Below are 72,089 nucleotides of genomic sequence, written 5' to 3' on the forward strand. Positions count from 1 at the left end.
GCTGCACCTTTAATGAGCTGTGAAAAACTTTAATTAAAATTGTGCATTTCACCTGATCATTTTAAAAGACAAACTTTCTTAACATGAATCTTTTTGCTAGGTCAGACCTGCTGTATTCTTTTTGGAAATTCAAAATTCTGTGTTTAGCGGTGACTCAAACAAAACTGCATCTTATATACAGATTTTGGTGACCATTGTATGTTTGTACTGGCAATATACTTTGAATGGGACATGTGAAACAAAAACAAATGGACAATATAACATTGCCATTTCATAACAACTGACTTAAATCAACACAACTTATTCATGTTCAATAAACCTGTGCATTTTGCGATGATAAACCGTGATTGAAACATGTCTAGATGAAGTAAGGTGAGCTCTTGGAATATTTTAATCCTTCACAATTTTGTCATGTTATTCCAACACTATTCAATAACTTTTACCCCAATACTACTTGGTCACATAAATACTACATGTTGTCTTCATATTACAAATGTTTTACAAAGTCTAGAGTGTGGTTAATATAAAATTTGTCCTTGAATTTCATACAGATCCTACATGATTTAATTACTTGAAATTATTTTGTTCAAATTAGAAGTTAGACTTTTTTAAATGTAGCAACGACCCAATTTCCTTTTATCAGTATACCAAAAAAGTAGAGGCGGCTGTTTGACTTGACTGAGATGGATGTCTTCCTCAAACCACGATCCAAAGTGTGCGAGACAAAAACATGTGCGGTGTCGCGAGATTTAACATTGCTGTATTATTGACTTACTTCACTCGAACATGATATGAACAATTTAATATACAATCTCTGCATATCATGTTTCTACACTATATAGTTACTCTTAACTTTAAAGCATGGGGCAATTATGTTAAATACACGCAAGATGCTTACATAAATCCAAGAGATGGCCAATCCCTTTTTTTCAGTAGGGTGCTGATGAATACAGGAACAGATGTAATATTTGGGACAATATTCCTGCAAAGTGTCGTTTGGATTCACCCTGCCATTAAGGAGGAAAAAGGGTGACACACATGTACAGACATATATCTATTATCATTATATTATCATTATAGTAAAATACTTTTATTATCATTCCACAGACTGTATGCAAAAGATGACTGCAGCTACCATGATGTCAGTCATTGGTTTCTAACTCCCATTTTAAAACTTTTGGCCATTTCCATCTTGTTTTTTAAGATGTGACAAGGTGTGAACCTGATTTGAAAAGTCGAGGAAACCGAAAGTCAAAAGGTTGACCCCTGCATTACTGTCTGTTTTCCACTTAAAAGCACAACAATTTACTAAATGAGTTTCATGATTTAGTAAATGTCACATGGAACAAAGAACTGAGACAAAAAAGAAAAATAGTCATCAAAGTAATTACTGAAGTCATGAGTTAAGTGAGAAGTAGGGTAATTTTCTCTCACTGCTTTTTTGCAATCATCACCTCCTAGAAGAAATGCAGCTTTAGCTTTTTAAACCCCCAGCCTCTGTCCATTCTTTATATACAGTCTGTGTGTGGTATTTAGTTGTCAGTTCACACTGAATGTGAACTGACATTAATCAGCAACAGTGAGGATTTATTGCACCCAGAGCCATTATATGAGGTGGTGACATTAATGAGAAAAGCAGGCCAGGTAATGTAAAATGGTCATAAGTAACTAAGAGTAACACAACAGGAATAAAGGTCCTGCTGAAATGAGTTTAGTCAAAGGTCACTAGGATATACTGTATATAATTTACATTTATAATGCTAAGAATCATTCAAGAACAAAAGAGCCTAGAGTCAGAGAAGAAAGGTGAGTTTAGCAGAAATTGTAGTAAATCTAAAATTTACATCCACCCAGAAAAATCCAATACGGGTCTAAATTTTAATCTCTGCCATCTCTTCCCTAAGAGTACCCAGACGTTGAGACATGCTCATACATGCATAGAAAGTTGAATGTTGCGAAAGGGATTTGGCAGATATAATCAGAACCAACCAAACCTGCAAATCATGATAAAGGGAGAAAAAACTTAAAAAAAAAAACAACAGACGATGAGTTCTGCATTGATGTCATTTCTCAGTATTTACTGAAATCCTGATTATGGATCGTTTTTAATATCTCTGCAAGGAGATACGTTGTAATGTATTTTCACTCCATACTATTAGATAAATGTTGAGATCATAACAAAAATCAGAAACATTTAAGGTCATGTAATTAAAAAAAGCGCTTAGATTCTGTATTTTCAATTAAAGAACAGGCTGCCGTGGATTATTGTATTGCTCATTGGGGATTTTTGGCAAACTGAACTGGGATTCAGAGCCTCAGGTTGGCATTTCAACAAAAAATTGGATAACATGCTGCTTAGTTGTGATTATTATTTAATGCTGGACTTTATCTGATTAGCGGAGCACCAAAGGCAGAATATCTGATTCATTTTTTATTTCTTTACAGTTAGGATACTTTAGCATGAGCTCAATTTCAATACTGAATGAGTATAGATCCGGGGTGTTATAAATTTTATGAGCGTGAGCTTCAGTCACATATTTGGTGAGCAACAACCAACATATAAACTAAAAAAACATAGCGAGAATAAAGAAGAGAACCTTAGAAATATTTTTGTTTAAACTGACTCGACTGATACTTTACATTCATTTTTCAATTACAGTGTGTGAGGATTAACATTAGGTACTCGTTACCCACACACAGAAATGAAAATGTTGCATTAAACAAGGCCTTTTACTAGAGATTGAGACCAATATCTCATTTGGAAAGTGTTTGCTGAAGCCATAAGAGAGTGAGCAATAGCGCCTAGATGTCTTTACAAACCATTGACTCATTGTTACAAACTGAGAAGCCTCCTGCTGGCAACAAGAAGTAATGCATGTTTAAAGCACTTAAATGCATCAGGGCTAAAGAAACAACACATGATCACTGAGCAGTATTTTACATGTTTCACGCATGTTTGTATTGAAAGATGCGCGATTTCACAATTGCTCATATCAGCTTTTTAAGCAAAGAAAGACCAATTTTTCACCATTGTAATTTGATGTTGTGCCTGAATTCTGCTGGAGCCGTTCTTCTGGTTTGGGGGTTACAACTGCTAATGTTCCTGTTACTGCTATTGATTTTAACTTTGACATCTTTCATCCCCTGGTACTGCTCAGTTTTCTCGTGCTCCTTCTTTATGATGTGATAAATGCGGCAATCCCAGCTGATGGAAAATCAAAAGGAATTTCTCTGATGTGTGGCTGATTTGCTATCAGCCAGGATTCCCACATCTTCAAGCTACGACTGTGTCTGGTTGGTTGGCCAGGAACTGCATGTCTGTCTGGAAGCTGAGGTCCCACAGCACCTTAGCCTCTTTGTTTTCAATCACCTTAGCTGTTGTCTCCCATCTGGAATTGGAGCCTTCTAATCCATACGTGGCACAGATGTTTCTGTATACTATCCCAGCTGCTTAGTTGTGCATCTCTGTGTACGCTCTCCCATCTTGCTTCTTCCATCCTCCTACTATGAGCTGGACTGTATCCAGGGCACCTTTGCACTGCCATCAACCTGAGTCCTGATGGCTGTGGTAAATTCCTGCCTGTGTGGATTTGGTGCTTAGGATCTTGTGCTGTCATGATCAAAACATCTTTCCTGTCCTTTTGGTCAGCCTTTTCTAGCATTTGGGAGTATTTCTCAATATCAGCCACTCCCTCTGTCTGTCAATAGCACATTAAATGCAGGGTCTTGGTCTTGCACCATACTTCCTCCTTTTGTTTCTTATCACCATCTGTCCTCAGCTGCCTGAGGCACTCATGTAGCACCTCCTCTCAAAGGGGCCATCTCCCTAATGTATTCTCATAGCTCTGACACCCACTAGTCCCCCTCTTCCACTTTTTGTGGCTCAGAGAGCCATAGGGTGGAAACATCCATGCAAACATCTATGCATTGTGAGGAACTTTCATGTTTTGACATCCATGGCATTGATTTCCTCCTTTGGCCTCTTGCTATTCCAGCTGGGTATCTGATGACCAGTAAGGCCTATGTATTGATTGCTTAAATCTTATTCATGCTGCTGATTTGGCTTCTCAGCTCCCATTTCACTCTGTGGGAGTAACTGGCTATGGCTGACCTTTTGCAACTTCATCATTGTTCCCGTTAGACGTTGGAATACCAAGGTGCTTGTAGTTGTTTTTTCAATAACCTGCCAATATATAAATGTACACTCTCTCCAGTATACATATAAAGCATTTTTATATACAGTATATAAATAGAATAACAAATGACACAGATAGTTTGTTTCATATTGCACATATTGCAAGAATAAAATAGTTGTGATTTTGTAAACAGCTCAGTGTTGTCAGGTGTCTAAATGAAGACAAAAACCTAGCTGAGCAGATCGATACAAACAAAAGATTGATCTATTATTCTCAAACATGAAAATAGAAGCCGACTTTGACAGCAGCTCACTCCTACATGACACAAAATTAATGGATCAGACTCAGGATTTCATAGCTGATGCCTACTCATTACTGCAAATAATCTTCTTATATTTGGGTGTAAAGCAAATTGCGATCATTTTGTCTACAGTCTTAGGTGAACCCTCTGAAGAGAAGTATACCTCCATCATGTTTGACATTGTTTTGCTGGAGGCTCGGTTCCTAAAATAATGAGTTCTGCTTCTATGTTCTGAGTGTAAATTGGGCTCAAAGAAAACAATCTGCTTTCACTGATGACACCTGAAACATATAGCATTAATTTAATAGAAAAAGGCAGCTTTAAAAAAGTGCATGCTATTCCCCTGTTAGAGACCTTGACACCCACTCAAAGTGACATGAACCCCAGGAGTTATTTCTGAATGCATAGCATACACGCTCAGAAATTTGGGAACAGTAAAAGTCTATTTCTGGTTTTATGGGTACAATATCTTTGAATGCACCCCCCGGGGCTAATCTTGGGCTTCCAGATTTTAAGATGCAATGTGAAAAAACTGCTTATTTTTGGCTAAATACAAAGGATTTTAGGCAAAATAGACATTTTCATTTAAGGTTTTATGGTTTATTTATATTAAATGAAAAACAACTGTCATTCTCCATCTGTCTTATATATATGTATTTAAAGGTGAAGAGCACTGCCACCTCACATCAAGAAGGAGCTGGGTCTGAAGATGTCTGCAGCCTTTGTTCTCTCTGTGCCTGCAACATTTTCTCCAGGTAGTCTCCTTCAAAGGTCCAAGGACATGTAGGTTAATTGCTGACTGTTAGCTGTGGGTGGAGAAAAAGACTACAAAAGTCAATTTCCAGGTTAACAAATGAATACTGTGAAATAAATATATAATTTGAATGAGCTGGGGTTTTTTTTTTTTTGTTTGTTTGTTTTTTACATCACAGGGTACTCCTGCAGTGCCACACAGTTGTAGCAAGCAGCTGCTATTTTTGCTATCGGCCCTTACATCTCCATAATTGCATTAAAGTGGAAGATAAACATGAAAGGGTCTGCAAATTGGTGTGACACTGATACTTTGCCCATTTTGTCACAATAAACAAATTATGCACATTAGCAACTATAATAAATTGACCTCACAGTAGGCCAACACACCTCTCAACATTTTGAGAAATGTAGATCACTTTAATGTGCGTATGCTAAATGCAAGGTCACGTCCAACAAGCAATTAACCTAGCTTTATACAAAGCAGGGGCAAACATGCTGTTAAAAGATACCAGGAGGTAAGTCTTAAAACAGTTTGGGATTTTCAGAAATACACTCATTTGCTTTTCCTAATGATGCAGGTTTCATAAGAGAAGACACCTCTGCAATCAGCAAGGCATTTTCACCCAGAGAACAACTGCTCATCAGCTATTTTCTCTTTAAAACCCTTGAAATGGTTTTGAGGAAATACCAGAACTTGAATGGTAAATGGCCTGTATTTGTATAGCCCTAAGGACCCCAAAGCGCTTTACACATTCAGTCACACACTGGTGATGGCAAGCTACATGTAGCCACCGGGCCCTCTGACCACCACCAGTAGGAAAGGGGTGAAGTCTTGCCCAAGGACACAATGACTGAGACTGTCCAAGCCGGGGCTCGAACCGGCAACCTTCCGATTACAAGGCAAACTCCCAACTCTTGAGCCACGATCGCTTGCTTAGACCAGCATGTGTGGTACCAACAATTACCCCACATCCAAAGTCCCTTGAATCTGATGCTCAGATTGAACCTCAGTAGCTCGTCTCAAGCATGTTGTAGCAAAAGACCCGACACACACAGGATTGACGTGCTTGGGAAATGTTTATTTTGCTTGTTCAGCCGTTTCTTTTGCATTACAGCACAGGTGACTCAATGAGCAGCTTCTTCCTACCAGCTCCACTCACACTTGTCTCCGACATCACTCTAGATATGGGGGAGAGAGAGAGCGCGCGTCATCAGTCACCTGCATGTACACCTGTCTCCTTTGTCACCACGACGCCTCCACTGCAGCAGGCCAGAGACCACACCCCTGCCACACGTCTATAAGTGATGGGAATTCCGGCTCTTTTTAGAGAACCGGCTCTTTCGGCTCGACTCACTAAAAAGAGCCAGCTCTTTCAGCTCCCAAGCAGCTCTTCAGGTTGTTTTGTTGCTTTAATTAATTTATTATCAACAGCAATTTATATATGTATATATAAATTTATATATATATATTTTTTATTTATATATGTTTATTATATAAAGATTCTTTTATTTACTCACACCACACAAAATGTAAAAAAATATATATATAAAATACAAAAAACAACTATTTACAATTCAACTTTTAACTATTTAAATTTTCTGATTTTTCCTTTTAAACAAATTTAAAAGGAAACAACACAAGACACTGCAAACCACAACACAATAAAATATTGATTAAAATATGCAAAACAAAAAGAAAAAAAATGAACATCCAGATCTTTAATTAAGGGAAAGGTTGGCATTTAGAAATATTAATATCAAACTCAACTCACTGTGTTTTATCTTCCCATTGCACTGATGGGTGGACAGTTCTCAGGTGCATGTGCATTTTGTTTGTGGAGCCGGCTCTATATGATAGTCTTTTCTTGCAGACTCTACACTCTGCCTTTGTATTGTCAATAAAATTGAAATGGTTCCAGATTTTGCTTCTTTTCTTGGTGTCACTCATTTTCTTTACCATACCTTTTTAATGTGACGATGTTGTCTCTTGTTGTTGCTCCCGGTGTTCTGGGAAAACCGACTCTCTTTCTCTCTCTCCCCCTTTCCTGTGCGAGTGTAACTACCGGCTGAGCAGAGGAGGCAGGGCGCAAACGCAAGGGTCTGTTTGTTTCCTCCCGTCTCTGCTCAGGGCAAACAAAAGGCTGACGTGCAGCGAAAAAAAGTGAGAGACAAAGAAAAAAACCCCACCGCTGGCATCATTCACTTCAACGAGCCGGCTCTAAGAGCCATTTCTTCGCCACCAACCCATCACTAATGTCTATGTGCCTAAATGCACTGAGTTGCTGCCGTGTGATTGGCTCATTAGATAGTGGTGTTAATAGGCAGGTAAATAGGTGTAAGCTATAATGAGCAGTCAGTCTAGCATTAAGACAGGAAACATGGTGTGTGGTGACAACTAGTCTGCCACTTCTAACGATTATAGATGAGCACTTGATTGTCCTTCCTCTTGCCTGAACATGTTCTTTTTGCATTATGTTATCAAGAGTGAAGTCTTGAGAAAGGACACATAAGTGTCTGACCTTCAGGATAAGGAAGCATAGCTGTAATTACTCAGTTCATGGCTGCACTAAATAAAAAACTCTTTGATAAATCTCCACTTTGTGTCACATTAATGCAGTAAAAACGACTAATGAGGCATATGTAACACGAGTCTTCTCTGACATACAAGAAACGTTCATACAATGCAGTAAACAAGGCAAATTTCAGTGTAAAGAAAAAAAAACCCTGCTGCCCCCTAATAATGAAATCACAGTCAGAAAAGTCAATACCTGGATGCTCTCTGGGAAAGCTAATGGACAATGACAATGACTGGGGTAAAAACATAAAGCTAAATCAATTTGCTACAATAAATATAGATGACTCGTGTTGCTGAACAGACCGATGTCTCCTAAAAGGTTTTAGCAATAACATTGACTGCAACAACAATTAAAAATTAATTATTTCATGTGCCACCTTCAAATTAATGTCAAGAAAACGTTAACAAAATTATTAGCAGTACCTCAATCAATGACACTTTTGAGGTGCATTGAGGGACTTAAAATAACTAGACACTAATGATTTTATATCACAGTGGATAGCTGAACAATTTTCACAGCCGCTTGTCCACCGAGACTCTCAGCTGACACTGGCTGAGAAGAATATAAAATGGACAGGCTGACAGTTTACATGGCTAACAGACAGACAGATAACCGTTATATTCACACACACTTAAAGCTAAGTTTCAATTAATCTTAGATTAGATTTTAAACTGCAAGAAAAAAACAGATCACTCTGACAGGGAAACAAAATAGGGAAAGGGAGATCATGCAAGGAGCCAACCAAAACTCAGTCGTGGGTAGAGTGGTGTAGCAATGTCCCCGTGGGACAGTTTGTTTCACAGGCACAGTAGCCCAGTACAATGTATACGTGCATACATGCACACATAGATACATAAAGAACAATTTACAAAACCTAATCCTGGATTCAAATGTATTATGATGTCAACATAAACCATGAGGAAGAGGATTCAAATTTAAAAAAAAATAATAATAAAAAAGGAAGACATACAGCAGATACAGAGGCTTTTTAAAGGACCCTCACTTGATGTATATGCCTTATGTTATCAAGGGTACTGAAGCTTCCTGTAAGGCAGCCTTGTTAAGCACTGCTCCAGCATGATACTCACATCTTTAATTCAAATGTACCATTTAATTCATTTTTAACGTCTCAGCAGGAGTTCGTGCAGTTGTGCTTTGACTGCCTTGCAGATTTAATCTGGTCTATTCATTTTGAATGGAATCATGATTTCCATACCGTCATCATAACACCAGAAGTGCTCAGAAGTGCTGCCTAAACAAACCCAGCGACAGTATGCAGTATATGCCCCCAAAAAACAAGATGCTGGGATGATGTTCAGATTTATGATTTGTTCATACCAGAGCTGTTCACAGCTTATGACAAAGAGAAATAAGACTAAATAAATACAAATAAGGAGTCTTAATGACACAACAACAGCAGTTTATATTGTTGTCATTGTTTTGTTTTGTTTTTCAAATAAAAATTCAAAAACATTTTCCTGATAAATTGGTACACAGTCTGAGTCTTGTCCCACCATTCAGTCATCATCTTCACACAGTCACAACAATTTGCTCAAGCACTACAGGACCCAGTTAAACCAATTAGTTTAAAACAAGTGCACTCTTGGATTAAAGGGGTTAACCGTGTCCGTGAATTGGTCTCAAGCCGTCCGTCCAATGTGCCCTCCTTTATATGCTTGTAATTGAATTTCGCACAGAATTAAAAGCAGATTAAGCTGATGCATGTTAAATCACCCCATTCATTTCCAAACCTTGTTCATGCACCATGCGCCTCCCCGCAGAAATGCCCGAACACCCCGTTTCTCTCTATTTTTACGCGAGTGGGCATTCGGGTTGCAGCTCAGAGCTCGTTGCTCGCTGCAGCCTGCTGTGTTGGTGTTTGACCCTGCAGTGGCTTTGAATGGAGACAGAGGGGAGACCAGCGTCATTCTGACGAGTGGTCCGTGCGGAGCGCGTTTAGAATCGCGTTTACAGTGTGCTCAAACAACCTGCGGTCACTGCAGACGCACAAGCAACAGCTGCAGTTCATCGGGCACACAAAACACCTGGAAGCATGTCTGGCATCACTGGGAACGTGGAATGCGAGGAGTGCTTATCTTCTGGACATCTACCCAACAGCACGGAGTTACATGTGCATCCCACCTTGGATGACGACGAGGAACTTCTGAGATACATTTGGAGAGAGTATTTACACCCCAAGCAGTATGAATGGGTTCTCATTGTGGCTTACATTATTGTATTCTTCGTTTCACTCATTGGGAACTCGCTTGGTGAGTCGTACCTTTAAATGCATTCATTTTTCTCTCCGTCCGTTCATCTTAACAACTTGCAAAAATCATAAAGCAAAAGTACACTTCGAGCAACTTTTTTTCCCACCTCTCCATAATATCAGCGCAAATATTACTAGAAGTATGAGAAAAATCTGAATCAAGAGCGATCAATAACTAAAGAAGCGCATTCCCCCCCTCTGTGATGTTCACTAATCGCAGTCGCGCCTCTGCTGATGTGGAAGCATCAATGAGGAGGAGATCCCGTCAATCAGTGCAGGAAAGCGAGGTTAATTTTGGAAAATCGGTAACCTTTTGATTTCTTTGAAGATACATCGAGTACAAATAAATTATTTCACACCGTGCATGTGCGTAACTTGCAAGTTTTGCAGACCTATTGTCTGCGAAATTCCATTATTGGACTGCTTTGTTGCTGGTGTATTTTCTCAACGGTTTAGCAGCAGGGGCAGTTTTACTATTTAGCAAAGAGAAGTCAGACTGACCTGTAGCTCTGTTTTTTTATTGTGAAATTTCTTATCGGGCTGCTACCACACATTTGAGAACCTCCATCTTTGTGTCAGTGTGGGAATCTTAGTTATGCTCTACTGAAGCTCTATTGTCACAGTCACTAAAATAACCTGCTCTTTTTCCGCTTGCACTTTGATCTATTTCAACTTTGAAAGCTGTCTTTGTGCAGGCTTGTGTTCTATATCTCATCTCAGGGTTCCCACTAGCTATTTTTAGACACTTTTTTGTAACAAGGAAAAGGGCCCAGACATAGATGCAGCTGTGCACTGCAGAATTGCACTCCAGCTTGGAAGGCTGAAGGTGTGCCACATTATCTGTCATTTTAGGCAGCGTTTACCAGTCTAATAATTTGTATGGTATTTCAGCGAGGAAGACAGCATTCACCCTCTTGCCATCTTCATTATCCTTAATGCAACACCTACTCCCCAGACAGTGGATGACATTTTGAAATGGGCCACTGGAAATGTTGTCCAAGAGAATTTTGTAGATGCTTTCAGAAAACAGCTTTCCACCCTTGTGCAGAGTCTACTTCCACTTTTATGTTTTCAGTCTCACAATAGAATGAACAGACTGACTGAAAATGATACGTGAGTGGATAAGTTACGATTTCAGAAATCAGACAGGCCAGCTATTCACAGTCTAATGTTCAGCAGTTTCATATTAAACATGTTAAGTGAAATAAGCAGGGTTATCATTTGCTTTCTACAGCTCAGATTACAAAAATATGTGCTTTATAGTACTGGTTTACTAATAATACCTGGTTGCTGATGTAATCAATGTTTTAGTAAATACTTCATAAATGACACAGAAGTCATTTAGGAAACAAATTAGTCATTTTGTTTATGAGCAAAATTTGCATTTCTTTGCCGAACAGAGCAATCAAGGACATTGGAGGGGTCCCTGTGTGTTTAATCAGTATGGCCATGAGTTTCAAAGCCAGAGATGACAGGTTCTCATTATAACTGTCAGTGTTAGATGAGGAAGCACAGCGCAAATCTTTTAAATCATCGCAGCTTCTCTTTCTTTGTTTCCTGCACTGTGTGCTGTTTTCTCTTGATGCTTGCTGCAGTTTTACCTGTTATGAACAGCAGGAAGTGACAACAGAGGTGTCACCCCTGCCTGGAGAATCTCTTCCTTAGACAGAAGTGAAGAGAAAAAAATTTCATAAAATCAGCATTTACGGTTGCATTTTTTTTCCTATAAGGGAAAAGGAATCCAGTGGAATTTTTGCTAGAGTATTTGTTCTCATAGTAAATGGCCTTGCTGCTGTAATGGATTCAGGCACACATTGTACAGTAGGTACTCAATTTAAAACTTTAGTCTTCCTTTTCGTAGAGGGTCTTTCAGTGTAATCCTCTTTAACATATCTTTCCTGCTGCTGTAAGTAGAAATTTTGATTCATCAAATTGCTGCCTGTGTGAAAGGAGTGATTTGAAGATCGTATAAATTCACTGTTCACAGATGATGTTAGCGACCACCTGGCGAGCATAACATTAAGCAGCTAAAGCATCAGATATTTCCCTCAGAGAGTTGGCAGAGAGTAAAAAGTAAAGAGAAACCACAAATAAATCTGATCTGTATGTGACGGATGTGTAACTACAAGATTAACATTATTATTTTTTTAAACCTTGGACACAGTGTTTACACCTTGTGTTCAAGGCTCCCAAGTTGCCCAAAATTTCAGTTGATAGAGATTTAACTAAGATTCTGCTACAGGACGCCACCTTCCCATGCCAACATTTTACCTCAGAGGCACTGAGACATTAGCTAGACATTAGCTAACTAATAGCAGGCGGGGAGTTCTCATTAGATCATTGGAAACATTAGGGCTACTTACCCTGCTCAACTTCTTGTTAACACAATAATCCAATGAGGCAATCATATGGCAGCAACTCGGTGCATTTAAGCATGTTGACACGGTCAAGAACTACTGAAGTTCAAACCGAGCTTCAGAATGGGGAAGAAGGGTAATTTAAGTGGCTTTGAATGTGACATATGGTTGTTTTTGCCAGAAGGACTTGTTTGAATATTTCAGAAACTGCTGATCTACTGGGCAGAAAACCATCCCTCTGGTTGATTTGTTAAATCCAGAGGTCAGAGGAAAATGACCAGACTGCCTTGGGATGATAGAAAGGTAACATAAACTCGAATAACCATTCTTTAGAACCAAGATATACTGAACTGGATCACTAAACACATAAGATCTCAAACCTTGTATTCTGGTGCTGGGCTACAGCAGCTGAATTCCACACTGGACGCCACTCCTGTCAGCAAGGAACGGGAAACTGAGGCTGTGATTCACACAGGCTCACCTAGATTAAACAATAGAAGACTGGAAAAATAATGCCTGCTCTGATGAGTCATAATTTCTGCTGCAACATTTGTATGGTGAGAATTTGGCATGAGCAACATGAAACAACATGATCAACATGAAACAACATGATCCTGTCTTGAATCACTGGATCAGGCTACTGGTGTTGTAATTGTGTGAAGGATATTATCGTGACTCGCTTTGGTCCCCTTATGAGTGTAGTTTAAACACCACAGCCTTCTTGAGCATTGTTATGACCTCAGTATACCTGTCTTTTAATGGTTGCTTCCAGCAGGATAAAGCACGATGCCACAAAGCTCAAATCCCACTCAAGCTGGTTTCTTAAACATGACAGTGAGTTCATATTCAAATGGCCTCCACAGTCACCAGAGCTCAATCCAGTAGAGCACCTTAGGGCAGTGTTAACGTACTGAAATATGGTTTTCTAATGTGAAAACCATATTTCACATTAGAAAAATCACACAAATATCACAAAAAGCATATTGATCATTTCCCCCCGCGCATCAGGTATAGCGGAATTGGCTCGGTTTGTCCCCAGTATACCCTTTTTGCTTCTTCTGACCACTGCTCATTCTAGGGCCTTCATCTGGGTCAGAATTTCTCCAGGACCCAGGTCAGATTAACTAGTTTTTCTTTCAAATATCTATCTATTGCTATTACGCGCTTCTTCTGTTTTACTGGCAGTTGGCAGCCCATTTAATTAGAGCAGGCAGTTGTACTGCCCTCTAGTGGAAGACAATGTAATTGTTCTGCCTGTTATGCTAATTGCTTAGAGTACTAATCAGGTGGAACCAGATAATCTTCCACGGCACACCTGATCATTTCTCATGGCACACCTATGTGCCACGGCACAGTGGTTGGGAAACACTGCCTTAGGTATATGATGGAAGGAGCGCTTCACATCATGGATGTGAGGCCGAAGAATCTGCAGTAACTGTAATGCTACCATGTCAATATGGACCAAAATCTCTGAGAAATATTTCCAGCACCTTGTTGAATCTATTCAATCAAGAAATAAGACCGTTCTCTAAAACTCCAAAACTCCCAAGGTCTACCTAACAAAGCATCAAGTGAGTGTAGACTAGATAACTAGTGATACAGTCAGTTAATCACACTTTAATCGTCTCCCATTTATTTCATTGCAAACTTCAGTTGCTCTTAACTGGTCCACGCTTTTTCTTTAAATCCACAGATAATGAAGCTTTTGAACATTTGGTGCATAGACTTTGGAATCGCACTTCCTCACTCATTAGGTTAACAAAATCAATAGTCTGTTTTTAAATGTCTGCTGAAAACACATTTTTTAGATTAGATTTTCTTTTAAACGCACTCTACTTGTTTTCATGTTTCGGCAATGTGCCCTAAAGTGGGTATAGTATTTGCCATCAGCCAGCAGCGTATATCAGAAGCAGATGCAGGCCTTTTTTTGCCTTTAGTGATAAACTTAAACTAATTATGACTGCATTGAGAGGAGAGATCTTTGAAGTAGGCATGCACATCTGCTGCTGTGGCAGACACCCACAGGCAGCAGCAGGGGTGGCTGTGGGAGGTAGAGTGGATCGTCTACTAATCGGAAGGTCGGTGATTCAATCCCTGGATCCTGTAGTCTGCATGTTGAAGTGTCCTTGGGCAAGACGCTAAAGCCCAACTTTCCCTTGATTCTGATCCAGTTCAGAATGTGTGTTTAAATGTTAGACAAAGAATGAAAGTGCTGTATAAATATGTGTGTGAGTGGGTGAACAAGTGCACAGTTACAGTAGAAAAGCACTATTCAGTGTCCCAATCCACTGGCTATTTAGCAAACCTTCTACCTTATAATAAAATTACTAATTATTTCCTCAACTGCAAAGAGTTCATCTGTGGACCTACAGTAGGTTCATTCTTTTTTCTGTGTGTGTGTGTGCCAACATCTCAGATCTGACTCGCTGACTAAAGAGATAACCTTCTTTGGAAAATCAATCGGCATATTTTATATATTAACTTGAACCACATAATGCTGTGTACTAGTATAATAAATCATACTGTTATGTAAAAAGTAACAAGAGCAGCAAATGTCCTGCGAGAGACTACCATCTTCTGTGTGATGCTCTGATCAGTAAATGCTTGGCGAAAGTTCAAACAAGAATTTAAACATGCACGTTAAATTTTAGAGGACTATTTGGAATTTATGAGTCTTTTTTGTTTAAGAATAATTGATCACAAGCTCTTGTAAAAGAAATTTATATAAAGCAGTCCTGCATACATACTCACATGATGAACCTGATTAAATCATAAGATTACTGCAAGACCTTTTAATAGAAAATGGAGATAAAAAATATTTTCAAGGTGATTTGAAACTGTTAATATAAAAAGTATTTACTATCTAAAATCATCTAAAAATCTTTTGTTCCTTCTGAAGCCTACACAAAAGTTCAGGTTTGGTTACAACAGCAGAAAAACTTTTTAACCAAAACTTACCTCATGGAGCCTGCAACAAGTCAACTCAATAATCGTACACTGTAAGAACAGGCTATCCAGCTGAAACAAGGAAATATTATCCAGCTTGAGTGTTTTTCTGACCATCTCTTGTCCAATACTAAATAGCTTTTAGCAGTACATTGTTTCTCAGTTTCATCTGAGTGATTCTGGCTTTCTAAATGTAGCTGTTTTTTAAAAGCCCCTCATTATCTTTGCTCAGCTTCTATGCACTTATTATCTACCTGTGAGTTTCTGCAAGTAGGTTACTGGGAGTTTTCAGGACAAACATTATCAGCTGGTTGGATTATGTTGATATTTAGAAATCTATGGTATAATGTGCATTCAGTCCTTTTTATAGTTCCCAGGCATCACAGCATTATAGTGCTAATTCTGTTAATTTTGATCAAAAAAACTTCATTGGGCAGTCAACTGGATAATTTGTTCTCATTCTAAATACTTATATAAAAAGAATCACAAATAATTCACAGTTCAGGTTAATGTTTTTTAACCTCATCAAAGGGAAGCCTGCAACTTCTCAACACATCACACAGTTCTTGTAACCTCGCTGTGTTGCTTGTGTGTTGCAGCAAAAACTAAATACTATTTTAAGGATTTGTTTTCAATCTGTTGTTTGTAGTTTATTTATTTCTCACCTCTCCTCGGCTCCAGTCTAGTTTGAATCCAGCAAATCCCAAACCAGGTCCAGGTCCTTTAGGACTCCCCCTGGACTAAACTACCCCTGTCCCCCTGAGGGGGATGTCAGGGGTAGTTTTGTCTGATGTTTGAAGGACGTTTTGATTTTAAGCAATTGTAAAGCAGGCCTACTCTCTTAATCAAATTAAATTTGTTTTCCCACTGTTTCTTTATTATTGTCTTTTGAATAATGGATTGAGCGCTGCTGTAAGTTAATTTTGTGCTCAGTATTTAATTTTCTGAAGTGGGAGGTGCTTCTGACTATGCACATGAGTTTTAGTGCCTCTCGAGTCATTTTATATTAGGTTGTTTATTGAGCAGGCCATAGTAGGTATATTGACAGGGGTGCGATTGAAATGGGGAAAAACCTGGTGCAAAGCTGTTTCCTCAGTTTTTAGTTTTTAGTATCTTTAAGATGGAGATTCTAAATAAATTCTACATGTATTTTTCCTCAACTTCAATTCATTTTCGTAGCTTTGGTTTTTTATTTTGTCCAAATGCAGTAAATAGGGTACACCAACCCACTGCTCTGAAGAAAAGGGGAATAAAAACAAAGATTGGACCATTGAAAAGGCCTTTTATTTTTGCCTCCACCACTCACTCAGCCATCGCTCACAAACCCCATAAACAGGCTTTTATTTTGTAGAAATGCACTGATTGACTGGCCTGGGACCAGAATTGGCTGATTTTTAGCATGGACTGGTAACAATAAACATAATGAGCTTCGTAAATCACCCTCACCATCTCTGTTATTTTGTTATGCTTTGTGATATGTTGCAGCTGGTGAATCAGATCAGGAGGAAAACCAAACCTGTGAATTTTCTTTAGGTGTTTTTTTTTTTTTTACGGAGGCTACTTATGACCACTGAAAAATGAAATGGGAAAACAGTGGCTCATATATTTGCTACTACAATTATTTAGGCAGTAGCCAAAATAATGGATTCTTTTTATGATTTTTTTCAATTTTTGTAATCACTCACCACTCATCCTCAGCTCCTCATCAGTATCAGTATAATATTAATTTCTATGGACAGAAATTGTGAACATATCCAGGTGATGGAGGGTCTGCACATCAGTCTTATCTCTGCTTTTTGTAGACGATACAGTTCCTTTGGTTTCATTGGGCATTGACCTCCAGCTCACTCAGGAGTGGTTCACAGCTGAGTGTGAAATGCAAGGAATGAGAATTAGCACTTCTGAGTCCAGGGCCGTGGTTCTCGGGTGAAAAAGAATAGAGTGGACACTGCACTCCACCTTTTTCAGGGCTGACTCACTGATGAGTGCTTTTTGAGGAGGAGTTAACATATTTCAAGAAACCGTAGCAGGAGATTGACAGATCAAGTGGTGCAGTGTCTGCAGTGATGCGGATGGTGTGCTGATCTGTTGCGCTGAAGGGAAAGCTAAGCGTGTAGGCAATACAGTAGATTTGACGGCAGAACTACGTTCCTACCTTCACCTATGACCATGAAGTGTGGGAATTCAAAATCAAAATTAAAACAACTAGCGGAAATGAGGGTGGCTTTGCTAAATCTTAAGGAGATAGGATGAAGAGCTCAGTTATTCAGAAGAGACTCAGAATAGAGCCACTACTCCATCACATTGAAAGGAAACAATCAGTAAGGGTTTTTGACCAAGATGTTTCCAGGACACCTCCATTCTGTGGCGGACCAGGACACATTGTAACTTTTGACTGGCTTGAGAATTCCTCAGTGTCCTCCTAGATGAGCTGGAGGAGGTGGTGAGGATACAGCCCCAACTATAAGCTTTATCAAAAAGGAAAATCTTAAGCCTGATATTAAAAGTAGGTGAGGTTGTTTGTCTCCTGAATCCATAAGGGGGGGCTGGTTCACACGAGAGGGCACTGAAAGCAGAAGACTCTGCCTACCATTCTACTTTTAAGTACCCTAAGAGTCTTAGGAGTAGGAGTAAGTAAGTCAAGAGTTAAGTGGTCTCTTGGGGTGATATTGTACTATAATATCTTTAAGATAAGATGGGGCATGATTACTTAAGATATCGTATGTGAGGAAGAGGATTTTAAATTAAATTCTGTGTTCAACAAGGAGCCAATGAAGAGGATTCAATATGGCTTCTCTTCATTGGTTCCTTCATGGATCTGGCTCTCTGTTTAGTTCCTGTCTGTACTCTCACTGCAGCACTTTGGAACAACTGAATGCTCTAATATTAATAAATTACAATAAGTCAGCCTAGAAGTAGGAAATGGAGTCTATAGATATATAATCGAGTTGAATTCACTGTCAGAGGCCATAAGAAAATTATTTGTAACTACTTTAAACACACATTGATTTTCACAAAGATATTTCTCCTGTATAGTAAAAGATAATATTTTATTTCATTTCATTTCCTCATAATACAAACACTAAAATTAGCTGTAGAATCTCCCATTTCTTCATTTTTAAACTCTTATTTTGAGGTCCAGTAATTGCAGATTCACGTCTGTCTCCAAAAACAGTAAGAGACAGTATGACAGCAGGCAAAATGCAGATATTTACCCTTTAAAGCAGGACTTCAGAAAACAATGAGCAATCAGCTGAGTGATCACAATTTGTATCACGTCAGCTGCTTCTCTGATACTCACTGCTCTTTTTGGATTTAGCTGAAATCAACAAGATGTGAGCAGATGTTTCACAAGCTATCATGGCTCATTTCTAAAAAGTGGAATTCAGTGAGTGAATCTTATCGGCATTATCACTTTAAACATAAATTGATGTTTTCCATGTAATCTAATATTGAACACCACAGCCTGCCCTGCACCAGTCCAACACAGTTGATTACTGTAAACCTTACCACAGTACGTCAAACTGCCTGATATAGTATTTGAATAACAATGTTAGTGTAGTCAGAGCAAACTTTCTTGCATGTTTTTTTCTCTCTCTGGGTAACAACTGTGTATTTATGTAGCTAGCAGACGGAGTTTGTGTTAAACTGTACAGAAAACTTTGTGTGTTTGGTAATATTTGTCAAACTGTTTGAAAAGCTGAATTTTAAATGATCTTCCTTTAAAAATCTTGTTTATGCTCACTTGTACCAAGTGCCTGCAAAGTGACTGCAGCTATATTTAGTTAGCACCATAAATGCACAACCAGGTGACAAGAAAAACAGGTATGTGTTGAAGGTGTAAGTGGGCTGATGGATGTCATTGTTTTGTCATTACTGTGCAAGTGTCACCTTGCTATCAATGCAAGCAACATCAGGATGGAGCACACAACAAAATATGCATCAACCTGCTGATCCTGATTTAATTGCTCACGAATTGAAGGTGGTGTCACAAATCGTTCCAGCACACTTAAAAAACCCTGGTGTCATCAGATGATCTTCATCTCTATATAGTTTTTCTAGTCTGTTTCTTCATTTTAGCTTGTTGTCTTCAAATTTTGGGCACATGAAGTACAACAGCATGTTGACGACGGGTATAGTCTTAGTTCAGATCTCGCCATACCAGCTTGTATGCATGACAGGTCAGCTTCATTGGCTCTGTCTGTGAGGGTGAGCGTTAAATGGCAGAGGTGGTGACCCCTATTCTCTTTCAAAATGTCAGTCTCTTGTTACTTGTTGATTGCAGTGATTCAGTGTTTGATGCAGCTCGAGTTCCTTTTCCCATTTACCATCTTGGTTTCTTGTGCAAATCTTAAGATCTAAGCAAGTAATTTTTACGAACTTACTGAAAGTTCTTAGTTTTTAGTCTAAATGTTAATTAAATTGAGAAAAAACTCTGATGGCACAGCTTTATGGACAAAGATTTTAAGATGCTTATAAGAGCTGAAGCCAGAGCACATTCTAGGATAATCAAGTCATATTTCAAATGGTGCTGAGATGCGTGACAGTTTGTTTCTAGTATGGCTCAAGTGAGCAGTGCTGAACTCAGATGCCTTCATTCCTTGCAGGTTATCATTCACATGCCTGTGCAGACTCTACCAGTCGAGTGCTTATATACCATTTCACTCCAACACAGCCTACATTCAACCGTTTATTCTGAAGATCAAAGTGCTTCAGAACAGCTGTCTTATATTCTCTTTGCTTGTTCAAAACTTGCTGTCACTAAGAGAGAAAGAGAGAAAGGGATGCTGCCATCTTAGAGCCAACAGTTAACTGACATTGTACATTAATATAATATGATTTTTTTCATGTATTAGGACTCCTGATACTGAAAAACCAGTCACCTATTCATGTGCGTCACTTGACTTTACACATAAGGTTCTTGATCGATACACAAAAAGCTCTTCAGTGAAATCAAGTGGATAAACAGCATTTTCATCTCGTTCCTAGAACTCATTTGATACAATATGAAAAATAACATTGCCTACTGAAGCTTAAATGCCAACCGCACTGTGTTGTGCAAAAGGTATCTCAATTTTGATTAGAAATTATTCATAGAACACATAAGCAGACATTTTTTTTTCCTTAATACTGGAGAAATCATTTCTCAGAATATGGAGCCTGTAATCAGGGCTGCTTTTCACTCTCTTTTGAGTTTGTTTACACTGTGAACATTTGTAGCAGAACATATTGTAAGTAGAAATTTCTTTGCTTAAGAGCATGAAATTGTTTGCTGTGCACCTAGATGGATTTTAATTAGATATAAATTATACAGAGATAAGTTTAAATAAGACATTTTTATCTAACTGAAGCTTTTATATCAGGCGCTGCCAATTCAAAGTGACTTTGCCTGACACAGACTGACATGTGATATGGACTTTTATGCAGCTTCCCTAAAGTTTGTCGTGATTTGCTTGCCCTTGATCAGAAATGACATGACTTTGAGACTGTATTTTCTTTTGGACAGTATCTGAAAAATGACAGAGAAAGAAATCCAAACTTAAACTGATTTGATTAAAGAGGTCAACAACCAGATGAACAAAGACTACAGTGGACCATTCGATTCCTTCATTTCCTGCTGTTTGTGGATGAGATGTGCTCTCCTTTCATCTTTTGTCCCTGCACGTTGCTAATCAAATTACTATATGTTTGTAGTGCTGGCCTTATAGGGTTTCCCTTTTTTTTTTACAATTTAACTGATCAATGAATAGCACATGTGTAGTACAGACTAATTAGCTTTGAATATGGGTAGGCAAAATCGTGCTGTTTTCTGTCACAGGAGGTCATTTTTTCTAAAAATCTGTGTGGCTCTTCATTGAATCTGTTCATGGTATATAAAGTATAAAGCTAAAGAAAATATAAATTGGATGTTAATACTTCTGTTTTCCACATTATTGAAGATAAATTTATCCCCAGCATTGCAGCTTTAATGCAAGTAAAGTAGTTTGCGTATTTGCCTAACAAGCGAAAAATCGCTAGAACGATCTCAGGAGGAGACACAAATACCCCCGAGGTGGGTTTTGTCAGGAAGGACAGCCAGTGTAGAAAATCTGCCATATCAAACATGCGGAGCTACCCGCTGTGGCAACCCCTCATGAATAAGAGCCAGCTGAAAGTAGCTTTAATGTAATGTTTCAGTTTTACACAGTGCCTGTAGTGCTTTTGCCCCTATACCTGAATGTGAAGCTTTAAACCTACGTATACGTATCTTTTACTGATACACATCTCAAACATAGCAAGCAGTTGGCAGCCGCAGGCAGCGCCCAGAGATTCAAGCTCTAAGCCAGCAAATTGGTCAAGAGCACTTTGAAGGAGAGTTTACCTATCATGATTTTGACAGTGAGAGCAACCGGAGTTCCTACAGGAATCTCCTGCTAGCACGCGGAGAACATGCAGAGAAAGGCCTCTCTCTGGTTTGAATGTCTAACTTTTTGCAGTGATGCAATGGCAGTCAGTGATGAAGGCATTAGAAAGAAAAGCAGCGTACAGACAACTTTCCCTCAGCAGAAAAGATATGAATCCTCCAACAGTAGCTCACACTGCATGTTAACATACAATAGAACAAAGGGCAAGGAGAATATTAGTTTATATTTGAACAGTGTGTTTTACTGCAAAAAGATCAAACACTAATTCAGTCAAACCAAACGCGTGTGTTGACGTCAGTATTACTCTATTCTAGATCCTCTGATTTATTCACAGCATTGTAGCAACTTTTCATATTCAAAGCACTGATCAGATATGCACAAGAAGATAATTTAAGTTGACTGTATCTTCTCTTTGATGTTGTGTGTAGTTCAGTTACAGTCTAGACTTTTTATCCTCCTTATATAATCCACCCCAGGTCTGCACCATCACAGCACATATACAGGCCTGAGGAAAATGTAAATAAATGAGCCCTCTTTATACACATCTTACCGCAGTCATAATTAAATCTACAGGGTACTGAATGGATTGAGGAGCAAACTGAGGAGCCAGAAAGCCAGTCTGGTCTGCATGGGTATGCATTGAGATTTTGATTGGAATGTTCCAGCTATTAAGGAGGGGAAAACTTCTTTCTTTTTCATTCTTTCTGGTATGTTTACTTGTGTGAGCTAATGGAAAAGTGTACTAAGAGGAATTTCTGTTTCTTATTCATTCTAAAGTGAATCCAAGCCTAGTGAAGACTTTGCTCATCTCCTGTAGGGTCATTCTGATGCAAAATTACAAGCTTCTGTAACATCTGCACATCATAGTGGGAAAAAAGCATATGCATATTAAGTAAATTCAGCGGTTTGCTACATTTTGCTTGTCATGTGTTATCACTAACACCAGCACCTGTGCTTTTCCTTCTATGACAACTGAAAATGTCTGCTGCGAAAAAGGCCAGTGTGCCGTCCCTCTGAAGTTGCCCTATGCTATCTGGCAACAAGATGTTAGCAACAGATCATTTAAGTCCTTCAAGTTGTGAGAGGGAGGCTCCTCTGAACATATTTTTTATCTAGCAGATCCACCAACACCTTGTTGTTGGTCAGCAGTCACTGTTGCTGACCAGAAAACCCCTGCAAACCTCGGTGATTTGGAAATGATCCAAGCCAGTCATCAAAACCTTCATCATGTGGTCTTTCCAAAAGTTGGTCCATGTAAATCCTAAATCTTAGCATTATCCCTTTCATCCGTGAGTGGACATAATGTCTTGGCCCATTGGTGTATATTATGAATGACGCAGGGGCATAAAACCGATACATACTGTCACTAAAAGATAGTAGATTGTACCTGAAGTCCACCCTGGTCTCTGTTTGTGAGGTAATTTTCCGCTCTATTGTTTTTAGTCGTGCAGTGTTGCATTTTCTTGTCAGCCTTTTTCCAGGAGCTCTTCTTGGAGTGAATCAATTCTCTGCGGCAATACCATCTAACCTATAATTCTTATCCTCACTCGAAACAAAATGTTGGAACGGCAGCACATGAAAAGAGGGAAGGCAAAGCTAAAGCGGGATTTTTTTGCGTATTTGTCAGTCACCGTGTTGTCAAATAAATCAGAATCCATTTGGGAAATGACTTTTAAAGTTTAAAAAAGTGTACATTAAAGCTTCATTTGCATTTGAAAGCCTCTCACCTTGAATCATTAAAGGAGTTAGACCTTTGGCAAATGTGTGCATTGCATTCCCTGATTCAAACTATTACTTTCGGCAGTGCTGTCTAATTTGTTTTTGTTTGTTTCTTTCCTTCTGGAAAAATATATTTTGTGACAAAAAATGCATTTCTTCCACTTCTTTTCACTTCCAAATCTTTTCATTTTCTAGGTTATAATTTCACTGCACAGGAATGAATACTAAAAGCTATTTCAGAAGCAACAGCTGCCTCCCAGATACACAGAATATACTGTGACTATGCATTATGCACTAATGTGGCATGAAAAGAAGAGAGAATGAATTTTATTACCTTGACATGTGACACCACCAATTTCAGCTGTGCATGAAGAAAACAAAAAAGGCAATGTTTGAACCCACAGTATCGTGCAAATATCTTGAGTCACACCACATTTCTTTATATTTTACTTTCAGAGGTACTTTTTTCAAATTTTTTATTTTTTAGTGTGTTACAGGATAGCTCTTTAGACTTTTTTTTCTCATTTGGACCGCTTTTCACAAATTTTCAGTCCAGTCCTTGAACCTGACCTGTCGGAGTCATTTTTTGTGTTGTTACCTTATGTGTGCCGCTAGGGGTCACTTTTTGTAGAAACATGTAGTTAGTGCCAGGTGTTATTGGTCGAAAGAAGCAAACAGTTTGTGACCGCTATGTGCGATACCACTGATTTCCTTTCCGATCCGATACCAAGTAAAATTCAGGGTGGTATCGACGATACTGATCCAATACCGATACTTTGCACAATAACGTATTTTATTTATTGTATCTTTTATTGTAGCATCATCATGATTACAGGACATCAGATTACTTGTTCTTATCACTTAATAATGCAGAATTCATCATATAGAAATAAAAAAACTGAAGTTGTGCGCTATTTGAACATGTTGCCTGCCTGCAGCACTAAAGGACTCCATGAGAGACGTCTGTCTCGCCCTAGCAGCACCTGTCCCTGTCCACTCCTCCTCTTCAGTTTGCCTCAACATACGCTCGTCATATTCTGTGATATGATTTACTCTGAGGTGTTTGACGAGGTTAGTGGTGTTGCCACAACACCTCACTTTCTTGCCACATGTATCGCAAACCACATCTCAGCTGTTTGTGGAGGTAAAATACGTCCACACATGACTCCATTGAGTGCCCACGCCAGGGACTGCTACACATTTATACAGCCGTATTTCGCACATGACTATGGAAGGCGGAAGAGGAAGTAGTTCCTTCCAACGTAGACAATCCGAATGATATAGTTTCTTTCCACTCTGTTCCTGTTAATGATAAACTACAAATTTACCCTAAATTACTAAAATATCGATATTTTAATATGAGAATCGATTCTAGAACATAAATGACTGGTATCGGAGGAATCGATATTTCAGTATCGATCCGCACATCACTAGTGACCGCTGCGCTGTTGTGATAAATGACGTTGGATAAAGAGAACTGTTCAACAACAACTGATGGAAGTGCATTAAAGATAAGACAAGACAAAATAAGTACGGCTGGAGTTACTGGACGGATATTTCATGCATAACAGTGGCATCGCGTCACCCTCGCCAACGAACACCTCAGTGGCTTCAAATGTAGGTTTAGCCTGGACATGGCCATTATTAGAGGAATGTTTTTTTGGTTGTTAAGCCAAAAACAATTGAGTCATTCAAGCAGTATCTGAAAGTCGTGTCCTTAATAAATATGAAGAAATCCAGTAAAGACGTGACACAGGACCCAATGGACACATCTGGCCCTTCTACTGTTTACTGAAGTCTAATTTGGCTACGTTTTCCAGAATTGGTTATTCACTCCACTTGGGCACATTCTACGTGTCACTTACTGTTTACTTTTTGTGCAATGGGTATGACAGAAAGAGGAATGCTAACATGCTAAATAATGAACTTTCAGAGTTCTTCAAACAAGAGCTTTCAAGAAGTGAAGTGCTTTCAGGTTAACAAGCAAGCAAAAGTGTTCTACGGTGTTTTAAATGGGTGCTTTGCATACGGAATAAACATGTGTAGTCAAAGACTATAGACCTTCACTTTGTGACTCAGGGAGCCATACTCACTGGAATGGTTGACAAGAAGCCATTTTTAAGATAAGATAGATGAGATAAAATACCCTTTATTAGTCCAACAGATAGGAAAATTCACATTATTAAAAAAGCAAAGTGGACGTGGCAGAAATAAATAGATGCGGCACAACTGAAAAACAATAATGCTATACAGAAACAATAAAAGAAAATGTAAACAATATAAGGTAGAAGAAGATTAGATGCCTAGCAGCAAACCAGAATACTTCATAGTGGCATAGCAGGCATTGAGTGTTGAACTTTGAAATATGTACAGACCACAGAGTGTGCATCTGTGTGTTCATATGTGTACAATCACTGCTGTCATACATTTACTGCTGTTGACTCTGACAGCAGCTGGAAGGAAAGATGGCTTGGCACGCCGTGGGTGCAGCAACCTGTCACTGAAGGAGATGCTCAGTGCTGTCAGAGCAACCTGCATGAGGTTGGAGGTGTTCTCTAGAAGGGATGACAGTTTAACCACCATTCTCCTGTCGCTTACTACTTCCATCTGGTCAGGAGGGTGTCCCAAAACAGAGCTGGCCTTCTTCAACAGCCTGTTCAGTTTTTATTATCCCCAGCAGACCACACACACACAAAAAAAGATGGCAGATTCCACCACAGAGTCATAGGAGGAGTTCAGGAGCTCCTCTTGCAATCCAAAAGACCTAAGTCTCTGTAGCAGATACAGCCTGCTCTGTCCTTTCCAAGATTGCATTTCTCTTGTTAGTCCAGTCCAATTTATTAGTCAGTTGAACCACCCAGGTACGTATCTGAGTACATCATCTCGATCTCCACGGAGATTAAGAGGGAAAAACAGGGAGAAAAGGCTTTGCTATGCCAGTTTACGTAAGAACTAAACTGAAAGTCAGTGGCAACAGGTCTTATGGAGTAATCCAAACCTGATTTTTTTTTAACTGAAATTGTTGTCAACATGTACGGAGGAGGTCAGGAGAGATGCACAACAATGTGTGTCTACAGCCATGTAAAAGAATAAAGGTGACCAAATATTCACTTTAAAGCTTGTTAGAATTGTACAAATTGTGTTTTGCCTTGAATTCTGTAATTCCATGTATGTTTGTACATGACTAAATAAATCACTGCAGCTATTTTCCTGGCAGAATTTTAAGAAAGGCTCAAGTAAACAGGAGGCTCAGGATTTTTGCACAATACTGTACATGAGCTTTTTTTCTTTTAGTGTCTGAAAGTTTTATAATTATTTCTTGATTTAGGCAACTGAAACAATGCTGCAGTTCAATTTTAGTTCAGACTCTGTGTATGATTGCATTCTTTCAAGACACTGGTGGCTAAAATAAAATTCACACGCACTGATGTGATAAATGTTTGCCTTTCTTTGGCCCATCCTTGATTGTGCATCACTTTCAGTTTGTTTTGCAGTATGGAAGAACCGTCACATGCGCACCGTGACAAACTATTTCATAGTGAATCTTTCCCTGGCTGATGTGCTGGTCACCATCATCTGCCTGCCTGCCAGTCTTGTGGTAGACATCACAGAGACGTGGTTCTTTGGAAACACTCTGTGCAAAATTGTCCCTTATCTGCAGGTAAGACTTGAACCCTGACATCTGCTTTTCAAACAGGATATTAGAATCTTTGACCTTTTCATAAACAATTCACAAGGTATGTGAATGCAAGCCATGACCCATATTTCTATTATTCTACCATTTTTCTTTATGGTATTCATGAGGGTAAAAAAAAGCTCTTTTTCATATCCCCCAGGATGTGCACTGAGTGAGACCTTTGATGTTACTGTAAAGTGATTTAATGCCTCAGGCAACACTGCTTTAGCGCCACTCTGGCAATATGTATGCAAAAAAGACAATCTTATTTAATATTGTTGATCACAATGATATGTATCGAGAGCATGAACTAAAGTCCCACACTACCCTGCACAGATTATATATCTCATACTCTTAATAGACTGTGTTATATTATATTGTTTATGCACAGCAAAGTAAATTCTAGCCTCATGGTGGCACGACTTTGACTATATGTTCTGCAGGGATGCAGCTGTAAAGCAAAGGATTCTAACATAATGTGAATTCTTGTGTGTCAGGTGCTAGTTTAGCAAACATACTGCACATCATGGCATTTAATTAGCAATCTCTTTGAAGGCCTTCATAGTGACATTCACCCTGTTTACTGTTGAGCTTTGTATCATAAACTGCTGCTGCAGTTTTTGCTTGAGGGCCATCTCCCGCTGCTTTTTTTAAAAATCCAGGCGCATCTACTCTAATTCCTCTTTGGTGATTCATTTTATGTAACATTTTGGTATGATTCCTATTCTGCTGTTCTACATTGTATGCTGGGGGTCTATAATACCTTGAATAGGTTCACAGCAGGGTGCAACAGAAGCCAAATGCAGCACATTGTATAATATTTAAAAAAAGGGGTCCATATTTCAGCTTGCAGCTGGTATCCGGATTAAACCCATCCATGATTTCCCAGTGTAATGCGCAAGCAAGTGAAAAATGATCATTGCAATTTACAATAAGCAGTGTGGTGGAAATAATGCTGTTTTGGCCTAAATGCAGCAGGTTTTTTTTGTGTGAGTGGGAACGTCATTTTAACATATACATTTCAAAGCATTTAAATGTCACAGACGGTTCCTGTTGTCTCGCAAACAATGATTCACTTCCCTCAAGGTTTCTCTCACTGGTTTCAGTGTTTACATATGTTTCATATTCAGCATACTTAACCTGTAACCATCCAGGATTCATCCAAACTCAATAACATCCAAACTCAATGAACAATTGACTTTCTGTCAGTTGAAGGGCAATGAGGATGTGCCCTGCTCTGCCTAAGGTGCAATCTTTCCTTTCTTTTTTAAGATCGTTTAAATGAACATTTTAAATTAGGCAGCAAGAGTGATTTTAGTGTGCCTGGCATCATAAGCTAACCCTTTACAAAAACAAGGAACCTCCGCCTTTTATTTCCAAAAAAAATTGACCACCCACTGCTTTTAAACCTGCACGTGAAATTTGTGCCGCTGCTCTGAAGTGAACAGACTCATCTGCAACACAGAGATAAGAGCGTCTTCAGCATAGGAGGTGTCCCATGCATCAGTGCTTGCCAATCTATGATTCAGGTCTACAAATACATGTTCTGAAACTATTTTCCTCATGAGCATTTAGTATTGTCTGTAACAACTGCAAATTGTATCAATATTAAATGGTGAACATCTTGTGTTTCTAGTTAAAAAAATTAATTTCATTCTTTGCAGACCATCTCTGTTTCTGTATCAGTCCTAACGCTGAGCTGCATCGCCCAGGACCGTTGGTATGCCATCTGTCACCCACTGATGTTCAAGAGTACAGCCAAGAGGGCGCGCAAGAGTATTGTTGTCATCTGGGTTGTGTCGTGTATCATCATGATCCCCCAGGCTATCGTGATGGAGTGTAGCAGCCTGCTGCCTGAACTCACAAATAAGACCAGTCTGTTCACGGTGTGTGATGAGCACTGGGGAGGTTAGTTTTCACAGTTCTTCCCAGACTAAATGAACGCATTATGAAAATATATGTTTCCCTCGCTGCTAGTAGCACAGTTTCAACTTTAACTGAATGACTCAGTAAATTACTTAAACAACAACTGCAGTGACATTTATTGGGCTTTTCCACCCCCAGCATAGATGGGTTGATCACGTGTCATGCCACTTGGCATTTTATCCATGAAGTGTGAGCATGGGATGGGTGGATTGTGCTTGTGCTCAGATGAAGTCACTCAGGGTGCCTCTGTGATTGAAGAAGTCCAAAAAGGAAAACCTTACAAAGAGAGGAAGCTTTTCATCCCCTCACATTCATTATATTACAGTAATGATGAGTACCTTTAATGACTACCTTTGGAACGTAGATTGCTTTCTTTAATAAGCTTGCAGTCATCTTTGAAAGTGTGAAGCGCAAGACTGACAGGCAGAGCAGTAATAAGAGGAAAATTATGTTTTTTGTTACATAAAGTACACAAAAATGTCAGAAGTTGATGAGGGGTAAATGAATCAGTAGTGACTAGATATTTTAATGGCACTCAGTCAGAATCTCATGAATGACTCTGATCAGAGAGCTATACAAGGACTGAACACAAAGTTCAGCGACTCCGCCCATGAAAACAATCAACAGCCTTACCAAATTTGCATTTGGCCAAACTCCCCTCTAATTTCATCCGCTTCAGCAGCACTCCAACAACCTTTCACAGATGCAGTTTTTTCTTGAAACTTTTGTGCAAAACTTGATTTCCTGTAGCAATGTCAAAACGGCGACCCCTCAACTTCATTTTCATTCTAAAAAAGATATCAAAGTAGTTAAAAAAACAAGATAAAATGATAAATATGACTGAGGAATTCTTCCATGTGTTGATGCAAGATGGCAGGATGACATAGTGGTATGCACCACAGTTCAGGTTGTCTGATATTGAGGCATGAATTCACAGTGCTTTGTCAACAGAAGAATATTTATGAGCAAGAAGTTGAACCCCTTACTTATTGTGCCACCTTTGGGTTTGGACGCTGAAGATTCTTCTTTTGAAAGCACCTATTTGGCTGACTAAGAGTCAGATCAGTTTGGCAAAAAAAAAGTGGATGTTTGCTGGATGTCTGCACTGCCAAATGGCCCCAAGGTGAAAGTTGTCTGGCCTTTCAGGAAACAAAAATACCAGCCTCATGGTAAACTGGCCTTAAAGGGGAAACTGACTATATTTGTGGAATCTCCTGAATTTGGAATTTTATGAGTAGTGTTGCAGAACATTTAGTATTTAAAAAAAGCATTAAACTTTACCTGCTCTCAATCATTAAGCCATTAGTTTGTGCCACTCAGCAGAAGGGTCAGTTAATAATAAGCCGCTTATGAAAAAGTGGTCAGTTGACATGTTTGTTCTCTAGACGCTCATCATTATCTGCTTTTTAGTCTTTAACTACTAAGTAACTACTCATGTTTTCTCTACAATATTATTAAGTGTTTCCTTTTAAATCCTTCAACAGCTGAGATCTACCCAAAGGTGTACCACACCTGTTTCTTCATTGTCACATACTTCGCACCACTGTGCCTAATGGTCCTGGCATACATTCAGATTTGTCACAAGCTGTGGTGTCAACAGGTGTGTATTCCACCATTTGCTATAAATATAAATTTCACAATGGGCTTCCAGGGTCGGATGTGAGCGTGTATCCACTTTAATGTATTCAATCAACAGATTCCTGGAAGCACATCAGTGCTGCAGAGGAAGTGGAAGTCTATCAAATGCTCAGCTCCAACTCCAGGACCGGGGGAGTCAGTGAGGGTTAGAACCAGCACGGTTTGTGCTGAGATCAAACAAGTCAGAGCCCGGAGGAAGACAGCTCGCATGCTGATGGTGGTGCTCTTTGTTTTCGCCCTGTGCTACCTGCCAATCAGTGTGCTCAATGTCATGAAAAGGTAATAATCTTTCAAGGAAGCTCTGCTGCATCCTGGATCAACAGTAGAGCTTGCTATAAGCCATATTTTGTATTGTTCCCCCCCTGACAGGTTTGTGATTAAAATGCATGCAAAAAAAAAATGAATAAAATGATAACATGTCACATTTTACCTCCAGAGTGTTTGGGACATTCAAGAAGACAAACGACAGAGAGACAGTGTATGCGTGGTTCACTTTCTCACACTGGCTCATATATGCCAACAGTGCTGCAAATCCAATCATCTACAATTTCCTAAGTGGTAAGTTTTGAACTCTCCTCTAAGGATTCATTACTGCCCTCTAGTGAACAAACTGGCACCAACAACACAATTCACAGCTTTATCTGTTAATATCCTGAAAACAGAAAAATGTAAATTACGTTCTAAAGTTAATTCTGAGAAAGCAGCAAGTTTTTAATTCATGCACTTGTGAAAAAAAAGCTCTTAGAATGATTTGCTGTGATGCCCAGCAAATTAAAGCTATTTTTACAAAAAATTTAAGCTATTTTTAATGCAAGGCTTGTAGATGGTTTTTAAAGAAGGTGGACTTTATAAAGATTTTGTTGTCATTTTTTTCTTAAGGGAAGTTCCGCGAGGAGTTCAAATCAGCTTTTTCTTGTCATTGTTGTGGCCAGCGTGAAAATGAGACAAGGAGGATAAGGACCAGAACGCGCACAGACAGTCGAAAATCCCTCTCCACTCAAGTTCACAATGTGGACAACGTGTCACGCATATCAGATCAGATGGTGTAGTCGTCTTATATTCCAGCTGGGGCACCTGAAGGACACGGTGATCTTTAAGTTAGACGTGTGAAATGTGCAGGCCTCATTATTTTTGGATGACATTTAAAGGGAAAATAATTATATTTCATGTTTTCTGTTTGGTTGATTTGAAAAGGACAGACTTTCTCTGTTCTTTTATGCAAGAAAATGTTGATTGATTATGAAAGACACTGTTCGTAATGTTCAGTGTTTTTATATCTCTCTTTCATGTGTAGTTTCTGTAAATTTTGTATGTATTTTTGCTTTGTTTTGTCTAATTACGTCTAATTAAGTAATAGCATCACCTTTGATATAATGTGTGAACTAACTGGTTTAAGGGATTTGAAGCTTTAAAGGTGCAGGCGGTCACATGTCCATCTCAAGTCCTCAGTGTAAATGCCCAGAAATGTATGTTCCTGTGCACTGAGTATGTTAATGAAGCCAGCTCAAGTGCAGAATATTCAATGTGACCCCTGCATGAACGTGACCGCAATGTGAAGCCTGTTTCTTTCATTTGAAACACTCCAGGTTTGTGTTTGGATAACATCAGCAAAGCGGACATTTTCCAGCAAAATATATGTTACAAAATAATCATTGTGGTTGAATTTTTCAGCTGTGGGTAAGAGCTGCTCACAGTCACATTTACTAAGAGCCCAGGCGACTCTATGGTGGGTTGTTTTTTATACTGATGCTAAATGTAAAAACAAGAAACATGTCCTGGATGTGCTTTCCATTTGTTGTGTGGCAGAAGTCTGTAAGCATGTATGAATAATAATTGTGTTGCCCACATATTTTGCTGATTATCTGTTATTACTTAATTATCTGCTGTTATTACTTATTACTTATTAAGTTATTACTTATTAAGTTATTACTGGGTCAGAAAAAAGTGAATTACGGCAAGATTTGAAATTGTTTGCACAGATGAAAAAACTATGCTGAAAAATGTATTTTGTAAAATAATTTTACCTTTTTTATTTAAAGTGTAAGTAAATATTTATTGTGATAGATTTATGTATCAGTATCAGAAAACAATCCAAATCTTGACCTCTGATTCATCAGGACATTTTTCTGCTCCAGAACTCTTGGTATCAATGTTTTGACCTTTTCTTGATAAGAAATGATTGTACTGACAGCTACAATGCGTAGTGTTTTTTTTCTTCTGCCGTATACTTCATTGTTTCTTTTGCAGGAATGGCCTACTCGTACTTGATGACACACTGGGAAGTTGCCTTTGAGCATCTCTGATAGAGCATCTGGGAGGTCAAAGGCTTTGATCATGGGCATCTCAGTAGTGAAAATGAGGCAGTTACAAACATGCTTTTTCATGTTCCCCACCAAAAATTACTTGCTGCTGCAGAGACCGCGTGTATGAAGCCTTCTTCCCATTTCTAACCACGACAGTGAATTTCCCATTTCAAACGTGCCTCACTCAGATGAGCAACTTGCAGCCTGACTCAGTAATTGCAGTCATTCGTAGCAGAAGTAAAAGGCAAAATACGCAGCCGATTTGGATTGTCAACACTTTGCTGCGGTGGTTCAACAGCATTGGTTTAGAACGGCAGTCAGTCAGGCATATAGTATTTGGTGATATCTTAAATTATTTTATATGCATGAGCTAGCATTTAAAGATAATTGCTGCAGCTTGCCCCGTGTGTCACTATCAGCCTGAGAAGCACAGTTAATGCCCACATACATCCTTTTTAAAAAGGGTATTCGCTAAACTGTGCACATCTGTTTGTATGTGTGCTGAAATGTTAACGCTAACGTGCGGGGCTATTTTTATTAGATGCTTGCAAGTTTGATTTTATGTCAGTGAATGAAATCTACACACACAAATACACATATGGTGAATCCTGTTCACAAGCAGCGACGACTTTTTGTCAGACCCCTCATCCAAACAGCACCAGATATGACTTCCTTAAAACCGCAGCAATTGCCTAGGGTGAAGTGGATCAGAGTAATGGTTGTGCAGAACAGAAAGACATGCACACACCTCTTTATGCAGAGAGCACCCCGATTAAACAGATGTCCCTTCAAGAGTAGCTTCCATCTTTCTTGAGAACCCCTCACCCAATGAACATGAGTAAGCGGCTGAAGCCATTCATTTTAGCTACTTGCACATTACTGGAAAAAGATAAAAGCAGAAGATTTCATTAAAGAGTATTTGCAAAGATATTTACAACTGTACACTGCAGCACACTGGAAACTCAGAGAATCCACATCCTCAAACATACAGCACAACAAAGTTTGCAGTCAGAAACACAAAGCAAATATTAATCATCAGTGCAATCAGCAGTAGAGAAAATCCTTAAGACAAAGTGCTATAGTTTGGATGCAAAGGATAAAATGAATAAACAAGGAGGATGTGGAACTCTTGTCAAATCAGGCTAATCAGTTCAAATGAAACTAAAAAGGCAATCAGGGAAAAGGCATAATATGAAAGAATGACAGAAAAAAAACAATAACAGGAAACAGAGAGGAAAACAATCCCTGCCAGGGCAGCTTGATTGTAATTAATCTAGGTTTTGATTGTTCAGTTCAGCTTGATATGTTTAATGTGGGGAAATTGTTTATGAGCATAGATTTGATTTATTAATTATGTTAATATTTTATAGACTTTAAACTGCGATTATTCTTTATGTGTAAAACATGGCACAACAATGACACATGCGGGACGTTTTTCACAAGAATTTCTTCATTTTGAACTAAATGTGAAATGTTTGCATCCCCACATAAAGTATGTAGAAAACACTTCTCAGCCCAGGTCTTGATTGCTGTTCAGAGTAAAACAGTCCATACAATTGTCTTCAACAACTTCTGAATAGACATGATGCTGTCGAATTAAAGTCTCTTCTTTTTGCATCACTTTTTAAAAAAATGTATAATGTATGTTGTAACTTTTTCCAGTGCACTTTAAGCCTTTTTGCCTTCCAATGTTTCATACTTCATTGTGCAACACTTTGATCAATATTTGTTGACTTTTTGTTGCTTGATAAATAAATCATCTTGATTGGAGGCTTCATGAGAGTTAATCACTGTTGACTTCTAGCCACTAGGGAGCAGCAGAAATGAGCTAAAACGAGAAGGTTGCTGACTTCAAATTGGGTGGAGTTGTTAGCAAAGCCATCCATCTTGCAAATGACTCTGCTGGCATGTAACATTTGTGTAAAAGCCGATGTCACTCAACGTACGGGTCAAACCAAAACAATGACCTAAAAGACCGAAAAGCAATTTACAGCTGAGGTTAAACACTGTTTGTTTATCAGTAAACACATGTATACATATACATGTGCTTTTTGGTACCTAAGGCAGTGTTGTGTTTATTCGTAACAGAACAACTTAATGAATAAACTATTTTAAATGTTTTACATTTTTCTTGTATTATTGTATTTTGTCACTGGTCAGTTGCAAAACTATATAGTTTGTCCCATTGCCTTTAGTCGAATCTATGAAAAATGGCAAAATGATACAGTTTGACAGCCATAAAATAGATTTTTTTCTCCAACAAAGAAATGATCAAAAAGCTATCAGCGTAACACTTGGCATGGTGTGCAGTTTGTCCTTAAAACATTTGAGGATAAAGGCAGAACAAAAGCAGAGGACAAAAGAAGAAGTGGTAGCTCAAAATAATTATGCCATATTCCTAAACGTATTCACACTCCTTCCTTCACACACATGTGAACTTGAATGACAGCCCATTCTAAATCCATAGGGTTCAGTATAAAATATAATAAAATGTAATAAAACACCTTCAACTCTTCTGGGAAGGCTTTCCACAAGGTTCCACTGACTGTGGAATATTTAGTAGCGAGAAAATTCCAGGACTGCGCTTGTTGCAGAGCGACCCATTCTTTCACAAATGTTTGGAGAAGGGACTGCAGATGTTTGAGTTTATACACCTGTCACCATTGAAGTGATTGGAACACCTGAATTTAGTGATTTGGATGGGTAAGTGAATAATTTTGACAGTGTAGTGTATCTTTGTTTTGGTTTTTGGTTCAAATCATCTTCAGTATGTAAGGGCATGTCGACTGGCAACAGCAGTAAAATCATACCTGGCAGGAAAAGACACAATGCAACACTTCAGTCATGGATTGGTCTCCCAAGAACTTGAGCAACGTTGAAGCCTCAAGCCATTAAAATATTAAATAATATTAAAAGTCTTTTGTTTGCTTGTTTGTTCGTTTTTTGATTATTTAGAGCACATCTGTCTGAAATGTGCTGCATAAATATGTTTACTTTCCTCTTAGTTATTAGTTGGGGAAAAAATGCAAGTGAAAACAATCTGACACAAATTTAAATCAGCAGATCAGACCAGGGATCAACTGTTTTTTATTTCCTATCTCTGAAGTAATATCGCACTACTCCTAAGAGATAATACTATTACTGAAGCCCAAAAAATATAATAATGACAATATTAAAATACTGCATGCACTAATTATTTTTCCCTTTTTTTTGTTGCAGCTCTGTTTCATTGCATTTGTCATTTTTATTCTAAGGTGCAGGGTACAGCCTCCAGTAAATGTGTTACATCCTCCTGACAGCGGGTGGTGTATCCCAGCTTAAATGCTGACACCAACAAGAGGGACAGATCAGCTGCTGGTGAGAGCTTCATTTGTCTGCTCAAAGCTTTGCAACAGCTATCATGCAACTGAGACGACTGGAAGCTGCAGTGATATTTGGTGAGTTTAAGCCAAACAATTACCATAAAATTACAGATTTCTGATAGAAAAAACAAAGATGTTGATTAGTGTTATTGTATGTTTTTTGTGCTATAAAATTAGCATTACTAGAAATGTTTCATGTCTTGTTGTCTGTACTGCATGTATAGTCAAAGCGTAGCTAGAGTTAGTTATGTAAGACATTAACATTTAATTTTTGAATGTCCCTTTTCTTATAAAACCTCAAGACAAAAAATATCTCCGTGAAATAAATCCACATAAAAACCACTGATCAAGTAAATGAATTCTTAAAGTCTGCTTGTATTTCAGTGATTATTGCTCCTCAGATTTCATCGCTGGCTTCTGACTGTTTGGCTGCTGTGAAAATCTGCATGTCAGATTTATGCAAGCGTGAACAGGCATTTTATGACGGCATCTGTGAAGGTAGAAAAAAAACACATTTCCATTATATTGTTATTATTACCAAGGGTTGAGACACATAAGTATTACGTAAAGTGATTACATTTCCTCAGGAAGTTCAGCAAATGAGACTATTCCACTGAATTGCATTTCATGGAAAATGGCTAAAATGTAATAAGTGAGGAAACAGCCTGAAGCAAAATGTATATAACAAAATAAAGTGACAATAAATCACTTTTCTGATGCCTTTAATGCACACAGTATGTCTGTTTTGACATCGAAATCCTCCATTATTACACTGAATTTGATATACCAGCCTATATCGGGATACATAACCAGGCATCACAAGGAAAACTGTCAGAGCAGCAGGCACATAGAAAACACCTGTTGCTCAAACAAGACCTTGCTCGCTTATGGAAAATCCTGTTTTTCTGCCTTCCTCTTATGTTTCTGTCATTCAAGATGGAGGATGCCAAATAAAAGGCTCAGAGGTCTGTAACATGACCATCCAGACAATACTGCACCAATTTCCTTCTCTGCGAGGGTGCGTGTGTGCCTGGGAGGAGGAGCTTTGTGATTCTATACAAGTGCTGGCCACACAATGCCACCAAAAGCCAGGTGCGGTATTCTCAGAAGTCTCTACGATAAGCATTTAGATGTGAAATTACGTTTTTGTTTGCCAAAGGTGGACAATTATTGCGCTACAAAGTGACTGTTAAGAGGATCTTTAATCTGCCTTTGTTGGTGGAAGAGATAATCATGTTGATTATTTGAACAGCAGTTCAGCTCACGAGGAGTGCAGTAATGGATTGGCAGTCAAGCACTTTATTAAACTATGGTAATTATTTCATTACACTAATCTCAGATGAAATCTAGTGAAGATGAGTCAAAACTGGTGAAACCCATTCACTACCTTTCTCTCTCTTTTTTTTTTAGTATATGATGGTGCCGGATCATGTTTGGATCAATTTAGGGCTTGTGTCAGCGATTCAGTTTGCAACAGGTACCTGGCACCTATGCTCCAAGCCTGTAAGTCAGCCCAGTGCGAAGATGAAGGCTGTCAGCGGGAAACTCTGCAGTTCTACAGGAACGTACCCCAAAATGTTGCAGAGATGCTGGTCATGTGCGAGTGTGAAGCTTCGGATCAGAGCTGTCTGAGCATGAAAACTGAATTGCACAGTGGCACCTGTGGAGATGAGATCCGGGTCTGTCAGCGTGTACTTAACCAGTGCACTGAGGACAGTAACTGCAGGTATGCTGTTCTGTCCTCAGATGTTTTTGTTTTTTCCTTGGTTTTTTTTTTTTTTTTCAGGATTATTGTACAATTACTATTATTATTAAATGCATGTTCGGGGATGAAACCACCAAATCAGATGCAAATTCATTGTTTGCACAATGATGAAATGTATGAGCAGCATCTGGCGGATGAGATTGCTGGAGGGAACAACAAAAGCTGACAGGGACATTGGTTGTGCGACGCATGCGAGGAGGAGAAAAAAGGTGTCTTGTGTGTAGGCTGTGCAGCAGGAAAGAAAGCACTTTAAAATACAAGGAAGGGATTCAGTCAACAAACTAACAATACTAAATTGGAGCAGGAAAAACAGCGTTGTTAGAGGATGCTGATACTTTGATTGTTACAATGAATGAGAATTGGCTTCATTTGTATCTCTTGTGGAAACGTCTGGGTAGGTTTTAACAATGGCTACAGATGTGTGATAGGATGCCACTGTTAATCATTCGAGAGTGATATTGGAAATGAGTGTATAAAATAAATTTTTTTAAAATAATGCCAGCTCACTGCTAGTAACAGAGAAGAAGTCAGCAGAGGTGGTACAATAGTTGAATACGTAACTACCAACCCTGAGCCAGACACAGAAATAACAAAATGTGAATTCTCAACCTTTAAGTGAACAATGAAGAAGAACTCAAGCTGAGGTAGTCCAGTATAGGGCCGCATTAGTGTACAGTAGCACTCCTAACCGAAATCCTTTTTACATTGTCCTGTTTGTCCTTTTAACACATACATGGCAGCGAGCTTTCATAGAGAGTGCCAAGTGCTGGTCCAGCCATTAGGAGCAATTTGTGTTTCAGTGTCTTCTTCAAGTGGATGCCTTCTTCACTTGTCCATACTCGAGCTGATTTCATAATGGAAACCTAGATTTTCAGGTTATAGTTTCATCAAATCCAATACTGTTTTTTTTAAATGGCCATGTTTTAAGACCACATCTCCAATTACTATCTAATAAAAGTTTTCAGAAACCACTTTACACATAGACTGCAGCCTTTTATAATCCAAATTTCACCTGTGTGATTGATGCACTTTTCCTGATGCCATTTTTAATGTAATTACATAAATATATGTGAAATGATCATGAAATAATATGGACGATCTACCATAACACATAAACATCTATAAATGGCAGCACCCACTCATTCCACATAACACACATTTTCTCTGTATTAACAGGGGCTTATTAGAAAATTTTCAAGCCAATTGTTGGAGTCCTGAAGAAGCCCAGTGCATTGACAGTGACCTCCCAAGAGATGAATGCTTCACCAAGATGGATCCAGAGCTCATCCTTGGTGCAGACTCTGAATGCAAAAGGGCCTTCGTGGCTACTTTAGGGACAGTGCTTCACCATCCTTGTACATGTAAAAGACTCTACAATGACGATCTTCTGACATGCAGCATGATTCACGACGTGCTTCACAATAGATCACGCTTCAGTGAGTATCTTTTTCTTTTCTAACCAGGCATTTTTAAATGTAACAATCAATTTTCCTGGAAAGATTCTAAATTATTTTTATTTGCATTTCAGTGGCATCTTCAGAAACAATCATTCGCCCCTCTAAACCTCCTCAGATCATTGAATCAGATCATGTTTATGCTTGGTTACAAGGTAAATTTGCATTCAAGAATTAACTCTTTATGCTAATCGTAGTATGATTCACATGAATTTAAATGATCAAAACCATTTTTGAGTGAGTTTGGAGATGGAATATTTTGTCTTTCCAGATTATCTTCTGTACGTTGTTGCAACCATCCTGCTTGCTGGTGTCATATTAATGCCTCTGGTTATTGTCAGTAAAAAATGGTAAGCATCGATGTTGAATCAATGTTAAGTCCCTTTATCAAAATATTATGTATAATTTACTTTTTTTTCTGTTTCCTTGTAGGATCTCAAGAAAGAGAGATAAAGCAAAATTTCACCATCCGCAGAAAAGCAACTGTGTCGTTATTCTCTGATGTTTATTCCTCTTCCCACTGAATAAAATAATCAGCTTTTTTTTTTCTTTTAACTCAAGATCACAGCTGAATAGATCCGTGAGGTTCCTTTGAGTTTGCTGCACATGCAGTCATCTCATATTTCTTTACTGTAATAGTTAATAGAGTTTATTAAGAAAATAACTAAACCGAGAATGCTTTAAAACACTGTCATCAATAACCAAATGAATATTGTTGTAATCATCCTTTGCAAAGGTCTCCATAGCACACTTTGTTTTTCAGAGTACTTGGTAGGTGATTGATGAGTTTGACACGAGGGCTCTGCGGGAGTCATACAATCTGTACAAGGACTGATTGTTCTTCTTGCTGTAGTTCAGTAGCTCTAGGTCTGGAGTTGCTGTATGTTTGAAGCACTTGTCACACTGCCCAGTGGTGTTACTTGATTGATAAGACTATAAGAAGCTTTTGCACAATCTTGTGAAGTAGCATTGTTTAGTTCTTCTGTAGTGCACCCTTAATCTTTGTGTTGTTGCAAACAGTGATCTTGTGCTGCTTTATTAAAGAACATATTGTATAATTGTAGATACAACCTTTATGTTTAAAGTTACTTGAAAAAAGTCAGGATGCGTTATGTGTGACTCACAAAAGCTAGGTTTTTCTCTGCAGCAAGACTCTGTCATTTTTTTTTCTGTTGTTAATCTTTCACACTGAGACTTATTATAGAAAAAACAACAGATCTGACAAGTTTAAGATTGCTTTAAGTTATAACTTCAAGTGTGATGATTTATTTGTGCTCTGTATCTGATAATAAACTTCCCACTGAAAGCCTTAAAGCCCCACAGTTTGTTCAAAGTGCTACATTTTATGTGACGATTCCTTTAAAAGGAGCTTTTAAAGAAAAACTTCAGAATCAGAATTTAAATCATTTGTCATTTTTTTTATAGTTCCAGTCAGTGTGCGTGAAAGCCCCACACAAAAAAGCAGTGAACACAAAAAGATTTGTTTTTCTTTTTTTGGTTTGGAGACAGCTATCTAGAAAGCCCTGTCAGCGTAGTCCACTTAGTCCTGGAATCAGGGACAGAGTGGAGCCTTTGGTCAGGTGATGTCTGATATAAAAACAGGAGAAGTAGAAGGGGAGGACAACCCTATTCACCCCTTTGTGCACAAACAGCAGGAGAGAGGCACTGATGGGAGTTATCTGTATTGACCTTGTAAACACACTTACTTTAGCATTTTGAGCTATTTGGAGACAGGGTAACGAGGTCTGAGTGGTGGCAAAAGAGAAGCAATTGCAGTAATCAAGATGAGTGGATTTGCTTCACTTTAATCGGGCCAAAGACACCAAATTGTTTTTGTCACTGGAGCTGATCTAACCCTGATTCACTGATCTGCTCTGTTTTATACGGTTTAGCTATAGGTGAGTATTTCTGGACTCATTCTGCTCGGGAAAGATTTGAAGTTCTGTCCAATAGTCTATTTAAAGTCAAATTAAAGGTCAGTGTGGATAAATATGATTAATGTTTTAACCCATGATTTAATCCTTTTCTCTATCATGTTAAGCACACACAACATACAGTCTGATCTTTTGTGTGGAGGGCTCTGTGTCTGTGAGGAAAATGAACAACCATGTCTGGAAATCTATATATTTGAAAGGAGGCAACAGTAAGTAGATACAGAGATAAATCCAAACACATGCTAAAAAAGTCCCAGCTGGTTTGAAGGCAGGGATTTCTGTTGGACAGGAAGAGTTGATTGGGAGGTGAAGAAGGCTTTTTTCAGGACTAAAGGGAACTAAACACTAAACAGTGAGCTAAACATGTTCATTCACAGGCAAACACTGGATTGGTGGGACTATTTATATACTTAGGCCTAATTTCAGATGTAGGAGATCATAAAGTACAAAACCTTTACTACCGTACTTATGTAGAACTTCCAGGCGTCTGTATTTTACTTTAAATTTCGATGTTTTTGTACAAATCTTTACTTTTTAATTCTTACATTTTCAAAACGGGGGCGGGGATTATTTCTGTCACTGCATGCTTTCAAACATCAAAACAATTTGAACCTAAATCGAGGGGAAAATAACATAAAAGACAATTCTATTGGTGTGTGTCTATCGCATGTGCTTATCTCACACAAAGGGATGGAAGACAGAAAAACACATCATCTAGCCATCATTTCTAGAACTATGCTCAGGTTTTAGACTGAGTTTTAATGTGGCAGGTGATTTTAAATGCTACGTTTCCAACAGCTCAACAAATATTAGCAAACACACAAACTGTTTCTGCACAGTTTGTCACACAGTGTGTTGCTAGCTAAAGGCACAGCTGCTCTATTTCCCAGGGAGAGAAAACGTGGGAGATAACTTCACTCAGAGATGGAGAAAGCTATAAGAAGGATAGGAAGAAAAACAGGTTATTTTTAAAGCTGAGGACTGCTCGGTGACATTTGATATACTGGAAATGTAAAGCTTAAAGGTTATAGTTTATCAAACAGATATTGATCACATGAAAATATCTGGCAGTTTAATGCAGGGTTAGTTCACCAGAGTATGCTGTACTCTGGTGAAGTTTAGTGATGGAGCAGAGTGACTGTGGTTATATCACAGGCAGCAGACATCAAAATAAATTTAAGCTGGTGGTGCTGCTTGGATTCATTCACTGACTTCCACATTTATATTAGCTTTATACAGACTAGTGGTGGGCATTAGCTGTGATAGTTCATGTAACATCTGCTTATATCTTCTTGAATTAGGCTGTGTAAATCCACAAAGAGAGAAGCAGCACATACCATGTGATTAAAATCTATTTGTGCTGACAGCAGAAACTGCTGGGACTTATTTCTATTCACTTCAGCTGGTCTTAGAGTTCCCCCACCCCCCGGACTGTACCCATTTTTTCTGTTTAGGTGTGGAGCCAAAGTCACCCGTCAGTCTAGGCAACAACAAACAGAGCAAAATTTTTTGCTTTGTTGTCTTCATGTTTGTGCTACATAACAGCAGATATACATTTGATTAAAATTAGAATTGGAATTTAATATAAAGATTGTATTCCTTTATATCGGTGTTATTTTATTATGATATCAATAATGACACGAGGTTCAAAGCATAAGGGAGCTAAAAACAATTTATAAACTCCAACAATGAGTGGAAAATAAATACCAAGAATCAGAGACCCGTCTAAACAGGCGTCCACAATTCAATGAAAACTAGAAAAGAACCCCATCATAGTAAAACTAAAGCTCAGCCAACTAGAATAATGGAAACATGAACCAAAACACAGGCTTGCAAAACTAGAAAAGCGTGAAGTAATCGTAGAAATCAAAGACTCAACAATATCACAAAAACATCAAAGCCACTATTAGAATAATAAAGAGATCAAATCAGAATCCAAAACATCAAACAATACAACAGTCAAATCTAAGAATCCACAATTTATATCCACAAAAACTCTGGGACCATGATAGTAATTTATTTTTTATTCTCATCTTCCACTTTTTGCTTTGCATGACAAAAACTGACCCAAATTATTGGCTGTTTAAGCCTTTCATCTCTCAAAAGATTTTATATGATCTTAATATTACAAAACTTCCCTTACACAGTTGATAATTATGGGATTGAAGCTATCTGATTCCCCTCTTTCTATGTATTTTCCCCAAGACACATCACTGCACATGACTGATAGATCTAGGAAAACAAAGGTCAGAACTAAGAGCCTCTTTGGACCCATGTGGCCAGTAGAGGGCCCCAAAAGGGTGTAAAATGTCTCACTAAAGTTGTTGCTTGTCATTAAAAGATAACATAAAGTAAACACAAAAAAAAAAACACTCACAAGGGCGAGAACAGCATAGAGGGAAACGTTATGGTGCTATTTTTAGGTATGTTGCTCCGTGTTAGTAGCATAACTTAAGCTTCTTTGCTCGCTTGTAGCTACTACCACGACTATGTTCTGTGAGTTTTTGGCTCACAAAAGTGAGAGTCAAATACATTTAATAAGTGCCTTTAATAAGTGTTTACTGTGTTTATAAGGCACAGCTCTGTTAAAATGCATTTATACAAATAAAAACTGTAGAGACCAAATCTTCAGCCATGTATGGACACTGGCTACTGTTTACCTGGGTATACTGGGGAATATGAATGCATAGTCAAATATCCAGGTAAGCCAGATATAATATTAATATTGGATTAAATATCTATTGTCAATAAATATTGTTTGTTTGAACATCGGTCATTTGTTAGAGATGGAAACTGTTTTAAACGTACTGTAGTAGGAGCACTGGGTATCAGGTGTGACTAAATGTGGTTCACATGGTTCACAGGCAGAATTTTGCTTGGGGGTGGAGACAGGTCAGGACTGAGTCTGCGTGCAACTGCACATGAATGCATAATTTTCTTTTTTGTTACGTGATTAAGATGGACCACCATGGGCAGACAATTATCACATTTTAATACACTTATGCAAATCCAACATCTATTCATTAGCGTGGAGTGCTTTTCTTTCCCAGTTGGCATCATGCTGGCATCCTAATTAGTCTGATTTTTGAAAACAGGGACGTAAGATGAATGCAATTAAGCCGTAGGAAAGAAAGCCAGAGGAACAGGACAGAAGAGCTCACAACAGATTTTTTTTATTCTTTACTTTCTGATTTACAGATTGCACAGCAGGGTGTAAACATGACAAAAAATGAAAGGACATTTGACTTTACAGAGACAATTGTCTCAGACAGTAGTTTATGTCATGGTAAAATTCTGAAATACAAAAAAAAGACTATAAAGAGGAACTTTTTAAGGGATCTTTGGCAAACCTGATGGCAAAAACTCCTCTGTGCCTCCTTTAAAATGCTATCTTTGTGGTAATTTGAGAGTTGTCTTATTTTGAATTATTTATACAAGTTCACAGGAAATCACAAAAGGTCTTCAGAGAAGCAAAGTGCATATGGAGGCACTCATACACGTAGGATTATAATACGCTGTTACATAATTTTATAAGGCCACTGATCAATGCAAACTAATAAAATCATAAGATCATAAATTATCGAGCCGTCAACACAAACCTCGATCACAAATGAATACTCCCCTTGATAATTACCAGCTTCCTGTCACTTTCCATTCAGTGTGGTCGACGCTTGCTTTTATTACATCAAACTGTGCAGAGTGAAAACTAAGCCAAGAAAGATGCACGTGTTCAGTAGATTATAAAGGTACTCAGATGGCAAATATAGACTGGAAATGAACAATAAAGTAAAAAAAATTAAAATGAGAAAGTTTTCAATATTATTTAGATGACATACAAGAGATACATGGAATAATGTAGTTCAAATACAGAAAGATAGGCAACAAATCTGAAGGCAGCAACAATGGGGAAGCACTTTAAAGGGAACAGATTAAAATATTTAAAGATGTTCCATTACAGAGACGCATCACAGCAGGCCGTGCTTCTTGCTTGGGCAACCTTGGAGTTTGTCTCGCGAGATAAAGCGCTGCAGATGAAGGAACCAGCCTCTATGACTTTGGCAATGTTCACCCCCTGCAAAAACATACCAGCATCAGTTAAAGTGCAATTAATATAATAAGAGCAAGGCAAACAAGAAATGGCAAGTTTAAGGTTTTCTCACTGAAATTAAAAGAAGACGTGCAACAGGTGACGGAAAATTAACCCGCAGTGAATCTTTTCTACCAGCAGGGGTAGGAATTGTTAAATAAATTGTTCCTGAGAAGTGTGTGCAACACCACAGTCTTGCACAAGTTATGTAGAACCACTAATATGATCAAATAAACTATTACAGGGCAGTATGTTTGCAGAACAATGTGTTTATGTAAATGAGCTCTGAAAGATTGTATAACTTTGGTTTTGTTGAGATTAGACACAAGCGTACATACACACCAGACAGTGAAGTCATACTTACTGTTTCAATGCCCATGCCATGAAGCATGTAGAGAACATCCTCTGTGGAAACGTTGCCAGATGAACCCTGAGCGTAAGGGCATCCTCCCAGGCCAGCTACTGCAGAATCCACCACAGAGACCCCCATCTGCAAGGACAAACAACAGAGGCATTCAGCAAAGCCGTGAAAGACTTCATGTCAGGTAAAATCCAGGAACAAAGATCTTTGTTCTATTGGATTGTTCTGCCTGGTGTCGCGCACCTTGCCAGGCCTGTGGTTGTGTTTTACAGCTGTTTCTGAGAACCGTGGGCTTAAGGCTTGAAGATGAGTGGGCACAGAATGTCCCGCAGTATGGCTTAGTCATCCTCTTTGTCAGCTCAAACCACCAGCACCACATAATTATGGCCTTGTTCATATGACAGGAATATTATAAAGGCTGAGCAGAACATTTCATATGTTTCTGATTGTCCTGGTTACTCATGTTTTTACAGTACGACTCTGCTCTTCACCATAGGGATTCACTTTCTTCCCACATCGAGAAGACATTTTTTTTCCCTTGGCCGCTTAGTGTCCAATCAAACCGTGCCAATAAACTTAATGCATTTGTACACAAATGGACATGTGCTACAAAAAAATCGTTAATGGCAAACTATTTTGCTGATCTCCTTGATTACAAATGTTTCTGCTTTCTAAGGGCCTCTTTGTTTACAGGAATGTAAGAATATACAAGAGATAAAATTCAAGTTGTGTACTCTACTGCGTTTTTTTTTTTTTTTTTGTTTTGGCTCACCAGCGCTCATGACGAACATTACTGTTGAAATTTGTGGGAAAGTTTTTCCTTTTTTTACTGCCGACGATAGCGAGCGCCTGGCCTCCATATGAAAATTAATGATGCGTTTTCAGTTGTTCTTCTCAATCCGTTGCTTTTGTTGGACAGCTTACCCAACATTATAAAAGGCTGCCCAGGAAACAGTACTCCGGTGCTTTTGTTGCAGCTCGATGTTGACATTGAAATTTACAGAAGCACATTTTTACTCTTTCTCTGAATGCACATATTACTCAAAGACACACAGTCACAATTCTTGCCATGGACGTGCGCGACTCAGTCATGAATAAAACCTTTGTTTTCACACCAAGACAGGCCTTCAGTTTTCAGAGTCATTATGGACTAAGGTCTTGGGATGTTTTCCACATGTCCCTGGGATTGTCATGAGAATATTAAAGATGTTTTCCAGCTTCCGTGGTAGAACCAGATGTCAGAGGATCCTACAGTGAGACAAAATTAACACACTGATCCTCTCAGTGGCACTGGGTCATGAAGGACTTGTACCCCACAGAGCAGGACCAAGCAAGTTAAATTAAAAGAATCTCTATTGCTTTTTTGGAACAATGATGCTAATTGGTTGCTTTTCCTCCAGACAAGAACCTACTTCTTTCAGGGGGCTGTCTGAGCCAGCCGTAATTGCTGTTTATGTTGGCAAGGGAAGAGGAGGAGGTGGGTAGAAGGAGGAGGAGATCTACTCCGGTGTGTGCAGTGCACGAGATTTCCAGACCTTGGTTAAAGCCAGAGCAGGATATTGTACTAGGCAGAATTTTTTGTAGTATAAACACAGAGTTGTAATCTGCCATGCCAATCCTCTCGCTTCTAGCTATAAGGTCACAGGTCTTCAGCGTACTGTTTCCGAGAGGAACAGAACAAACCCTTTCAGCAGCGTGCCCCGTACCCCTGGACACTAATCACGCAGGAACTGGTGGTCAGCAGCTCGGGCTTGCCAATGCTCAGTTAGGTTCACACTACCCAGAAACCAGATGTGTGCTCAGTGTTAAAAAGCCATACTGAGTGAGCTGCGGCTATACAAAAACAATGCATTCCTGGGTAAAGACACAGAGCATTTTCAAACTTGCATGATTTGGGATAAGCTTGTTTACATTCTGCGCTCTGAGTGGACGAGGCTGAAGATGGACAAGCTCCCATTTTGGTTTTATAACTGCGTCACAGAGCGAGCGAAAGAAAGAGTGTGCATTCAGCGAAGGACACGAAGCAGTGATGCTTCACCCACAACTACATAAACTGGAAGGCTGACAGAAACTGTCACGGATCCCGTGCTGACACATATATCACTTCTTTCGAGGAGCCCGTTAAATAAGGGAGCAAACCCCGGACAGCAAAAGGCAAACAAGCATTAATAAATTGCATTTTACTTCATCATTTCCAAAAGAAAATAAAGTTTCACTAATGTGATGTGACAAATATAAAGTTATTCAACTTTAATATGCAATTCTATTTTTAATATAATGTAAATGAATACTAAAAAATACTACTACTACTACTAATAATAATAATATAACATATTTATCACCTTATAACATGAATTTGGTTGGAACTGAAGAAAAAATACAAGAAAATAAATTCACAGATAATCCATTTTTCTAGGAATTTATTTACTTGCTAATTAAATTATTTATTGATTTTGAATAATAAACATTTATATTTCAGCTCTTCATCTGTTTTTATTTATTGTGTATAACAGCAATCTTCCCAGGGGCTGCAGATGAAAATGAGCTTTTTGACACATTTATTACATCAGTGTTGCTTCCTTTACATACATGTTAAAAGCATATAAGTTTTAAAAAAAAAAAAAAGTAAAATAAAGCCTAAGAATACAGAAAAAAGAAAAATAAATTTTCTTTTACTGTTATTTTGTCCTTTTGTGGTTTTTATGTGGGTTTTACGGTTGTCTTTTAAATATATATTCCAGTATGTCACAACGGCTCATTTTTAAAAAAAAGTTTATAATCTATAATAAATATTTTCTAGTTTAGCTGAAATTGATTTTACTCGTTTACTCAACAGAAAGTATCATCGGTGGCTTTGATTCAGAGCGGATTTCACTCTTTGAAATAGCAAATCACCAGTCACAAGATAAAATGATCCTTTATAACTATCCATTATAACTTCTACCATTCAGTCAAAGAAGCCAACATAAAGTTGCACTAAAGTTATCAACACACTGCTCAACACAGCTACTAGGTAACTGGACGTTAGTAAAATATGTTAGTAAACTAAGGCTGAACAGAGTCTCATGTATGAAGACAAAAGAAAATACTGCAGATGGATGTTATTGTCAGTAGAGATCTCTAGTGTGAGCCCAGACAGGTTATACTGTATTCCCCAGCTGCAGTAGTACACAATACACCAAAATTGCAGGTAAGATTAAATAATTTTCCTTGCCAAGCCTGTGAAATCTAAGTACATACATTGTCATTGTGTGACCTGCCAGGGTAGGTTTGTAACAAAGCCCCCCTAGACCTCCTGAAAAAAGGTACAAAGACTAAGGAATGTCTTTATCAGGAACAAAAGAGGTGACTCAGGGCTGACAGCACTGGGGGAATTCATTTCTCTCCCAGTTGGTGGTGTGGAGTTCTGGCACACAGTAATGAAAAACTATGATAAAATCTTTCATTTCCTACTTGTTTATGGGTGAGCAAATGGTGAGCTAAATATCCCTGGCTGCTATTATTTCTTGTGGCCATGGGGCAGCTGCGATGAATCATTGTAAATATGATCCACGCAGGAATTTCACCATCTCTCTGTACTTTTTTTTTTTTTCGAAGTCATTCAGAATCAGATTTAACCTTAAAAATATTTGCTTCTTTACATGACATGGATCAGCTGCCTTTCTGAACAATGTTTTTACAATAAATTGTACCAGAGAAGTACAATATTAGATTAATTCCATGATAATTATTAGAAGGGATAAGTGCAAGTTTCACAACGGAACAACAGTTTCTTTAGTGGCTGTGTAACATTAGAGAATGAATGAATGATTTCATTTACACATTACATTTGCAGTCATACAGTGATTTGTGCAAACTGAAGCATAAATACTATATTAACAATGTTTACAGTCGAGTAAAATAAAGTACTTGAGTAGACGTTTCTAGAGCTGCGTCTGCAGCTGCAGCACCATTCATCACATGCTCACCGTAGAGCAAATGAAAGGATCATTTTCCACTGGCCTTTAAGCACGCCATTGTCAGAAAGTTCAACAGCCAAGCGGCAGACGAGCTAGAAGCCCCCCCCCCAGGGCCCTTCGATCCACCTAGCTCTCAGTCGCTTTGTCCAATAGACACTGAATAGGTGAGCCTTTGTGCTGACCCCCTCACATCTGTTGACCCACCCAGCCCCCAGTGTGCTTCCTTCTCTGTGGTGACAATGCGCTCCAGTAAAACTGATACAGCCCTACCTGCATTGCCTCTGTTTTATGTTTGGATATATGTCAGGTTTACTGGCTCGCAACAGGCAAAGTGGTGACAAATGCCCCCACGACAGCTCCTTCACAAAGATTCACAACCCAAATGCACTTATAGAGTGTATAACTTTAACTGTACAATACATATTGTTAAGTTCATTAAGATTCTGGGATTTTTTTTTCTTTTTGAAGGCAGTTTGTGAATCATCTTGCTTTGTGGGGAAGCTTAGATCATGTTTCTTAATGCCGATTTTCCTCGTTGACTGATGGGTTTCTGGTTCTCTGTGTGTCCCATTGTAGCCTACACATACATAACAGAGAACACATTCATCATGCCATAGACTGACAGACTGTCATTAAAGCTCAGGCAGATATGTGTGCTTTTTAAAAACTACAGTATTTTAATGCCTGATTTCCCACGTATTTTGGATTTCCCCAGGATTTCAGACATTCCAGTATTTTTTTAAGCTCTGAAATACTCTAAAATAAAAGTTTGCAATAAAAAGTTTTACATCATTTCAAAGTGGCATATATGGCCAAAATAACTATACATCAGTCTTATTGATATATTACATTATTTGGCTTCCTTTTTCCTGACTCCAGTGGAAAATAAAAACAATTTTTCTTTTTCTCGTTGCAAAGAAAGGACACTGTATTTCAATGGACTGTAGCATTTGAGCTGAAAAGTGTCTAAAAAGATGGATTGGGAGAAGTTTAACAAATGATGCTTCCCAGCAGGGATAATGATTTAAATCAACCTAAAAAAACAAAGACCTGTGATTTCTATGATGCTGGCAGAAAGTTGAATCATATCCTGGAACAAGAATCACCACCTCTATTTTGCCTCCACATCTGGTTGCTCCTCTTCATGTCATCATGAGTAACTACATTGATTTATGCAAAGGCCGGGCATTTATCCATAATCGGTCTGTGGTTCTCCACGAGAACATTCAGATTCATCACAGGGAGAGGGATGTGCATGTGAAGGCAAAGGTACCCCAAATCCTTGCCAAGCCACTGGGAAAGCAGAAAGTAAAGCTGTCAGAAAATTTAACATGAGAGGATATGGGGATCAAGAGGATGATGCATTGCTGTCTTGTGCTTGTCCAAAAGGAGAATCTACACTACAAACTAAGGCAAGGGGGCTTCCTCTTCTAACTTTACCAGCATTTGTAAGCTTAACACAGACCTCTCCACTTAAAAGTGTTAGCACCTTTTATGTCTCTCCCACAAGAATCAGAAGGTTTTTGTCTCACAACAGAGGTGTGGGGCACATCTGTCCTCCCAGAGTTGTCAGGCTTTATATTATCCCTTTATTCATTTGGATCTTTGAACTGTTTTACCTTTCTGCTTATTCAGAGACCTGCACGCCCTCCAATCACACCAACAAATTAGCTGAACTATGTCTGATTGCCTCTGTTTTTAAATATCCCTCTCGGTTGCCTGTTAGATTCAGAGAATCTTTCCATAATTCGCAGTTCCTACCCTATCCACCTTTCAATAGTCCTGGAGCTAGTACCCTTCCTTTATTGACTTCCGTTAACAAACTAACTTCATTTACTTTTAAATGTTTGTTTTTAGTTTTTGACTGTTTGCTGTCATTGTTAATGTCTTTTATGTCTAATCTTTGACTTATGAAATAGCTGCACAAAAGCTGGTTTACAAGAAAGATGTAGGGCATTAAATAAGATAATCCTGTCATGTACTTCATGACAGATGCAGAATTAAGGATGCCTTACAGTGTCATTACAGAAACAAGCAAAAAACTTCTCATCTATTAAGTGACAACTTCAATAATCACCAAAAATGAATTACAACACTAATTACATTAATGCATTCAGTAGGTTGTTCCTAGCACTGATTGTAAAAGTACTTGGCTATATTATTCTATAATCCAATCCAGTGTCTATCTCATCTGACACAGGACAAATACATTGAGTAATATGAACCCAACATTAAGGGTTCTTTTATTAAGATTTTATATAGACACTGTTTATAATGGACAATGGATGTATCAACCAGTTTCCACAATCACTGTTTGCATCGTTAAGCTACTCACATGCATGACTGTAATGAAGCTTGGAAACATTCTGGTGTCACAAGCTGATCCTCAACAGGTGTCATCTGTTGCTTTTATCATCTAATAGTTCTCTAGTTAAACACACTAGACTGTCTGTTTGATTTCTTTTCAGATTTCCATCTGCTCTCTTTATTTGTCAAGCTAACTGCTTTGACAAAGACTTTGCTGTACTTTCGACTTAAGAGCTCTTTCTGTCGCTACATTACTCATAATATTAACAACTGCAGTAATAGCAATAACTATAAATAACAATGAATAATAAATCTAATCATCATTAGATCATTAGCAATTTCTCGGATGGTTCTGAGATTACTGGCCATACCACATCTTAGAGGTTCTTATCTGGAACGCACTAAGAATGTTGGCAGTGCTTGCCCATAGGTGTCATGGCACTGAACCTTTAAAACTTCTTGTTTTCTTGGAGATAATAAATATAGTAACAATAATAATAATATAAACAATAACGTAAGAAACCAAATCATCATAGGCAGAAGCATAAGTACTTTTGAGACTACTGGCCACACAATACCAGTGTTCTTACCTGGAGTGCAGTAAGGATGTTGGGCAGTGCTTGCCCATAGGTGTCATGGCAGTGAACTGCAACCGCATTGATGGGCACGTCCTTCATCACCCTCTGCAGCATCTTAAGCATAGATCCTGGAGTACCAATACCAATGGTGTCTCCCAAGGAAATCTCATAACAGCCCATTTCATATAATCTCTTTGCCACCTAAAAATAATAAAAATATAGAAAATACTCTCTTTATAAGAGGATTACATAGTAAAAGAACAATTTTTTGCAAATATACAGTGGGGCAAAAAAGTATTTAGTCAGCCACCGACTGTGCAAGTGCCCCCACCTAAAATGATGACAGAGGCCAGTAATTTGCACCAGAGGTACACGTCAACTGTGAGAGACAGAATGTGAAAAAAAAATCCATGAATACACATGGTAGGATTTGTAAAGAATTTATCCGTAAATCAGGGTGGCAAATAAGTATTTGGTCACCTCAAACATGGAAAATCCCTGGCTCCCACAGACCTGTAACGTCTTCTGTAAGACGCTTTTCTGTCCCCCACTCGTTACCTGTATGAATGGCACCTGTTCGAACTCATCATCTGTATAAAAGACACCTGTCCACAGCCTCAAACAGTCAGACTCCAAACTCCGCCATGGCCAAGACCAAAGAGCTCTCGAAGGACACCAGGAAAAGTATTGTAGACCTGCACCAGGCTGGGAAGAGTGAATCTACAATAGGCAAGCAGCTTGGTGTGAAAAAATCAACTGTGGGAGCAATCATCAGAAAATGGAAGACATACAAGACCACTGATAATCTCCCACGATCTGGGGCTCCACGCAAGATCTCATCCCGTGGGGTCAAAATGATCATGAGAACGGTGAGCAAAGATCCCAGAACCACACGGGGGGACCTGGTGAATGACCTGCAGAGAGCTGGGACCAAAGTAACAAAGGTCACCATCAGTAACACACTAAAACGGCAGGGAATCAGATCCCGCAGTGCCAGACGTGTTCCGCTGCTGAAGCCAGTGCATGTCCAGGCCCGTCTGAAGTTTGCCAGAGAGCACATGGATGATACAGCAGAGGATTGGGAGAATGTCATGTGGTCAGATGAAACCAAAGTAGAACTTTTTGGTATAAACTCAACTCGTCGTGTTTGGAGGACGAAGAATACTGAGTTGCATCCCAAGAACACCATACCTACTGTGAAGCATGGGGGTGGAAACATCATGCTATGGGGCTGTTTTTCTGCCAAGGGGACAGGACGACTGATCCGTGTTAAGGACAGAATGAATGGGGCCATGTATCGTGAGATTTTGAGCCAAAACCTCCTTCCATCAGTGAGAACTTTGAAGATGAAACGCGGCTGGGTCTTCCAACATGACAATGATCCAAAACACACCGCCCGGGCAAGAAAGGAGTGGCTCCGTAAGAAGCATTTGAAAGTCCTGGAGTGGCCTAGCCAGTCTCCAGACCTCAACCCCATAGAAAATCTGTGGCGGGAGTTGAAAGTCCGTGTTGCTCGGCGACAGCCCCAAAACATCACTGCTCTGGAGAAGATCTGCATGGAGGAATGGGCCAAAATACCAGCTACTGTGTGTGCAAACCTGGTAAAGACCTATAGTAAACGTTTGACCTCTGTTATTGCCAACAAAGGTTATGTTACAAAGTATTGAGTTGTAATTTTGTTATTGACCAAATACTTATTTGCCACCCTGATTTACGAATAAATTCTTTACAAATCCTACCATGTGTATTCATGGATTTTTTTTTCACATTCTGTCTCTCACAGTTGACGTGTACCTCTGGTGCAAATTACTGGCCTCTGTCATCATTTTAGGTGGGGGCACTTGCACAATCGGTGGCTGACTAAATACTTTTTTGCCCCACTGTAAGTACCATATTATGTTTGGTTAGGCAGTGAAATGGAAGAGAATATAAATGCTATATTTTACATTTCTTCAGTTAATTCAATCTGTGCTTACGGAAAGAATATGAACATTTCTGTTGTGATTTTACATAAAGCAATGAACTGACAATAATTAGCTTTGAGTTTTGACATATATATCCAAAAGCACTGACATCCACAAAATTAATTAATTCCAGGAAAAACAAGTAAAAAAACAAACAAAAAAAAAACAGTAAAACAAAACCAGAACAACATCTCAAGAAACAATTCAGTTTAGTTTAGATAATTTATATAAATGAACAGAGAGGTTTAAAAAGGCCTGTAAGTGTAAAGAATAATCCTACCTCTGCCACTTTGGAAGGTTCAATGTGTCCCTCATGGGGACACCCAAGGGCACAAGAAACATACCTGAGAAAATAAAGTTAACAAGTATAATTATTTTGTCAGTTTCAGCAACTGACAAAAAAAAAAAACGTCAGAAGCTGTTGAATATTTTCTATACTATAGTGTGCTCTTCGAAAAAAACGAATTGGGTTCAATGTGTCCAGATGCCTGTTAGTGTTTTGGTGTCCTTTATGGACAAAGCAGTTCGTATAATATATATATACATATATATTTAAATTTCCATGTATGATAAAAGGCCCACATTAGTAAAAGTTAGCCTGTTTGGTTTACTTCATCTGGCCTCGTGGTTTACTAATGCATATATATAGTCCTGGTGAACATCTGGAACTTTGCTATAACAGTATCATTACTGAACTGTGTGTTTTCTTCTATATAAAAACTGCAGTATGTTCAAATGCCCTGTTTTCCTATGGGGAAAAGTGAAAATCTGTGTGAAGCTCAGAAATCAAGGGAAATCTGAAATGTGTTTTCATTTTTGTAGCAGACAATTAATAGCCAGAATACTAACCCTCGGACTGGAATTTGTCGCTTTTTGGCAGCGTTAATGACTTCCTCAAACCTCAGCATACTTTCATCAACAGAACAGTTAATATTTTTTTTACTGAAGGTTTCAGATGCCGACCCAAACACAGCCACTTCAGTAGCACCAGCTGCAACCTTAAATCGCCAGAGAAAACAAACTTGTAAAACCGTGTTCACTGTGAGTCACGCTAACGTAAGTGCAGGAACTATTTTAATAAAAACAATGTAGTGCCAACGGTTAACTCAAACTGACAAGCTTGAGTAAACATGATGAATTATATAAGTAAAGGTATATACCACAGGTCATTACGCTGAAGTGAAAATTCATGCTTACAGCATCCTGAAAGCCTTGCAAGTTAGGTGTCAAAACAGGATACTGAACATTAGATGCTTTCTGGATTCCTCTGAGTACATCAGTGTGGTCTGCCATCTAAAAGAAGGGGGGAAGACATATTAATTAAATGTTAAAGGTAATAACATAACAGGCAATAACATAGGTAAGGTAATAACATAATAACATCTTAACATGTTCCTGGGAATTCAAAAATGCTTTCACACGTTTGAAGGCAGCATTAAAGATCAAATTAATTATCAATTTTCTCAGTACAAAAGGAGACACTTGTTAACGTCTGACTTTTTTTCCAAGTAGTAAATAGGGGTACAATTTGATTGAGAAGGAGACTATAAAACGAATAAAATACTTTCTCCAAAACCATCTGCAGCTCCAACAAGGATGCTAGAGGAGCAGATTTTCCTGATGCGGGCAAGAAAGAGGGCTTAATAAATCACTCAGCACTCAACTGCAGTTCAAAAAGAAGAATTCTTACCTGTGGTACCCACTTTGAAGAGACAAAGCTGGTGGCCTCGATCACAGACAGGCCTGTTCCTGAGAGCATATCTATCAGCTGGATTTTCACCCCAGTTGGAACAATCTCCTGGGGAACAATGAAATTGAAATAGCTTATTCTGTATTTGAGTCCCCTCATGATACAGTTGGAGATATAACAAGCAGATATATGGCTTATTATTTTGCTGTGCTGCGTGTTATTTATACAGATAGCCATATTTGACATGATCAATCTTGCACTTGCTGAAAACTCTGAGATAGCTTCGCTATATGCCAAATTTCAGATAATATGTTGTAGAAATAAAATTACTTCCCCCCCCCCCCCATCCAGTATAATCTCTAAGTGGTAGGTAAAGAGAGTGAACTCAGCCAGAAGCTGTGTCATCTTTCCTATTCAATTTCAAAGAAAATGTGAAACATATGCTTCTAGCAATTATGTGTGCAATTCTAGCACACAACCCATATGTTATGAATTGTTATATGTATAGAAAAAATGGGAGTTTCCAGGGAGGATTGTGTGTAGTATTAGAAAACAAAGGTACCCATAAATATAAATAAGGTTTGTGATTGTAATTGCAGAGTATACCTTTTCATTTTGAAGTCCATCTCTTGGCCCAACTTCAACAATTTTAACAAACTCTGGACAGGCATGTCCTGTAATTGTCTGGGAAAATATCAAATGGAGGAAAAAAAATAAAAAATAAAAAGAGAAACACCGCTCAACAGGACACAGAACACGGAGAAGTCAGCCATCCTTTTACCGTGGGATGCTCCAGGTCATGTTATTTCTAACATGAATAACTTTCAACCTCAACCCAGCTGAAACTTTAGAACCCATATATAAGCTTGCTATGTCATTAAGATGCAAACTCATGAGATGTGACACAGAGGAAAGGCTGGGAAGAAGGGTTAGAGTAACTCCACTAAAACCGCAAGGAATATTCTGAGGCTCAAGGTATTTTTTCTTCCTGATCTCAACCTTATAATTTTAAAGAAAAAGACCCTTGTTGAACTAAATGCAAAACCTCAACAGACCTTAAAGATTACAATATGAACCTAGTAACAGTGATATTTAAGCAAAATACGAAGACCACATATCTGACTATAGCCGGCAAAAATATCTATTTAAGTTTTTTCCAGTGGGGAGCAGTGAAACAAAGAAAGCTAACAGATATCCCAGCTTTACTCTTTCTTCTATAAAGACGGCATCTGATGACCTCCTCTGTAGTTTTGACACCTCAGTATATAGCAATAAAGTTGTGCTTTGACGACCATTACAATGGTTTCCAGGTTTTTCCAAGGGTAGCTGCAGTCGAAGAACTTTGTTCTACAAGCAGGCCTGAAATGTGAAAGAATCCACTCAGTTCAGAGCTTCAATTTTTAGTCTAATCTTTGTAAGTTTTCAAGGGGTAAAGAGCTAATGTGTCATATCTATGGAAGATAGATATCAAATATTTATTCAGAACAAACTGAGCACACAGTACTGTGCTCAGAAATATACAGTACTGTGCAAAAGTGTCCAGCTACCCCTTGTTTCTTTATATTTTACTAGAAAAATGGAAAATAGATGCAGTTGTTTGCTGAAACTTGTGCAAACATACATGGAAACAGTGTTTGTGCAATTCTAACAAGCTTGAATGTGAATGTTTGATTTGACCACCTTTATTCTTCAACACAGCTTTAACTCTTTTAGACAAGCTTTCTCGTAATTTATTTTAGTCTTCGGGAATAGTTGTCCAAGCTTCTTGAAGGACATTCAAAACCCTTCTTTGGATGTTGGCTGCCTTTTGTTTGATTCTCTATCAAGATTATCCCACACTGCTTTAACTGCTTCAATAATGTTGAGGTCTCGGCTCTGGGGAGGCCAATCCATGGTTGATAGTGTTCCACTATGCAGGTATGTTTTCACTGCACTGGCTGTGTGCTTGGGATGATTGTAATTTTGCAAAAAGAAGGTATTCCCAATCAGACCCTTTCTAGGTGGTAATGCAAGGTGCATTAAAATCTGATGGTACTTTTCTGGGTTCATAATTAAATTTTGACAAGATCCCAAACACCATTCCCTGAAATCCAGTCCCAAACCATGACAGAGGATCGATCGTGTTTTACAGATAGCTGGACAGGAGACAGGTACAACAGTCTGTTGTACCTGTCTCCTGACCTCCTCCATACATAGTGAATGACTTTTGCAATTCTTGTGTAATTTGGCATACCTCAGCATTGACAGCCACTCTTCCACTGAGACTTCAGTGAACAGTAGATAGATTAAGTATAGAGGCAGATGTATCTCTCTGTTCCTGTGTCAGTTCTTTTCCACATTTTATCCTGACTAATTAGAGAAGAGGAACAGATACTGTTTAACTACCGTAGTTAGTTTTTCTAGGTGTGACATTTCCTCTTTTATCCACTTGACTAGTTTCTTCAAGTTTTTAAGGCTACACTACACACCATGCAGAGATATGCCATGTTTTAAGCTATAAGCTCTTTGGGAATCACCTTGTTGGTGCTAAATTACTATTTTAAGCCCGTCAAACATTGTTATCTTTGGCATTTTCAGAGTCAACTACAGAAATTCTAGCAAATTATGTGGCTTTGCAATGGGTGCTAGTAACAAAGTGCCTACAGATAAAATTTAAAATTTGATCTTTACTAAGTTGTCTGTCTTTTAATGCATGGCTCAGTGTTAAGTGGTGTAACAAACAAACAAAACACATTCCTCTGAAAATGGTTATGTATAAGGACTGGACTGAAAATGAGTTAAAAAGCAACCCAGAAGTTAAAAAATACATAAAAGACTGGCTCCTTGGAAAAAAAGTATACAGAAACAAGAGTTAACTGAAAACTTTTGCACAGTACTGCATGTGGTTTAGCTTGCAATATCTTTAACTGTTATGAGTGAAATGTACGTTTTTTACAGATAGACATGAACTATTTGTAAAATATACTCATACTTTGGATTACAAAAACGTTATAAAGTAAAAGTGAAAATAAATTCGAAAATGCAGCAATAAAATCGAGCGGACTCTTTCACTTACACGACTTTTACCTCAGATAGGCTACATTACAACTGAAAATGAAGCCTGGGGCAGCTCATATTCTGTTGTATTTTATTCTATTCATATTCTATTGGGTGTATTTTATTACCCCAAACATACATAATACGAACGTAATACTCTTATTAAGGAAAAGGTACACGCATGTTCTTCTTCTTCTTTTTTTAACCACCTTAGTTACAGCAGCATCTGCGCTGTCATAGGTGGCCTGCTGTTGTGCTCCTCTCTGTCATGAGGAAGTCATGTGGCCGAACATGTGCAGCTGATTAAAAACAAGGAAAACCGACGCCCACCTTGTCCTCCTGCAGCAGGCGTCTCAGCCACGGGTAGTCCTCGATGAGTTGCTCATAGCTCAGGCAGTGCTTCACTGTGGTAGGCACGTTACCCATCCGTGTGGCTGCTGCTCAGCCCGCTGCAGCTCCGTGTTCTCCGGGAATAACCTTCGCAGATCGCGGGAACTACCCAGAGCAAATTAATGTGTCGCATCCGTGTGCTAATGCAGGCCTGGATGGCGGAGGGCCTCGCTGCATGCAGAGATTAAATATGAGGATGGCTGCTTACAGTGGAGGATGACTCAGCGGTTGTCATGACAACCACATCTCCTAAAGTGGGGGAAGGAGGCCAGAGAGCGAGAGAGGAAATTAAGCACAATGGAGTATTTTTCCTTTATTTTTAAGGAAAATAAATGAATGAAATAAAGAAAATAAAGGCCAGGAAAAGGTGCTTCCTTCAGCTTGAAAGCTGGTGATTTTTTTCTTCTTAATTGATTCAACAAGTTCACATACACATTCACCTCCCTGTCCTGTTGAGAATTGAAGGTTTCAGTGTAGCAGCCTGCTTTGATTGATCTCCTGTGACCTGAACCGGCTGAACAGTTTCCATTGCCAGGCGTGCCACTGCTGCCAATGTCAACGGCATAGTGTAATAAAATCCCCCGTTAAGCCAAGGCAACATTTACCAGAGAAAACAGGCATTCTGAACCCATATGTTAACAATAGAGGGGCTTAATGAAGTCCTCCCATTCAACCATCTCACCAAGCTGAACTGCCCTGTGATGAGAGACCTGTACCTCAATCTCCTAGGGGAGGAGGGCGACTCATGCGATCAGCCTTGGGAAAGACGTTTTTTTGTAGCAGACCTAAAATTTGATGACTGTCAGTTGTCACCCTAAATGTTTTAATCCACTGAGTGTATTGCCTCTAATGACTTTTAAATGCTCCTCTTGGGTACAAAAACGAAATAAAAGTGGAGCAGCATTATTCTAAAGGTTTAAACTAAAACTAAATCTGGTTTTGATTGCAGTGCATTTCTCCAAATTAGCATTTGTTAAATTATATTTGCCACCAGATAAACTTTAATTCGTATTAATGGTGCTCGTGGTTTGTTGGGCTTGAAATTCTTTTCAGATGATTGTGAATTCGAAACTGCAGCTCATCTAAGTCTGTATTTGTTGTCTGTTTTCAGGGCAATGATTGGACTCCTGAGGGGGAAAAAAAGGCCTTTTTTAGTGTATAATTTTGATAACTGCATCAACTGCTTAAACCAAACCAGCCTTCTGACATTTCAGCTTTCAAGGAAACTCAGCATCTATGGTTTATCTTCTTGACAAAAACCAGCTGGGGAAGGTCACTTTAAAGAGCTGGCCTTGAGGGGTTTTCCCCGTCTAAGGAATCAATATAATGCAGGTGAGTTTAAACACTATCACAGTTCATCCAACAAGGAAAACTGCACTGTAAAACCTAATAAGTTCACAGAACTCAAAAATTGTTGTGTAACAGATTACACAACAATTTTGTGTAATCAAAAAATTGTTGTGTAACAGATTACACAACAATTTTTTAGTGATGTTTTTAAAAGTTTTAAGTTTAACTAAAATAAAAATTACAGTTGCAGTTACCTTAAATTATCTCAATGTTAACTTATAAATGTTGATATTCCTCAACTTATAATTAGGGAGTAATAAACTCAAAATGTTCAATATTTTTCAACTTAATTAAGGTGGGAAATACACTCAAAACATTTTACATATTGCAACTCATACGCTGTGGGAAAAAAACTCAAACTTTTTGATATTTTCTAACTTATAATGTGGGAAATAACACTTAAAATTTTCAATATTTTTAAAATACTGTGGGAAATACACTTACAAATAATTCTAAACTGTTTGCCCAGTAAATTATAATCAGCTAAAAGTGTTAGAAAACATGAAAGTAACAACACTAACAATTTAACAACTTTTTTTATTCAACACAATGTGCTTTTAAAAAGGCACAAATAACGGAGCTCACTCATAACAAAGTGCTTCATAAATAAAACAAAAGAAAAAGACTCCAAGGGTCTCCATCTCAATTCTAAAATTCAATAACATTTTCAGTATTAACAGCAATTAACAGCATTTAACACTTACTCTACCTTGACAGCTGCAGCTCACTTTCTTTTTTAAAAATACATAAAAAAAAACAGTACTGGTTTCCACTGCCGTACTTCATAGGGAACAAACATCAAGGCAGTGCATTAAGGTATTAGGCAACAGAACATTAAACATGAATAGTGCATGAACTGAACAGTCATTCATCTTAAATGTGAGGTAGAAGAGGCAAATGGTAAAAAATGGTTAAAAAAAAAAAAAAAAAAAAAGGTAAAAAAAATGGTATAAATAAAACAAAACAAGAAAAACCTTCAATACTCAGCTTAACGAGTTGTCTATTCCGAGTGATTCACTTGAACAAATTCTTCTGCATCAGTAAGCGACCTAACAGTGGTTTGTTGTATTCAAGGCACATCACAACCTTCTGGATACATGTGAATAAAAGCTCGAGAGTCTGCGTATTGTAGGTCTAGTGCACAGAACTACCCAAAAAGCAGGAGAAATGAGGCATCCAGATTTGTACTGGTTTATACAGCTGTACATAACTGGGAACAAACATCAGGTAGTGCATTAAGGTATTAGGCAACAGAACATTAAACATGAATAGTGCACGAAATGAGCAGTCATTCACTTTAAATTTGAAGTAGAAGAGCCAAATGATTAGGAAAAAAAAAAACAAAAAAAAACTTCCTCAATACTCAGCTCAACAAGTAGTCCATTCTGAGTGATTCACTCATTGAACAAATCATTCTTCAGCGTCAGTAGACGCCCTTTCAGTGGTTTGTTGTCCTCAAGGCACATCACAACCTTCTGGATAAATGTGAATGTAAGCTCAAGTTTCTTTGGGTATTGTAGGTCTAGTGCACAGATGTACCCAAAGAGCAGGAGAAATGAGTCAGCCAGATTTGTGTGACCATTCACAAGTATTTCATCCTCAACGACAATGCAGATGCTTTCGGGACTGAAGAGGGCCGAATCAGTAGTGTCATCCGTGACAACTGTCAGCAGAGCTACAGGAGTGTCAGTGAGGTCTGGACCATCTGCTGACTGCAAAACACAAATAATACAAGAATGAGTTCAGCCCCTCAAGGACACAAATCCAAAAAGAGAGACCACATCACTCCGGTCCTCTGCTCTCTCCACTGGCTCCCAGTTGCTTTTAGGATTGATTTTAAAATTTTACTGCTGGTTTTTAAGGTTCTTAACGGCACTGCACCTCCTTACCTGGCAGAGCTTCTTAGCATTTACTGCCCCAGGAGATCTTTGAGGTCAGCAGACTTGATGCTTTTAGATGTTCCCAGGTACAGATTAAAGACTAGGGGAGAGAGGGCTTTTGCTGTGGCTGCACCCAGACTGTGGAACAGTCTACCCCCTCACATCAGATTCTCCACAAGCCTAGGAACTTTTAAAACTGCTCTTAAAACTCACCTATTTTCATTGGCTTTTAGCAAGGTTTAACCTATTGTTTTTAATTTATTGTTTTATCAGTGAGGTACTTATGTACCTGTGTTTTTATAGTATTTTATAGTTGTATTTTATTGTACAGCACTTTGGTCAAGCCTTGGTTGTTTTTAAATGCGCTTTATAAATAAACTTGACTTGACTTGACAAATCATGCTATTGATTAGAGGTGTGAATCTTCATAAGTCACACGTTTCTTTTAGGATTATAATGTCAACGATTTAATTTGATATTGCGATACATCATGATGCATTACAATAATCTTAATTTGGGTTTGGTTTCAAAACATATGTTTAAATAAATGTTTTCAATAATAAATATATGTCAAGACATTTGTTTTTGTTATTTACCAAACATTTCTCTGACCACAACATGGCACCTCCAAAAAAATAGAACACTTCAATTTTTAAAGGGAGATAGTTTTTTTCTGCGGATTTGTTTTTGTATAATAATCTTTCAACTATTTTCATGTTTTCTGGTTTATGCGTAACAATCTTCTTGCAATCTTATTCAACAATAGTTGATATATGGGAGAAAACAAGTCAGATGAGGACTGTGTTGAACCTCCTTCCTGATATACACCCTGGTTCTCCTTGAGTTCTGAGTGATGTCATATGTTCGACTGAACAGCTAGGCAAAGGGGTTGATGCTGAGGCCAGTACACTTACATCACAAGTCCTGAATAACGTGGAGGCATCTTCACGCAGGTACACAGGAAGTGCACGAAGTACTTCCTGTGTACAGTACAATATCTATTAGAATAGTATTTACACAAATGCAGAGTAAAAACAAAGTGTTGGATAGCTATATTCTGATTGTCATTGTTATAGATCAGGGGTGTCCAAACTTTTTGTGTAACGGGCTAAACTTGTCAATCTAGAAGGGTAACCCTACCCTAGCCATAGATGGTAAATTCAGTATTTTGGATAACCGTATTTTTAGTAACACACATTTTAAATTAATAAGTTGCCATTGTAAATACTTCAACAACTCACAAAGGAAAAACTTCCAAATGTAAACCAATTTTTACAAAAACAGTACTTGTTTGGACTTCTTTAAATTGAAGCTGATAAATCTTTTTAACACAACACTTTTTGATAGGATACATTTTGTCAAGATGTCCTTCTCCTAAAATGACAACCTTGTATCCATGGCATAATCACTTAATCTTGGGGCACAGTTGAAGCAATTGACACTATGGCCTCTTACAGCTGTGTACAAACTATCTGTTAATGTAATTCTGAATCATGTGAAATGAAAAATTTACCTGAATGTAGAGCTGGGCGATATAAGATTTTTTCATATCACGATATGTTTTTTTCATTTCAGTCGATAACGATATATGTCACGATATAAGCCAAATTATAACGGCGCTGGCACGGCTGGCAGCCTTAACCCAATTTCCCTCAGGATGAATAAAGTATAATCAATCAAATAACTATATTTGTAAGATTTAAATGGGCCGTTGCTCACGAGTAAAATGTGAAATAATCTGCAGCTTGTTTTGATTTAAATATTTATTTACAATAATAAGTTCAACAGGGTAGATGTACTTAAGGAACATGAGACTTCAGTTTCAGATAAATAAAGGCAAATATTGCAAACTACACAAAAGGCAGCCGCTAAAGCATTTAAGTTTCAAAATAGAACAAACAAAACAAACTACTAAATTGTCAATTCCACTTAGAAACAAAATTTTAATTCTAAAAATAAATCTTAGTTCGTTTTACAGAAGAACAGACAAAATTGACTAACTTTTGTCAATATCAAATAATAAACTGAGAACTAAAAGGAAATTCTCAATCTCTCCTTGTTGTATAGCTTAGCTTTTCAAACAGTTTTAACAGTTACTTTAGTCTGACAAAAGCCGAATGACGAATTAGCGCTTTCAGTCAGAGATTGAGGATGCACCGGTTTATTGTATTTCCAGACTTGCTTTCAGCACAATTTACAGTGCGCGTTACTCTGTTTTTTGTCAGACTTGAAATAACCGAAATACCTTCACACTACGGAACTTCTATGGCCTTTCCGTTCGACAGCTCTCGGTTGATTTTTCTCTAGTCGGCAAACTCATTTCCTCCATTACCTGGGCAGCCCGGCTGCAAAAACAAATACACATGTGCGCCTTGGCGCTTGTGCTGTACGTAACAAGTCACGTGACGTGACGCTGCGGCTGTGATTGGTTCGGCTCTGCGCTACTTAATTTGGATTGGCTGTTCTTTTTCTTTTTTTTTTTAAGAGGACAAGAAGGATGAGGCCTATCGCAATAGTTTAATTTTTGTATCGAGAAAAAGTTATTTCGCAATACATATCGTTATCGTTTTATCGCCCAGCTCTACCTGAATGTCATAAATTCTCATGAGCTTTGCTAGCTCCTCTGCAATCTTGCCAGTCTTGATGGCCTTGTCTCGGAACAAAGTGATGAGTCGAGATTTCGAGATTATCTCACAACCACACATTTGAGACTACAAATACAAACATGTGTCTAATTACCATCATGATAACACACTCATGTTGTTTAGCATTATTCGTTTCATGCTAGCACACACATACACATAGCTCAACAGCGTAAACTACTGACTGTGTAACGCGGACACTTATTGAAATAAGTATACTCACAATACACACGTGCATTACCGGCGAATACGACAACCGGTAGAAACGGACAGCAGAAAGTTTTGGCAGAAAGTTCAAACGCATGGAGCTGGAACTGCCACCGTCAACTTCCCGGGCAAGAATGCAATGCATTATGGGAAATGTTGTCCCCCACAGAAAACCGCCAAAACGTTACACCGTTGTAATTTGAAGTAACATTACGTATTTGTCACATTCGATAACTTCTAAAGTTACAATTACTTGGATTCGAATTTATTTATAACAAACATGCACTGTGCACAAAGTACGAATATATTTCCAGTTAAAAATAAAAAAAGACTTTATCAAAATTAAATTTAAACAAAACAAAACAAAAACACGTTAGACTTACCAAATTTAGGGCTGTTGATGAAAAAATTAAGGTGGTGGTCGTGGTGGGTTGAAGTTGGGGACTAATCCACACGGGCTGGCCAAATCTTCCGTATCAAGGTAAATTCAAGATGGCTGACTCAGCTTTCCTGAGGGAGCGATAAGACTCCACCCACCAGAACGTCACTAATATATGCTTCTTAAACTTTTTGAGCGTTCCAAACAAATTAGCTAAAAAATATTGAGCCCTATTCAATTGAAGTTGCATAAAGGCCAACAGAGCTCAATACTTTATAGTTTGCTCAACTACAAAACGACATTTGAGTGTTATGAGCTTATTAGTTATGAGCTAGAACAACTGTTAGGGATTACAGTGTGTATGTCCAGGCTTACGCATTTGACATTTAAATGGTATAAAACTAGAACAAATGATCAAAATTTAGTCTCAATGTTCACATATAATTTCAGTTTTTTAGAGTCTACATAGGATGAGCTACCGAATTTCTCAAAATGTGAATTAGAGTGGCAACCATATCAAATACTGGATTGTTGTATAATGGCATCAACAAATTTGTGTGACTGCAAAATTCAAAAATGATTGATGTCTGCTTTGTTCAGCAATTCAAACTAAGGTAGAATAAAGAAGCGAAAAAAATTGACAGTGCATTCGAATTAGCAGGTCACCAACACAGTGAAACAACTGCACAGCCTTAAGATGTCTTCTAAGAAGATTAAACTCTGTAAAGAAACATAGTCTCCAAGTTTGTGTAGATTAGGCAAACAGATATGCCCTGACAGGAAAGGGGATGTCTCTGCGCTAGTTTGTTAGCTTCTCCTGAGAACAATATATTTTGCACATGAGTATTCTGGAGACCAGGCAGAAGATGAATGCCTCAACATATTAAATAAAATTCAAACATTGTCACACCATGTTTATGAACTTGGAAACAAATTCCATAAAAAAAAGAACGAGACTAGAATCTGTTGCTCTCTCTCTTCCTCCCTCTCTCTGTATGTCTCTCTCTTTTTTTACAGAGGTAGAAACAGATGTGAAAAACAGTACTTTATGGAGTACAGGTTTCGGCATGGCATGAAAGAAGTTTTAAACTCTTAGATACACACTCAAAACAAAGTGGAAGGGGGAAAAAACAGGAACCAGAACAAATCAATTTTCATCCTCCATCCGTCTTCAATTTCTACATCATGAATGTAACTGAACTGTAACAACAAGAGAGTTCTGGTGCTGAGCGACTAGCACATCATCATCACCCTGGAAGTAATAATAATGACATGGTCTTTCATATACAGAGAAGATGAAAGGGTTTGTTGGATATACATCCCCAGACCACTTGATGTATATAACTGAAACTGAATCATGCATTACATATGCTGCACAGAAATAGAATGTACATATATATATATATAATATACACACACACACACACACGTATGTGTGTGTGTGTATATATATATATATAAAGAGAAAGAGAGAAAGATACATAAGGATGTGTGTGTGTGTGTGTGTGTGTGTGTGTGTGTGTGTGTGTGTGTGTGTGTGTGTGTGTGTGTGTGTGTGTGCGTGCGTTTGCTCTTATGTTACCCTGTTTAATTTTCAGTTTATTCAAATTTGTACCACAAAAAAACCACAAACATTTTTTTAAAGAAATAAAATGTGAGGTCTTTATAAAAATAGCGGCGTGTCCTACAGTTTTTTTCTGGAAGGCCAACCACTCTTAGCCAACTTTCCACAGCTCCCCTTTGAGACAGCATGTGTGTTAAAGATTATCCTCACAGTAATCACACTGCTGAGCACCCCATGGTTTTTAGTCACAAAAGCCTCTGACTGATGTTTTGGGTATGAGTCCACACATTATCATAAAGGCTGAGCATCATTTCTAGTGCACATGCAGTCTACTTGAAGGCTGTGGGAGTTGTCTTTTTCATAATAATGATCACTTTTCTATATTTATTAGTGAGTGCAAGTGTAAAATGTTAATCCACACTGTTTAACAAGGTGCAATAAAATCAGATCGTTCATTCTTCACAAAGCCACTCCTTAAAATCGCTTTGTTACAAATGAATTTAAGAGGGTGTTTCTAAGCAGCTGGATATTTATTGTGCAGATTTTTATATTGCACCATAGAGGACTTCATGGCTGGATTACGGCTCCACCTGGATCATAAAGTGTAGAGATTTCCTTCAGTGTATTCTTATCCTTGGTGGGAGAAATTGAATTTCACAGCATAAGTTACAACTGCCAGAATACACATGAGCTTGGTTTAAGTCATAGCTGTTGACATCTCTGTGTGCCTTCAGCTGTAAACTGATAACAGTAGTGTGTTTTACTAATTACTTTAATGGATGTGTGGGAAGATCGGGGTAGAAAACACCAACCAGGTAAACTCAAACTCATCGTAAGTCACACATGCCAAAATACAGTCTGCAAGCAAAAGTCCACATAAATCCATGCAGGCAAACTGAAGAAAGAGGCAAAGAGTAAGAAAAATAACCAAGCATCCAGGAGATAAAGAGTCTAAGAGTTCAGACAGATAACCTAACAGCAGACGAACATGGGAGCTAAGAATCCTGGGCCAATTGCTCCAAAGGGGATGGGAAGACCCAGGTAAACACTCAGTTAGGTGGAGCGACTCAGCTCAGTCAGACCATGATGACGACTCTGGAGGGCAGCCAGGAGGCTCAGCAAACAGGAGAGGCTACTTTTGAGGTTGGCCTAGTGGTAGGGTAGTCAGGCAAGACCAAGGTTGGAGGTGAGAAGAAGACTATCTGAAGGCCCAGCAGGAACACTACAGAGAGAATAGAACCTCTCAGAAGACTGGCGGTAAAGATGGAAGCTCTCTGGAGGCCTCTTAGGCTGGCGAGCCAGACATAGTACTTCAGGCAGGATGTGGAACAGAAAGCTTGGAACCAGTGCAGTCAGGCATCTGCCAGGTATCAGCAGAGAGGGGGGATGCTTCTTAGCTTGGATGTCAGCCTGAGGGTCCATCAGGAGGGATGACTCTGGAGCTGGCAGATTGACTGTCAGACTGACTTGGGAGCAGTCTCTGCACTCGCCAGTTGCAAGATGTAACACTCAAACTGAGCAACAGGGAAGAAGGCAGACTCTCTGGGACAGTTTGTGTTGGCTGTGGAAAGAATCTGGGTTTAGCATGGGATGATTCTGAGGCAGCAAAGGTTAACCAGGTTAACCAGGTCTCCACAATAAAGTAGACTCCTGAGTATGAGGTGAAAGAGCAGGAACTGGCTAGGGGTCAGCAGGCCCACTTCTAGGACCTGTGGTGCTGCGGTGAGTTCAGTGGCTGGGCCAGGCAAGGAGCTATGCTAATATGATGACCAATAGGCCTAAGGCTAGCCAACTCTGGTACAGGTAGAAAGCTAGCTGACACAGGAGCTGGATGAAGCTAGATGCTCACAGATTTCCTGACAGGCTAGTGATCAGATGCAATGAGATAGACAAAGGACTAGCAGATTGAAAGCTGCCACACATGAACTGTTCCATATATTTACTCAAATGATTTCTTTTTTTTTTTGTACCAGTGAAAAAATTCTGCTATGAAGTTGGGCATTTTAACAGGAGTCCATGTGGGAATGACTCACTTTTGGAGCATGCTGCAAGTGACCACTTCAAGAGCTGCAGTTTTTGGCTAATCTGCATTGGCTTGATTTTTCTGAGCTAGAGGTTGCTGCTTGGTTCAAATGCAGGGAGTTGTTGCAAAACCATAAGTCAAGCTTCATTACCTAAAATTTGACCCAAAAAAAGTATTTTAGGGCAAACAGAAATACAAAGAAAGGCTAAAGTATAAAAACCATTTGGAAAAAATTGATGCAGGAAGCAAAGTAACAAAAAATGAATAAATTAAGAAAAAATAAAAGCTAACACTAGAGCCTTTTGAGGTACAGCAATTTGAAACCTCATTCATACAGTAAATTGCCATGATTATTACAGGACAGACACAGATAGACACAGATTTGGATTCAGAGACGGGAAAATATCCTGTTCATCAGCTTTGTTTATATGTTACATTATTTAAAATTCCACATGTTCTTTGACATAAATTGTCCAACCCAAGCAACATGGAAAAAGAAGACAGCAGGCATAGTTAATCATAACATATCATGTTAGAAGCTATTTTTGTGCTAAGAAAAAAAAACACAAAGGAATCTTTAAAGACTGCCATGCTCTATGGATTCCCATGGAAAAAATCTGTTGCGCAAATGCTGCATGCAATAGAAAGAGAAAACGGTTCAATGTTTGATTAGCATTTAAAAACATGCAGTATGCAAAGTAAACTGGACATTTAAATTTTTAATTCTAGCCTATTTCTTCAGGAAAGACCAATGCATTTTAAAACATGCTAATAAGAATATATATATATATAGAAAGAGTTGAAATGCACAGGTGCCAACTATAATATTAATTGGAGTTGACAGCTGAGTTCACAAACAGTCTGCTGTAAATTAGAGAACCTGAGAGCCCCTCTTCTCTTACTCTCAAAGATTATGCGCATAAGGGAATAACAAGCAAACATAATAGTGTTCCTGCACTGCCCCTTGTGAGGACACATTCCTTGATGGTCCTGCTGCAGCCTTGTCATACCAAACAATGTGTAAAAATGTGACCCATATGGTCTCCTTTTCAAGAGGGTCTGATTGAGCTATATGGAAGCCATAGCCCACCCACAGAATACAAATAAGGAGAACCATATGTGGGGAGATGAATTAGGTAAACTACACAACATTTTTATTAGATACAATTTCACTTGCCTTGTGGATGGACTGCAAGGTGACACTTTCAAAATAAACTCTGAGCCACAGAAAGAAAAAGATCTCTGGTTGACACAGTATAAATCAATAAAACATGGAATTACTAAACTAAATGAACAACGGCTATTATTTTGCGCAGCTATATTAGACTGAACAAAATGTGATCAAGCCAAGCTTTGTTTCAGTCATCTAAACTGCCTGCAGCCGACAGCAGCAGTAACTGATCACATCAATGATAGTCAAAGTCAAAAATGTTCAGTTTAATTGTGTGGAAGTGTGCATTTGCAGTGTACCCAGCATATTAATCTCCATTAAGGCGGCAAATAAATGTTTAGTTTCACAGTTTATGAGTATATTTGTGAACAGTTCCAATTCTCTTTCATGAACAACTGGTTACATGTGCTTTTTATTTCAAACAGTCTGATTTGCATCACTTGTTTAGAAAATTGATAACTCATAATACTTCAGATGCACTTTAAAATAAACTGGAACAAACTCTTTAACTATTGGAAATTAAATTAAATAGTCAAAGGGGCCAGAAGCCTTAAGTTAAAAAAACAACAAAAAAAAACAGTGTTAAAATCATATGGTGGACTTTGTGTCATGTATGGCAAGGTACCAAGTTTTATCATACAGGGGTGAACAGATATAAATATGTTTTGTGTACAAAAGTCTTAACCCACCCCCCTTTAATTTATATTTTGCTTGAAAAATGTGAAATAGATGCAGCAACTTATTAAAACTTCTTCAAATTGACATGGAAATACAGTATGTAATATTAAAACCAAAAAAAAAATAAGATTACTTTAGCTGCAGAGGCTTCGTGAAGGACATTCAAAGCTCCTCTTTGGATCTTGGCTGCCTTTTGTTCTGTTCTCTGTCAAGATGATCCCACACTGCTTCAATAATGTTAAGGTCTTAGCTCTGGGGAGGCCAACCCATGTCTGGTAGCGTGTTTTTCTATCCACGTATGCTA

At 38.4% G+C, this 72,089-nt stretch overlaps 3 protein-coding genes across 4 annotated transcripts; 2 read left to right on the forward strand and 1 right to left on the reverse strand.

Annotated features, from left to right (window-relative positions):
- The first annotated feature begins 9,819 nt into the window (after positions 1-9,819).
- Positions 9,820-31,785, forward strand: hcrtr2 (hypocretin (orexin) receptor 2). Its single transcript, XM_063490891.1, has 7 exons — positions 9,820-10,036; positions 26,944-27,122; positions 28,802-29,045; positions 30,548-30,663; positions 30,760-30,980; positions 31,138-31,259; positions 31,581-31,785. Exons 1-7 carry the CDS (start codon positions 9,820-9,822, stop codon positions 31,748-31,750), a joined length of 1,269 nt encoding a protein of 422 aa, XP_063346961.1. The 3' UTR covers positions 31,751-31,785.
- A 4,553-nt stretch (positions 31,786-36,338) lies between these two features.
- On the forward strand, positions 36,339-40,797 carry gfral (GDNF family receptor alpha like). Of its 2 annotated transcripts, none has more exons than XM_063490892.1 (9): positions 36,339-36,441; positions 36,751-36,864; positions 37,303-37,458; positions 37,619-37,678; positions 37,777-38,092; positions 39,308-39,567; positions 39,660-39,740; positions 39,857-39,935; positions 40,018-40,797. In XM_063490892.1, the coding sequence occupies exons 1-9, from the start codon at positions 36,405-36,407 to the stop codon at positions 40,085-40,087; spliced, it is 1,173 nt and encodes a 390-aa protein (XP_063346962.1). In that variant the 5' UTR covers positions 36,339-36,404; the 3' UTR covers positions 40,088-40,797. The 2 variants fall into 2 exon arrangements, with proteins under 2 accessions (XP_063346962.1, XP_063346964.1); XM_063490894.1 differs by having other exon boundaries at positions 37,622-37,678.
- A 3,907-nt stretch (positions 40,798-44,704) lies between these two features.
- hmgcll1 (3-hydroxymethyl-3-methylglutaryl-CoA lyase like 1) lies at positions 44,705-60,062 on the reverse strand. Its single transcript, XM_063490900.1, has 9 exons — positions 59,832-60,062; positions 57,072-57,149; positions 56,466-56,573; positions 55,973-56,068; positions 55,625-55,773; positions 55,056-55,119; positions 52,824-53,012; positions 45,971-46,096; positions 44,705-45,591 (listed from the first exon to the last, which is right to left on the reverse strand). The coding sequence occupies exons 1-9, from the start codon at positions 59,925-59,927 to the stop codon at positions 45,472-45,474; spliced, it is 1,026 nt and encodes a 341-aa protein (XP_063346970.1). The 5' UTR covers positions 59,928-60,062; the 3' UTR covers positions 44,705-45,471.
- Positions 60,063-72,089: the final 12,027 nt, after the last annotated feature.

The sequence above is a fragment of the Pelmatolapia mariae genome, linkage group LG13 (assembly GCF_036321145.2).
Source record: "Pelmatolapia mariae isolate MD_Pm_ZW linkage group LG13, Pm_UMD_F_2, whole genome shotgun sequence".
Taxonomy (NCBI): domain Eukaryota; kingdom Metazoa; phylum Chordata; class Actinopteri; order Cichliformes; family Cichlidae; genus Pelmatolapia; species Pelmatolapia mariae.

Bases quoted from the DNA above. Each gene is read 5' to 3' on its own strand.
- hmgcll1 (XM_063490900.1), bottom strand. From the start codon at position 59,927: ATGGGTAACGTGCCTACCACAGTGAAGCACTGCCTGAGCTATGAGCAA. The intron at 56,069-56,465 runs GTAAGAATTCTT...CCCTTCTTTTAG, and splicing joins CTTCAAAGTGGGTACCACAG to ATGGCAGACCACACTGATGT. The intron at 55,120-55,624 runs GTTAGTATTCTG...TTATTTTCTCAG, and splicing joins CGACAAATTCCAGTCCGAGG to GTATGTTTCTTGTGCCCTTG.
- gfral (XM_063490892.1), top strand. From the start codon at position 36,405: ATGCAACTGAGACGACTGGAAGCTGCAGTGATATTTG. The intron at 36,865-37,302 runs GTAGAAAAAAAA...CTGTCATTCAAG, and splicing joins TTATGACGGCATCTGTGAAG to ATGGAGGATGCCAAATAAAA. The intron at 37,679-37,776 runs GTAATTATTTCA...TTTTTTTTTTAG, and splicing joins AAGCACTTTATTAAACTATG to TATATGATGGTGCCGGATCA.
- hcrtr2 (XM_063490891.1), top strand. From the start codon at position 9,820: ATGTCTGGCATCACTGGGAACGTGGAATGCGAGGAGTGCTTATCTTCT. The intron at 30,664-30,759 runs GTGTGTATTCCA...TTCAATCAACAG, and splicing joins ACAAGCTGTGGTGTCAACAG to ATTCCTGGAAGCACATCAGT. The intron at 30,981-31,137 runs GTAATAATCTTT...TTTTACCTCCAG, and splicing joins GTGCTCAATGTCATGAAAAG to AGTGTTTGGGACATTCAAGA.